The 72,089-nt window shown below is 37.9% G+C and overlaps 2 protein-coding genes and 1 non-coding gene across 3 annotated transcripts; 1 reads left to right on the plus strand and 2 right to left on the minus strand.

Annotated features, from left to right (window-relative positions):
• Positions 1-16,835: 16,835 nt before the first annotated feature.
• Positions 16,836-33,062, minus strand: LOC117204213 (protein C1orf194). The gene is made up of 4 exons (XM_033441405.1): positions 32,838-33,062; positions 18,558-18,778; positions 17,553-17,693; positions 16,836-17,399 (listed from the first exon to the last, which is right to left on the minus strand). Exons 2-4 carry the CDS (start codon positions 18,759-18,761, stop codon positions 17,202-17,204), a joined length of 543 nt encoding a protein of 180 aa, XP_033297296.1. The 5' UTR covers positions 18,762-18,778; positions 32,838-33,062; the 3' UTR covers positions 16,836-17,201.
• Positions 33,063-33,618: 556 nt separating this feature from the next.
• On the minus strand, positions 33,619-33,691 carry Trnav-aac. The gene has a single exon. It is a non-coding gene; the product is annotated as a tRNA-Val (tRNA).
• Positions 33,692-36,815: 3,124 nt separating this feature from the next.
• Positions 36,816-42,808, plus strand: LOC117204066 (prosaposin). The gene is made up of 14 exons (XM_033441089.1): positions 36,816-37,135; positions 37,790-37,895; positions 38,237-38,600; positions 38,685-38,990; positions 39,066-39,254; positions 39,343-39,462; positions 39,555-39,932; positions 40,022-40,156; positions 40,226-40,390; positions 40,467-40,686; positions 41,231-41,542; positions 41,630-41,769; positions 41,841-42,071; positions 42,362-42,808. Exons 1-14 carry the CDS (start codon positions 37,099-37,101, stop codon positions 42,449-42,451), a joined length of 2,793 nt encoding a protein of 930 aa, XP_033296980.1. The 5' UTR covers positions 36,816-37,098; the 3' UTR covers positions 42,452-42,808.
• Positions 42,809-72,089: the final 29,281 nt, after the last annotated feature.

The following is a 72,089-nucleotide window of genomic DNA, read 5'->3' on the forward strand; positions in this document are numbered from 1 at the left end:
CTGTTCAACGCCAATATCTTAACTCTAATTGTAATTTTAATCATCTAAGATAATTTTAATATCTTCGGTAGCTTCCGTAATCTTCGCTAAACGATGTAGGTAGCTGTCATAATTGTTTCATAGTTTTACGCCTCTACGGTTTCTATTACCTACGTAGCGCAATTTCCATAACTTAAAACTTCTATAGTTTCGTAGCTTTCGCGAGCGTACAATGAACACGCAATATTGCTGATAAATAAATATATCTTATTTTTTACATTCCTAAGTATATTTACCCCTATTCTTCTATCGTTCTCTAACAATGAAATTACTTAAAAAAAACTTGGAATTATATGGCAATTGATACCACGTAATTCAGTAAAACTGCGTTACGAGTAATGTATACTTAAGAATAATCCGCTATGGGAAACCAGTCGAATAAAGTTGAATAAAGAATCGTTATATGTAGCGAGTGTGATAAATCGATGTAATAATGATACGCGATAATTTTAGATAAATTCTTGCATAGCGTGACTTTACAAACGCGACGTTAAGAAAGGTATCAATAAAATTATTGGGAAAGTCAAAGTAACTTTCTAACTATAAATCCCTACATACCTATATAGATAGGTACGGTTACCGCGATAGAGTTTCTTCTATCATCGCACGACAAAGATCGTAAAACATTACGTTACATGGTAAACATTCAATATTGAATTTTCACGTCGATAAACGTTCAGCCTGTAGCTGTATCGGATGTAACTTGGATGAACGCGTTGTTTAATTAGAACGAAAGCTGGTAATTGGTAACTATGTCTTGTCAAAATTAACGTCGTTCCATTTTTCATGTAGGATTAAAAGGTTCCCATCCATAGCGGCGATCCATGGTAGGTAGAATGTAGGTAATGGATATTTTTGAGTCGCTTGAGCGATGTCCTCGAGTCGTTCGTTATGAACGAATGAATCGATTAAATGAATTCCGGCTTGCTAGTAAAATCTGCTATTAGGATAATTCTCTAACTTTCACCTTAAAGCATAGGTATTGAAATTTTTGATTTGTAAGATCAGCCGGACAGGTTTGTAAGTCGATTAATTTTTATATTTAAATAGAAATATTGCGTAAGTTTGGTCGTTAAAATTTGCAGGATGCAAACGTATTTGGTTAATATTTGCCACGTTTCTTTACTATATATATCGTAGTTACGAGATTATAAGAATTACTGGGGGATGAAAAATTGTATCAAATGAAAAACTTAACGGCCTGTAGATTAACCGCGAGCGTAATTCGTATTTGCAAATTATCCGATCAATTTACCCAATTATTGAAATATGGAATTACCCATGGAAATGTATTGAATCTTTTCATTCAAATTTACCTTTGACAATTATTCACAGTTATTGAAATCTGTCCAATTCTTGCGTTACAAAGATAACACGTAACTGCCTATAATTCATCCTGACTACGAAATAAATCAAGCAATTTCAGCACATACGATACAACTACGCGTGTCCTTCGACTATATCGTTATAAAAAAGCAAGTAATTCGTCTATAACCAACGCGTTTACCTATCGTTACGCTACTCAAATAAAATGTAAAGAAAGTACCGAAACAACTTGCGACAAGGTGGAATATTATCGAATCCTTTGAAGATATTGTTTCCCACTCACCTCACGCCTCGCCTCGCTTACCGCGAACATCGAAGAACCGCCACGTGGGACAACGCGTCCATTCGAAAAACAAAAATCTCCGTTCGGATTCTGCGAGCGGGCCGCGAAAGCGAAGCACGAAGCATCCTTGAAATTACCATCTATCCAGTTGGAGACGCGTTCCTGCCCTCGATTCGACCCTGAGAACCCGAGGAGAAGCTTCACGAAATTACTTCGTCGTAGGTGGTTGTACACGCGCACACTCGCAGTCGCATCGTCTCTCGGTTTACGTGACGATGTGTCCGTACTACTACTCGCGCGTCTACAATAGCGTGTACGTAGGTGAACGTTCAGTTCGAGTTTGTCTAAAGACGCGCGTTTGTATGAGAGAATGAAATTAGCGGGTGTGCGAGCGTAGGTAGAGTAGTGTGCGTGCGCGTGACAGCGTCGCGACAGAGAATACGCTGCGACTGTGTGCAGCGTGCAACGAGGAAAACCGATTACCCCCACCGCGGCGCGCTGGTCTCGTGACTACGTCGGCCAATCGGAGAGCGAGTTCGGGGCGGTGCCTGGCACGATAATCAGCATGGCAGCGCTCTGTCTTTCTCGGTGGCGGCGAACACAGTGCGGAGAAGAAACGCTTCGTGGGTCTCTCGTCGATACTCTGGTTCTCCTTTCCGTTGTTATTCTTGACCTTGTCGTTATCGTTATCCGAATTCTGTCGATTTTTGGTGACTCGTCGATCAGCGAACAGGTTGGAAACGGACCGAGTGAAACGTCCCCGGCATCTCCTGCGGGGACGACACTTGTTTCTCCGAACGGAGGTCGCGAGTGAAAGTAACGAATTTGTAGAAATAATTGCTTCTCGAAAGGTTTTAAGGGGATGACTGTTTTGGGTGGAACGGAAGTGCGGCTCTTTATGCAGATTTCTTTTTAGGATAATTTCGTTTGTTTTTTTTTTATTCTTTGTAAATGATTTTTAGCTGATCGCTCTTATCGGATTGAGAAAATTTACGCTTATTTTTACGTTCTTTTTTTTTTTTTTTTGCAGCGACGTTATGGTAATTTCTGTATATTTGCTATGTCGTGGAATGTTGTATGGATGTTGAATTTCGTTTGTTTGTAGTCTGTGTGCAAAAGTTTGCGTTTGAAACTAATATATAAGATCGAAAAGATATAATTATTGTTATTTCGTTATGTTTTGAAACTTACTTACGTTTAGAAAAAAGCACGTTTTAGGTAGGTATTTCATTTTTGCTACGAGATTTTCCAGCAAATAACTAAGAAAATTTTTCATCCTTTAACAACTGTACTTCGACAGGCATTTAGGAAATCGTTTATAAATCGTTTTTAACGGGGAACGTAAAGAAACGTCTTGGAACAAATCAAAAATTTGTATTAATTACTCCAAATAGTAAGATCCAACTGTAACAGCCTATTTCCAGTGACTTTTCTAATTTATTTCAAAATTTCTCCCATTACGTGCGTCTCAGGTTCCTCCAATTCCTAAGTATTTTTAAATACCTATTTAGGTACCCATCTATCAAGTCCTACAGAAATCTGAAACAAACCACCATAAATAGAATTATTAATAATATTGATAAAACTTTGCAAAAATACCAGAACGAAACGCGATTAACCTATCGATATTTGTTTCCTATAAAAAAAATTGGAAATACGTATTTCTGTATCTGACGCCTGAACTACGAGCGATTGTTAAGACACGGAAATTAATTACTTTCTAAATTACGTATTTTGGAAATCTCGATTACCTGCGTGCTTATCGTACACAGTCAAAGCGTTAATTTAAAAATGATAAATAGGTAAATAAATTTATTCTCTATGTTGCCATTATTCGTACATCGAATCCCAGTGACCTACATTTCTACGAGTAAAGATTGTTCCGCGGGATCTATGGGAGTAAAAAAGAAAGATCTCGTTGCTCGTGGTTCGCCACTTGTACGAATACAAATATGTAAGTATATCGCTGGTTACCGATATATCATTGCGGGATTTGAAGGAACGTCGCAGGCACAGTTTCGTAATGGTCCCCTAGTAATCTCTTATGTGGATAATAATGACTGGAAAAGCATTGTACGTTTGCCTGTAGGCTGGAGAATTCATTTAAACCGAAGCTGCGCATAACTTACAATGGCTTAGGTGATGCTGCAAATTATTTGTCCGTGCCTTGGATTAAGCATCCTATACCTAAAATAATTATCCCCACCCTATTTTCACTGATCTTAATATTCCTATAAAAAGCATTAAAAAGTATATCTCTACTTGGTATACTTAACCCTTGCTGCCAATTAAACACAGCCCCCCTGATTATACTTGATAATAGTCTCATTTAAGAGGATGGTACTAGTTGAAATTGCGATATCTATTCGCTTATGAGAGTAATATTTTTTACTTTGTCGATTTAGCGGGTAAAATTCGCGATTGTTAGATATTACGATAGATTACGATACATAGGATTAATTAAAAAGTATTCTCAATCATGATTCGCTTTGTATTTAATATTCGAACCATCGAGGTATATAAAATTTGTGTTAAAGGAGGACGTTAGAATATGTAATACGAGAGAAGAGTTTTTATCTTTGTATTTTACAAAAAAATCATTGGAATCCCTAAAAATGTACTCTAAATATTTATAAAAAATTGTATCTTGACCAATGTCCTTTTAAAGTATAACGGTGTTTGCTATCAGCTCGATAATTTTAAGTAATTTCCTCGTGTTACTTAATTACCCTCTTTGAGATCTTCGATTGTTTGAGACGTTTTCTTTATACGAAGAGGAAGAATTAAATAAACCGTACGAAATTCAAATAAAATAGGAAATAAGGTAAATTAAAAGCACAATAGCAAACGTTTTAAAACAAGTAGGTACCTACTGTGTCTAAGTATCTTAAAGCGATCTAGTAAATTAATTTTAGTAGATTCTAAACGTCAAATCGGCGTGCACAGCGTCAGCATGTACCAGAATTTCAGATCCTCCGACTAGTCCAACTTTTACACGTCCATGGAGAGTAAATTTTTGTCGCGGTCTGAAAATAAGATTAATACGCACATATTTTGTCTTGGTAAATAATATCGCTGACTGTTGACAACTTCGGAACGAGTTGAAAAGATCAATACATAGGAAGTTGGATTTTTACCACTTAAAAAAGCACTTACCCAAACAGTGTCGACAGATATGAGGATTTGAGCGATCGAAAATTAGATCAGGGCACTCGCAGAAAGTAAAGTAACTTCGATGAACACGCTTGCACCGCGATCGATTTTCTTAATGAACGTAAACGATGATACTAAATGATTCGAACCACAGAGACAAATTTTGCAACCTGTGTCAAAAGGAACGAAAAATAATAAATTCCAGTTTCATTCGATATTTTCCACTCTTAGAGAAATGTCAAGTTACAACCAGCAACGACTCGCGGCACACCGATTAGAGTCTGAAAGAAGTAACAGACATAAACCATGAAATCGTAGAGTGGAATCAAAGGTACGCGATTTTACGCGGGTGTTATTTAACTGGCGGCGATAAGGAAAAAAGTAAAAGAGAGTAGCGAGTCGAGCGTTACGACGATAATGTTCCTCGTGCTGAAGAATGCGAGGACATATACACACGTATTATGCAGCTATATGTGGACAGAAAGTACGTTCAAGGACCGACGTAAAGATAAGTTCCTTCCACGAAGACAGCGAAGACAAAGATTGTAAGAAGGTGTGAAACGAGCCACGTGCTGGCCTGTCATATATCACGACCCCTTCTACTTTCCTTCTCTCTCCCTCCCTCTCTCTCTCTCTCTCTCTCTCTCTCTCTCTCTCTGCAAGGGACCGTGCTCTTTTTCTGACGAGGGATGCCGTGGGTTTGAGGGGGCTGAGAAGTGTAGTCTATGAATATTCTGGCTTGCCTGCGCAATGAAATGATGAACGACACCCTCCACCCCCGTCAATGCATAGTCGTCTTTCGCTGTCGCGAAAAGACGAGCGTTCACGGTTGAATTGCTCCTGCGTGGCATGCGAACGGAACCATCGGTTCCTTAAATTCTAACACCCTGCCGGGCGCCACCCTATACTCGTCATTTATCAAAATCAAGTCGTACGCCTCGCGCTCGTATAATTGACCGAAAATGTAACGAATCATCCGCGGGATACTGTGGCAACGGTGAAATCTGAGGATGGAAGATCGAACCGAGAGATAGAATTGCATTTTGATCGATAGAAAGTGAAATAGACGTCGGATTTGGGTAGATGAGGATTTTATTTTTTAACAGACTTGTAACGTACGATATGGGTGGGTAGAAGTAGCAAGTTTAAGTTTGCATTCGAATCGATACCGAATCTATCGACCACTGAAGCGTAAAACTTGTATCGAAGAGATCGAAATTAAAGGTACGAATAATTTGTAGATACTGCAAGGGGAGAACGATTTTTTATTCGCCTATTTTGTAAAGGATCGTTCAAGTTTCGAAAAATTCCTCGCTCTCGATCCACGCGAAGAGTTACCAATTGGTGATTTTGATTATTCACGTGGGGTAAGTTCGAGAGAGATGGATCATTTAAGAATATTCCGAAATCGAACATTCCTAAAGTATGTAGCTAAGGATCCGAACGTAGTATTTTCATAAATAACCTCAGAACGAGGAAATTAAATGTCTGCTGGCGGTCCATTCCTCCCTTGCTACTACGGGTGAGATAGGCAATTTTTGCGAAATTTACGATCGTGTAATCGATCTGCAATAACCATTTTTACCGGGACCAAAAATAAACATACGACTGCGACAATTACTGGAATTTTCAATGAGATAATATACGACGTGGTTATCAAAATTTTATACTAATCTCTCTTCGGATCCAGATTTCTACGTGATTTTGGTCGACGTACGAAGAACTTTTTAGATCTAAACGTTTCAGAAAATTAAAAATAGATTCATAAATCAATTATCGAACACGTATCTTCCCTCCGTTCTAACTTTTTATGTAAATTGCACCGATACGCGGTATCTTAAAACAAGTCTAAGAGAGAAATACGATTTTAAACAGCATTCAATTTCTTGTTAGAATTTATTTCTACATCATCGACCATTTTATCGAATTCAAAACACGACTCGAATTTTACGTTTCTGAAAAAGCTGCAAAGATTTCCAACAACGTGGAACGAGCAAATATCCGCCATGTTTCGTATGCGAACATAAACACGAAATTTCTTTCGAGAAACGTAGAACGTGTCAACAATCCATCGTGCTTCGCTAATTTAATCGGCAATAAACCAATCCGCGGGCGTTCATTATCTCTCACGAGGGAATTAACTCGTCGAGTGCTTGTATATTCGTCGACCATTTTGAATCGAAACGCTTCCATTTTTTCCGCTTTCTCCTTCGTTCCGTTCCTTTTCTCCTTTTTTTTCTTTCGTGTACGAAAGAAATTTGTTTCGGTATTTCTGGTGTAGCAGTGAATTTCACGTCAGTCGGCTGAATGATATCAATTCACTCGGTTCGACTCGCGCGGCTCGTCTCGACGATGAGTGACGGGCCATAAAACCTTATCGTGTGTTGTTCAGACACGAGCGAGCGGTTTCTCCCGTCGCTATCGCTTCTTTTCGGTTTACGCAAATACGAGAAACGATTAAACGTGGCCGATCTTGTCAACTTCCAAACATTTTTCCACGAAAAAATCCCGCTTTGCGCCTTCGTGTGCCCCTTTTCGCCCGACACGATCCACGCTGGTCGACAAAAGAAATTTAACGATTTTCGATGCTTCGCCAAAAAGAATTCGACGTTCGAAGAAATCGTGATTTATTATTCCGTAGGTTCCTTAGAGTTTCTTCTCTGGTCGCTGTCGCACACCATTACGTCGTAACGTCATAATGTAACGATACAATTTTACACCTTCGATGCTATCACCAATAAAACGCTGTTTTATCATTATAGCGTCGTATCATTGCTTCCGTGGTCATTGCAAACAATAATTTCCCTATTTTTTGCTATAGCACAATACCCAGAAGTGTAATCGATTAGTCGTGCACGTTTAACATTATTAAACATTCAGTCGCGATGGAATAAGAACGTGAAATTGTTAGATCCCTGAACCTAGAAGCCTCGTTCAGATTAATCGCGTTACCAGCATTCAAACGACTTTAATATCAAGCGATCTGACTAACGAAAAAAAGATAGAAATTTGAATAGATACCTGCAGCGAGACGAATAACAAATTAACGCTAATTAATATCTAATAACAACTTTTAATTCTGGCTATGTATTTTGCATTAAAGCATTCCGCGTTAGTCATAAAGCGACGTTAAAATAAAAAATTATACTTTTCCTATAGTCTTCGTATGAAAATCCCATAGTGCAAGATTCTCAGTCATTTCGGTTATTCGCGCACGATCCTTCTTTTTCCATCTTATTCTGAAAAAATTCCGAAACGCTGCGCCGACGCGCATCGCAATCCGCTTGATCGCAATCGAATGTATAATCTTATCGCTAATCGTTGTCATCTAGTTTGCAGTTGCGTGTGTGTAAAACGCGCGAGGAGATTGTAAGTCGGTGAACGAGCGAAGTTTACCGCAGCACGTTCCACAAACATCGTGAACCCGTGAAAAAATTTATTTGTAATGCGAAACGCGTGGGTTACGACTCGCTAAAGGGCATTCGCGTGTATGTGCACGAGAAACATTTCGAAATTTCGTGTAACTACCTAAAAAGAATATCGTTATCGGGTTGCCGATCGGTGATAGGGAAGGGAAGAAAATGAAATTTATTGCTCGAGAATTAATTGGTCTCCGGTCTTATCTGATTATCCGATAATCTATAAAATAACGTTCTTTTGGAAAAATACCTACCATATAGTTATTAACTTAAATTAATTTTGCGATGTTCGAATCGATCGAACCGTACAAGTTTATTCATTTCGACGCGATTAATCTTATTTAAGTGATAAAATCTACGATTTATGGCATAGGATTGTCTATATGCTGTGAGATTTTACTTTGAAAGCGAATTATATTAATTATAATTTTATAACAAACGGATTATACGTATGTTTGCGGTTGGATAAAGTTAACGTTTGCTTTTACAGAACAGATTTACCAAGATATCGCAAAATTTCGAAAAATATTGGATAATCCGTTATAAAGGTTTATCGATTCATACTGCTCTTATTTCTGCTAATTTAGAATATAAATTATATCAAATCAAATGACCATTTCGCTTATTTACAAAAATGGAGTCACTTTTACAGCCTCGTAGAAAACATCGTACGATCTTCATTTTCATTTTTATCACACGAACATTCCCTTCGTAATTTTATAAAATATTATCTCGATTACTTTATTGTAAGGCTGTCTCTGCATATCGAGTTGTTAATGCTGGTAAAATCGTCGATCGATCCTTTACAACGTCTTTCCTTTATACAATTTTAATTTCTTGTTTAACCAGCCAGCATATCGAGGATCGTAAATTCGATAATTCGAGCGTACCGCTCAAACAACTATATCCTATTCAAATTCAATATGTCCCGATCAACAATTATATCTCTATCTGTCCATAACCCTGCGCATTTTCCGCATGATGTAGAACACGTATTAATGTAGCCTGATTTGTTTCACGGAGCACGAAATCGTCAGATAAGGAACTGGCAGCAACCCTCCGGATAAACGGGATAGCCTGACGTAAACGTCACTCACTTTCGTAGTGGTAATTGTAGCCTGCATGTTCTCCAGTCAAATTCGTTACATATAGGTCTATTATATCCGTCTATTATATACGCGTTATATTTTCCACGCGTCTGTCTCGATGCGTATGTCAAAATCATAAAAAAAATAAAGGGGCAGAATTATAGCAACCCTAAATATATCAAAATATATCGGACATTATTGTTGAAACATTATTTCATAAATATCAAAGAGATTTACCAAGGATACTTGGTTATATACAAGTAAATATATATATACTTTTTCGATCTCATTGACAATTATATTAGTCGTTATTTTGATACAACTTTGATATAAATAAACGTTCGAGGTAATCACAGTTCACTCGTATACTTAATATTTGTAGAACTTTCGATGGGAATTTATAATTCGAGAGCGTGATATTTCCAATGTTGCTTGAAAAAGTAAAAATACAAATAAAATTATATATACTTTTTCGATCTCATTGACTATTATATTAGTCGTTATTTTGATACAACTTTGATATAAATAAACGTTCGGAGTAACCACAGTTCACTCGTATACTTAATATTTGTAGAACTTTCGATGGGAATTTATAATTCGAGGACGCGATATTTCCAATGCTGCTTGAAAAAGTAAAAATACAAATGAGATATATATACTTTCTCGATCTCATTGACAATTATATTAGTCGTTATTTTCATACAACTTTGATATAAATAAATGTTCGAAGTAATCACAGTTCACTCGTATACTTAATATTTGTAGAACTTTCGATGGGAATTTATAATTCGAGAACGCGATATTTCCAATGTTGCTTGAAAAAGTAAAAATACAAATGAGATATATATACCTTTTTGATCTCATTGACAATTATATTAGTCGTTATTTTCATACAACTTTGATATAAATAAACGTTCGAAGTAATCACAGTTCACTCGTATACATAATATTTGTAGAACTTTCGATGGGAATTTATAATTTGAAGACGCGATATTTCCAATGCTGCTTGAAAAAGTAAAAATACAAATGAGATATATATATACTTTTTCGATCTTATTCACAATTAGTTGTTATTTTGATACAACTTTGATATAAATAAACGTTCGAAGTAATCATAGTTCACTCGTACACACAATATTTGTAGAACTTTCGATGGGAATTTATAATTCGAGGACGCGATATTTCCAATGTTGCTTGAAAAAGTAAAAATACAAATGAGATATATATACTTTTTCGATCTTATTCACAATTAGTTGTTATTTTGATACAACTTTGATATAAATAAACGTTCGAGTTAATCACAGTTCACTCGTACACATAATATTTGTAGAACTTTCGATGGGAATTTATAATTCGAGAGCGTGATATTTCCAATGTTGCTTGAAAAAGTAAAAATACAAATAAAATTATATATACTTTTTCGATCTCATTGACTATTATATTAGTCGTTATTTTGATACAACTTTGATATAAATAAACGTTCGAAGTAATCACAGTTCACTCGTATACACAATATTTGTAGAACTTTCGATGGGAATTTATAATTCGGGGACGCGATATTTCCAATGTTGCTTGAAAAAGTAAAAATACAAATGAGATATATATACTTTTTCGATCTCATTGACAATTATATTAGTCGTTATTTTGATACAACTTTGATATAAATAAACGTTCGAAGTAACCACAGTTCACTCGTATACTTAATATTTGTAGAACTTTCGATGGGAATTTATAATTCGAGGACGCGATATTTCCAATGCTGCTTGAAAAAGTAAAAATACAAATGAGATACAAATTTCTATAAGCGTGCACGATGTAATGATTACGGTCTCGAAATGTCACCTCGAATTTTTCTCCTTTAGGGTGGATGTGGCGTAAAAACAGTGGCCGTTCAACGTTGCAATATCTTGCGAACGTCAAGCAGAGGGCAAAAAAGTTAACAGCGACGGTCTGCGTTACAGCACAGGGGTACGAAAGGGTCGGCTGACGGGGAACAGAAACGCGTGTCCGAATTCCCACGTGACGACGTTGCAGAATCCTCGCACGGAGGGGGTCGAACGCGCCCCAGTGTGTGGCCCGTACTGTCACATTTTCCACTCGTACGGATGCAAAACATATATTTGCTCACTTCGCAGTCGTAAGTGGGATGGATGGCCCAGGTAAAGGAGATTCTTGAAATTTTCAGCAAATAACCAACCCCGGGAAACGATATATCCTATTGTTTGTATGCCGATTCTAATCTGTACACAGACATGTTTTTCCTGCAATTAGGAGAAATTCTTCGCGATGCAAGTAGACGTGCCGCGAGCATAATGGGGATTACCCGTCTGAAACGTGTTTTAGATGATGTTTACTTAGGGTTGCTTAAGCGTGCTGCTTGGTTTAGCTGGAGTAACGAAAATACGTGTCTCGATTTGATTTAAGCGGTGTCCCTTATCTCCATCGCGATAACGGTTAGCGTTTCGGTGATTATGAATCTCTTTAATATTTCTATCTCTGGAGATTATAGTTCTTACGATGATGTGAAAATTAGAACGAATTATAACAGGCACACGGATCCTTATATTACACATATGTGATATTTAAGAGTTATTGTCAAACCTATTATTATATCGTATTTAATATCAATTTTCATTTATCCAAATTACAATTTCTCGATCGAAAAATTCACCACGAAGAAAGACTTTCGTCTTAGGTAATACATAAATACAAACGCAACACCGAAGCGAACCCTCGATTTTCTGTAACTTACACGACAAACAGCATCATTTTTCTTGGTTCACGGTCCGTCGACGTAATTTCCAGCTGCGACGATTGACCGAAATCAATGCACGATAATCGAAATAATCTTCAAGCTCATAACGAAAGGGGATTAGCGACCGTCTACCGAAATACTAATCCATTTGTTATACACCGAGCAGTAAAATCTATCCTGGCGAGTGGTTCCAGGCTGGTGTTATTTTAGGTGATATCTGAGAGAGTGGCTGAGAGCACTAGGGAACGGAATAGCTGTATAGAGGGAAAGAGAGAGAGAGAGAGAGAGAGAGAGGACTCATCGTCGTCGCAGGTTGGGCCTGGCCTTAGCGAAGGGGGCGGCGAGGACCCTCGAAGGTAATCTTGGCTCGTTCGCGGAGGGTTGCATTTTGATCCCTGGAGCTTCTGCCGTGGCACGATCTCCGCGTACCTTGCCTCTGCTCACGCATTTACTATAATTAGAACTCCCTAATTAACGAGCAAACGTCGCACGAGCCTTTCGTAATCTCTGGCTTGACCTTCCACCATCGTTTAGAGGCTCTTTTCTTTTTTCTTCTTCTCTTTCGCCGTTCCATTTTTTTAATCCGGTTTCTTTCCTTTCAGCCCCGAGAGAACGAAGGAACAGAGAACTTGCGTGTGCAGGAAGTAATAGCGATAGTTAACTGTTTTTTGTGCAGGGCGATTCACCGAAATAGAACGGAAACGCGTCTGGCTGTGTAAAGGGACGGTTGTTTCGTTGGTGATGGCGATAGGAGATCAACGCAGATGAATTTCTTTACGTAAAATTTGACTGCTGAATTTCGTTTATTCGTCGCTTGGCGTACAATGTGAATGGATAAATAGCGAACGTTTTAAATCGAATATCGACGATAGCGAAGGTAAAAAATTAGCAATTCTTTTTCTTTGGTGACGAGTTATTTTGTTACTCGATAGTTTAGCAATGTAAATTTCAAGTTCTTGTAACTTTAACGCTGTTCTTGTACTACGAACATGCCACCATTCGATGTAGAACATTTATTACTTTGGCGAACAAATAATAAATGGCGACGCTGCTTGACGTTTTACGTTTAAAACCATTGTAACTTTACATCTTTAAAGAGATTCTACGAGTCGCCAAGAAGTCACGCTGATCGACTTTGTAAATCGGAACGCAGAAAAAGGTGGTAACGTCGCATACTTTGGAATTTGCGATCATTTGTGTAATCTCCTTATGACAAATAAATGTATGAAGATAAATCAGTCGTTTTTTGAAATTCCAGAGTACTGGATAGGTACCCGAATAATGAAATTAAGAGATCTGCGAAAAGTGGACTCGATTAGTTTCGTTTTTGAAGCTCGCGTTATAAAAAATCTCGGATTAAGTACATTTTAAAAATAAAAATGAAGCGAGCCTTGTTTATTTGAATAATAAAGGAAACGAAAGGATCGAGCGTTCTCACAGAATCAGCGATCGCACGACCGTGATTTCGCTTCCCCTATTCTAATAGAAAAGACAATTGCAGCTGAAACCCCCACGGGTGGGATGTTGGTGGCAAGTTGTCTTGAAATAACTTTAAAACGTTGGACAAACACTCGAGTGGCACGGCAACATATTGAACAGAAATTAAAAAATAAGCTTCATAAGCTACCACTCATATAGATCTGACCTCCTACAAAGAGGGTGGCTTTCTCTCTACATTAAAGGGACTGAGAAACCAGATCGACTGGAATAGAGGGTAAATTTCCAACCACGGAGCTTCTACTATTTGATTAACCACGTACCTTCCGAGCTCCTTTTGTATTTGTTCTTACGAACAGAAACGACCAAACTCAATTAAATTTTTACGATTCTATATCTCCTGAAACGCAGCTCGTTCTAATTATGAGCAAAATTGTTGCAATTATAATTCATAGAATTTATAAGAAATTTACTCACAGTCTGATGTAAATTTTATATCTGAAATTTGGTAAAATTCATATCCGGTTTAATCTAATTTCTACGTTTAAAATTTAAATCTAACTCAATTTCTACGTGTACGAAACGAATGAAACGTCTATTATATAAAACATTGCGAGGAACAGATACAATTTTCTTTTTCTCTTAAGAAATTTCTAATTTTTCGTTTCCAAAACGAACTTCTATTTTCATAATCTCTTCACACGCGGTATATAATAAATAAATGTTCAAGAAATTTAGTAACAGTTAGTAACCGATGATTCTGAGGATTAAAGCTAAGACTATATGCCTAAACTACCTGTACGTAAATAGCATGCCATTATTTCTTTCCGTGCAGGTGCATATTTCGTTTCTAGAATGCTAAACGTCAAGAAAAATCACTCGCATCATTCGTTTAATACAGCCTATTTCTGGCTGTCCTTTATAACGTCGTTTGCGGCTTTGTCTTGACAGTACGTAGGTGAATAAAGTCGAGGGAGCAAAAATGGGACCGAAAGGAACGATAAAGCTCGACGGGTGGTGGCAGTGTGCACCGCGCTGATAAATATAACGTAACAAGTTCACTGGAATAACAACTTCATCCCGGAGGGATCAATGAGACTTTGCTGCGACTTTTACGCGGAATTTCCTTTCGAGTAAACGTATGCGAGCAGGAATTGGGAAGATAGCAAATCGATCATTGTTTCTGTTACCATTTATTCGTCGAACACGTTCAATAACCGCGATCTTTCAAATTTACAATTAATACTCTATAGCTTAAAAGTTACATATGTCCTTGTATTAAAATCTCGTTAAATATTATTACAAATCTAATTTTATTTATTCATCGTTGCATATTTGTACTTTAAACAAGTGTTTCCTGTTATCGCTTTCAATGTCAGGATAAGTCAAAAAGGATAAGTTAAAATCTGGGATGGAATTTAAAAACTACATCTAACAAAGTGGTAAGAAGTGGTACAAATATTCTGCTTCCATTGCTATTTTCAAGTCACCTTGTATAAATATAAATATACGAGTTTATTGTTGATTAGGTTTTCCAATCAAACTCATCGAATCACCATCAACCAAACCTTTAACGATCGTTTCCGAGGTGTTTGTTAAACAGAAGTCAGTTTACTACCGTCGTTTAAATTAATTGCGTTCGATGCACCACGGTATGATTTTGCGAATTTGCAACGGCGTACGAATCTTCCATTTCGTTAACGGAGGCTCTGACGAAGGCAACCGTAAAAAGTAAATTAAATAAGAATTAAATACAAATAAAATCGCTCAGCCAAGTAATTGGCTGGTTACCTCGCTCGTTACCCATCACGGTCTGAGATCGCTCCACCCTTATTCTTGTCACTTTCTGTACGCCCCCTAATCGAGAAAGAAAAAGAATCCACGTCGATAGGCATTCGACGTGATGTAATCTACAGGGGGAGTTATTTGATTCGTCGTGGACGAATAATGTTTACTCGAGGGTGTAGGTTACGCTTACTCAATAGGAAAATATTTATGAATACTTACCTTTATACAACTTTACGAATTTCTCTCGTAAAATTTATAAGATTCTTTTTATAAGTACTTACAAGTGTATTGAATTTCAACCGTTTATACGAATAATATCTATGGTGAAAAATATGTCTTGTGATAAACTTTACGAATATTTTAGCTTTTATCTTCTTCGTTTCATCCTGCGTCTTACACCTTACATGATCTTAACGTCGATTAACGCAACGAAACTTGTGAATATTCCAACTACCTATAAACTTGCATTTTTATTTTATTTTACGATACAACAGAATTTGAACAATTACAAATCGTGTTGCTATTCAACCAGCCCCGTCCTTAAATCTGTAGATCTCTCTACCCCATTCGAGAACCTCACAATTCACCAATTCCAGCCGTCGAAACCCTCGAAAATCTCTCGCCATAGTAGCGAAACAATAATCTCGCGGCCCGTTTCCCTTCGACTCACCTACCAATGTCGTTAAAAAGATAACGGGGTCGAGCTGATGGTGGCAGACCAAATAAAACAGAAAAAAGAAGAGAAAACGGGTGCACGAGTCGAGGAGGAGTTTTCGTGACGAGGCGGTCGCCACGACAATCATGGCCGGATTAGGCGTATGTATAAGGACGTAGAGGGTAGTTTCTGCTGGAAGAGGGTGTCAGAGGGGTTGAACGGGTCAAACACGGGGGCAAGATAGACGCCTGCACGGGGCGAAACATAAATGATATTCCATGAGGAGCATATGCGTGCGGAGATGACTCCACCTCCGCGACGTTATGCGGCGAGGGTGGCTGCCACCCCCTGGCAGCAGGGTGCTGGTTTATTACAAACAAGGATTACCCGGGTAATGGGACATTCTGTCCCTTCGGTTGGTCGACAGTGAGAACGCACCGTGCACTGACTCACGCTTTCGCTTCTTGTCACAGCGATGTCCAAAGGGGCGAAACCGATGCTGCACGCGGCAGATCGCTGCCAAGATTCCAAAGATACCGCATCACGACGCCGTGAGATATCTACGAAACAAATTTGTCAACATTGTTCGGATCCGATACCATCGGCCTCGGGGGTGTCTTAAGTAAAGGGCAGTTATCGCGATGATTTCGGTTGGCTCGAGATTTTTGGGATGTTTTTTTCTGTTTCCTTGATACGATGTTCGCCGTTGATAGAGCTTCCATTACATGCCATACGTTAATAAATAATTTTCTTATATACTAAATTTCTCTAACTGTTGTAAAATTCCGTTTCGGTTTCTAAACATTTGCTACTATTTCTATTAATTATACCGCACCCTTGTTTCCAGTACGAATATTTTCCAATTTACTGAAATCACCCACTTTTCTACGTAGAATCTGTAATTTTTATTGCACCGTTACATTTAACAAAACATACGTATATAAAATAATTGGCATTGTATAACAATCTAGATATTACGTTGCGTGGCAATTTTTCTTCGAAATGTCACTATAATTGAGAAGATATACAAAACAAAGTATGAAACGAAGTACTCTACTAATCGCACACGAACCGTATAGATTTATCGGCGATATTACGGCAAAATGATACGTATTCATAAACATATATAGAAACGATCGACAGTGCCGATGATAATCATAAAATCGTTGATTTAATTTCCTCAAATACGATTGTTAGCACAGATTTGTCTGTCGGGTTTCCATCTCAAACACCGTACAGATCCGTGTTTAAATACTGTTTAAATACTGTAAAAAGTTCCGTCGATTTTGCGACTGTATCCGGGATTAGATTGAACCGAGTGAGGTCCGGAGATATTTAATTTCACGCTACTCGGATGGACTCGTCTCTCTGGCACCGGACCACGATAACATTCTGCTTTTTCCACAAGCAACGAAACGGGATCTTCCGTTACTGGAATATCCGGTGTCTTGGAAACCTTGATTAATTGAAAATAAACACGAACGTCTAAATTATTATATATTTTTTGATTGAGAAAGATGTCATCGTTAACGGTTTAAAAGATTCTTACCTTACGGATAAAAGATTTTATAAAAATATAGAATAAATTACAAGGAGCGTTGTGTTTTACCTCGATTTGATTTTTTAAAACACGCCACGTTCTCTTCCCTAAAGTTTCTGGTTGCACTAGGACGTAGCTCTTGGGCACCAACGTATCTTTGCTGTGAATGTACACGGTTGTAAGCGCCAGATCCAGAGCATCGTTTGGTACCTAACACGTTCGTAAAGATTAGTGAAAAACGTAATTTTGTAGTTTGTAAAAACAAAGTTGTAATTATTTTTCTGTACTATGCGCGATAACATGAACATACAAATGGAAGAAAGATTGGAAGAAATTGTTTTGAATTGTGATAATAGCGGACGATTTTTAACAAATTTAACTTTTATCAAATACGAAAAACTTTGCAATATTTTGCTGTTTCGTGTTTATCATACAAGAACAGATTACATAAAGATACACCTAGAAATAAATTAAATTTCAAAGTGTATATTAAGATATATTCGGAATATTTAATTATAAATTGATAATAAAAAACATATTATAGAAACTTTCTCAAGAATATATAGCTCGTAAAAATATGGAAATAAATTGCATGGAACTTACGATACATTGGCAAAGTTAATATCTACGCGTGTACACAGGGTGGTTGGTAACTGGTGGTAAAAGCGGAAAGGGGGTGATTCTACGCGAAAAAAGAAGTCGACAATATAGAATAAAAATTGTTTGTTCGAGGCTTTGTTTTCGACAAAATCGACTTTGAATTTTCGTTCGGTACGCGTGCACTTTATCGCGTCTTGTTATAACTGATCTCACTGTAGATCGTTGTCCTGATGGAAAAATTAAAAAAAAAAATTAATAAAAAATTTTTATTCTATATTTTCGCGTAGAATCACACCCTTTCCGTTTGTACCACCAGTTACCAACCACCCTGTATAATTAAAATGACACGAATATTTAGACATGTGTCACGCAAGTACTGTCATAATAAAAAAATAAAAAACGAGATTCGATTGTACTAGATGGTGAGATAAAAAAATAATAACGAAGATTTTAGGTTAACGCGTGTAGTTTTACCTGTGATCTCAGAAGCCTATTATCTTTCCGTATACTGTTTAGCGTATGATGAGCAAAGAGACGTTCGTGCGCTTTTAACTTTGCACTCCAGTCTCTGTCCTTGGGTGAAACTTTATTACCTAGTACAGGTCGTCGTAGCCACACTCCTTCGCGTACTACATCCGGCACAGGATAAGGGTTTCTAATGTAACTCACTTCCGCCATTCTAACACCACCTGTAACTATAAACGTTCCTAAGTTTGTAGTAAAATGCGATACAAGCGTAGCAACACGATATATAAAATAAACGTTTACTTGCTTTATGTTTCGCTATATTATAAAATTAATAAAAATAAAATTTCGTGCGATTAGCGTGAACTATGCTGTAGGACGCGGGAATCGCAATTACGTACATTGAGAAAACGTTTCGTTGGAAATGTGTTCAATAAGTTTAGCGTGAAACGAGATACTAAAATTTCCTAGCTCCCAAATTACCGATCATTTGGATTATTATATTTCCAAATTTCCAAGTTATTTAATTATGAATCGTCATCTCGCGTATATACAAAAATCGCAAATTATACGTTACAAACATTAACATTTTAGGCGTGTAATAAATGTTAGGGATGATTCCGGTGTATAACAAGGCTCGTTAATATAACGGGTGACCGACTGTTTAAATATTTTTACGGTCACTGCGAGGTACATATACAGGTGTGCTAAATATTTTCTAATTTCTGCGTATATCTTGAAATTTCCTTTAACCCCATAACCTACAACTACGGGCATAGTCCGTAGTAGATGATCAGGCCAAACGTAAATATTACGAGCATGACCCGCAGTATATAATCGCGTCAAACGTAAATATTATAAGCATGACTCGTAGTACGATGATCGGGCCAAAAGTAAATATTACTGGCATTCTCGAACGTAAATCGTAGGTTAAGGGGTTAAACCTCGTCAATACGATAACGATAATCCGATCATGTTGTTAATGAAATTTTCGCGATACATCCTATAACACTTAACATACTCGTACGAGCGCTCAAATATTTTTGTGAATCGCTGTAATTATTTAATTAAAAATGTCACGTACTTTGAGCGAACGGAACAAAGAATTTAAATAATCAGTGCATCGTGCACGGTACAAACAGCTGACTGGTTGAATGTAAACGAAGACAGAAAGGCGGTCGTATATGAATGGCAGCATTCGGGGAAAATCTCGGTTAAATTTCACAATAAGCTCTTTCACGACTTCTAAACGTGAAAGCGCTTGTAAGCGACTTTAGGGAGCCTTACGAGATGCCCTTGGAAAGCAGCCTGAGCGACTGTAAAGGCGAGAATGAACGAAAAGAGGGAATGAAACGGTCTCGATAAGTGGACACCCCGCGGAGAATGACGGAATGCAGACCGCCTGCATGTATTAAAGCCTTTCGTTTATCAATGAATCGGGATCAGAATCGAAATTCCTCCGAGTAAATGTTTCGAGGGTGACTGATGCGTTCGGTGGCGGACGCGTTTTGATCTCTCGAAATAGAAAATCGAAACCGGATGTTGATCCTTGAGTCTGATGGGTCGAAAGGAAAGCAGATGAAATAATTCCGAAAACGGTTGAACGTTTTTATCTAAGTTTTAGGATAGAAGAGAGTTTACCTTTGGAAATTAAAATCATTCGTGAATTAAAATCTAACGAGAATTTGAAAAAATTACCTAATGCAAAAGATCGTACATTTCGCGTATTACGATCTAAAGTTTAGCAAAATGCACAAGATACCCATACAATTTTCTATAACGAACGTTCGATTACTCTCGTGAATCGGCGAAAGAACATTTTACACCGTAAAAACGGATTTACAAAAATAGAAAAATTATTTGTCAATATATAAAACTCGATTACCGGTAAACCTGTTGACACCTGCGATCAGCAAGAATCAAAGGAAGTTCGTTTCATGACAGAGGAGCGGGCTCGGTTGGCCGCATTTAACGTGTTTTGCTCAGGAGGTGGTCGGCTATGGCCAACGTCGACGTCCGATATTAAACCCACAGTAATTTATGTTAGCACGAGCGTGCATAATGCTGTTTGTATAAAGCGGCACAGTCACGTGTCGGCTCGTGCCGCTACGTATCACTCCTACCTCCCTTAATTCTTGCTGGTACGCAGGCAATGCGCGTGGATGCGTTATGCGATTTTAAATGTTCGCCAACTATGCGCGAAAGATGTGGTACATTGTGTTCCGACGTTCTTCGTGATTTATCGCGTTACTTTAAAATTCGACGACATTTCTTGCGTACAATAATAGCCTATCATTCGTACGATATAGCATTTAATATCAGAGCTAGCGACCTGTAGCTTCTACTTGTACTGAGTCATGAAAATATTTGAGATTTCGTTAGGACTGTAACGAAACGCGAATGTCGTAATCATCTCCGTTGGTCTTTGAAATCAATCTGAAAATGTGTGTAGAATTTACTTGATCATAAAGGATATAATCTAACAAACACGAAGATGGTACCCCGCTGGGGGTAGCCACCCACATGATAATCAAACAGCTAAAAAATTCTACCAAAATTGGACAAATTGTGAATGTGAAATATTAAATAAAAAAAAAAGAATTTACTTGATATTTATTGCCAATGAAGGAATTATATTTTGATATGATACTTGAAAATACAAGTACTTTTTAGAGAAAGAATGAATTTGAAGAAGAAGACGGAAAGTGATGATTTTTTGTTTCAATCTCGTTTTAAAGTTTCTTTGATTCTTAAAATACGAGTAAGATCGAGGCATGAAAGTTCGAGGGATTAAAAATTTCCCACGACAGAGTTAATCGAAGCTTCCGGTAGAACATGACCGTGTATTCTATAAATCGTCATTAACTTCACATATTTTTATGAATTAACTTGAACCAAATATTCTAATAAATTCTATATTTTAGATTATTTTATATGTTTCTGCACACACTTTCTATATATTAAGATGCAATTTTGCACCTTTAAATTTCCCATAAATTCGTAACAATTCGAAGCCCATTCGTCGTGTAAAAAAGAGAACGACGCGAAATTTCCAACTTAAAACGACAAAATCGAACTTGAAACATTTTCTTCTTTATTTGGACGTAGGCAGAGAAAAAAAATGTTCCGTGTCATCGATGACACGTAGGGTATCGTTCGTGGACCTCTTCTTGGATGGGCCAGCTAGGGTACAGAAACCGACACACGTAATCGCGTAATCGCATAATCGCGGCGCGTGCTGAAGTTCGGGTTGCGGGAGCTTTACGTACGTCTACATCGGCGCACGTGCGATGTTCAACGCACTGAATCAACAACGATCGCGAATCACAGACCTATCCGTGAATACGAACGGCAAACCCCTTGCCAACCGTTTTACGAGATAATTGTTCCGACGATCTGATCTCCGGTAACGGCGAGTGACCAGATAACAAGCTACCGTTTAAATGGAAGAAACTTAAATTGTTGAACCTGTGATTCGAAGGGTGACGATGATTATCAGTCTAGTGTTAATTGAGCAGAGGTTAAAAGTCACGTTGCTCCACAAGTCGAAAACACGACCTCATATGTCGAGAAAAAGCCTCGACAGTGACAAATGTTACCTCATAAAATTGATCTTGGAATTTAAGATCATTTATATCATCATTTTTATAATAAATAGACTTGTGGATGTGGATTATTTAGTTCTTCAACATCGGTTCGTTCAGTTTCGACATAGATTCGATCGTACCATAAAATTTAAATTAACTAAAACGAGAAACGTTATTAGCCGATGTGGATTGGTTTGGGAAACGATTAAGAATTGGATATCGAGGAAAAGACCAAACGAATTTGAAGGAAGCTGAAATAAGTTACAAAGTCTTCCGTTATATCTACACGTTATTCATTCTTTTATCATTCTTTAGCGTACTCTTCCAATAAATAGCTCGATAAATGATACGAACAAACGTCTAAGCGAAAAGCATATATTGCCAATGCCTCGCTTCATAAGTATTACTTCTTTCTTTTCGAGTCGAGCTAAGGGAACGCGTCACAATAAAAAGTCAGGCGAGCAACAACAATGCGACAGAAGAAAAAGACTCGAAGGTTGTTAAAGTCGCCTGTCCTTCGATATGGAAGAGCTAGCAGCGAACATACGGCGGTGGAAAGAAGAAAGAAAAGGGAGAATGGATCCCTTCTAGATAGATAGGTGCGGTCACTGTCAGGAGGGTTGACAAAGGCTGACCAGGGGTAGAAACATTCAAATGGTAATCGGCGCGCGTCTAACATATACCGACCCTCCGACCCCCGTGCTCGCGCTTAAGGGGGTGCGAGCACCCCCTTGGCATACACCCTGCACATTCGCACCAGAATCAAACCAAATATTGGCAATATCATCCACGGCATTGCTCTCTCCGCGACCTGCCTCCTACACTCGCTGGGAAACGATGTCCATTTGAATGCACGATTCCATTACCGACGACGATATATCGGTTCGAGGATATTATGGGATTAGGATTTCAAGCGAAACCTGAAAGAACGCTATGAAACTCGGTCATACACCGAAGGTGCGATGCGTTTCCGCAGTTTAACGATTCTACTGATTGTAAAATATTGGTCTCGTTTTATGTGGCTTTCTGTTATTTAAATGACGCGTTTAGAATGTACGACCGAGCTTGAGATAGCGTTTCTATAAGATTCAGAAGAAACGTTTATAGAGAGTATAGAAATTAGGGAGAAGTTCGCTGAAGAATTCTTAGGAAATAATTTACAATTACTAATTTCAAATTTCAGGAGTTAAAACGAGGTTTCAGAATTTCGTCAAACACGTAGAGACTGAAAATTCATTGTTTAATTTATGTATTATAATGACAATATGGATCGAAATAAACAGCTTGAACGTGTAAAGCCTCTGGCTAGCCACAACAAACGTTGGAAACGTTGCACACGATATTTGAAGGGTGCAAAGAATGTATAGATCTCACGCCATACGACCGCAGAAACGAAAGAAATATTGATACAGCTTTGTTCGAAAATGTCCAAACAGCAAAGTACAAGCGACACGCCCCTGGTTTTCGTCCTTTCATGAATTCTAGAGAAAGGAACATTCTACATAGGGTCACTGAATACCAGGTAATGTTACTTGTGCTGTATCACTATGCCCTGTGAAGATTCCTTTTTTGACATAAACACAATATCAAGTCTTGATAGAACATTGATATTCATAAAATTTTAATCGTCGAGTATTAAAATCAAAAAAGTGTACATATTTGTTATTTGTAATATGTTATTTGTAATAATAAATTTATAATTGGCTGTAGAAAATGAGACGATGTAAAGATAACGTAGAAATTAATATTAATTTTCATTTTAAAATATTCAGTTTCTCTTTTTTTTTAAAACATTACTATAAATTTATATATCACTAATATAAAAATGGAGAAAACTTAAAAACAGTTTTTCAGCAAATTCGATTTAATTAAGCGTTGCAGCAAACGTATTCAAGGTAAAGTACATTATTACGAGAATTATTTATACGCCATTATATTTATTATACCATTTATATACAAATTAATTCGATTCAAATATATTAAGTTTCGTGTCATTTAATAGTACCTACATACTTTCATATAATTAGAAAAATATAATGATATGAAATTGAAACGTAGAACCTAATAAACAGACATTTCCTTGAAAATAACGTTTCTTGCACAGCTTGTATTATACAAATGTTTCTTGTGATCGCCGTACATTCACATCAAAAAGCATTTATTACGCGGATACTTTTTTCAATATTTTTCTCAGTCGATCGCACATCGCAAGATAGAAACACTTTTTATCGTAGGAAAAACTTTCGTAAGAAAATACAGTCTGAGAAGTAATACTCGTGTCTTCATCGAGCCCCCGTGACCCTTCGCGTAGAATAATGTCTTACACCCTGCGTGTCCAATTCGACGAAACCAATGGGGTGGGTAGGACAGCAGTGCGACAGGTGGCCCGTGAAATCAGTGCACGAGTGCGCCGTTCCATCGAGCCTGCCGTTCGATACGGTTCATTAGGAAATTAAGTGTATAATAATTAGAATTGGGGTGCTGATGGGACACGTTAAACGGAACTCTTTTTTCGTTCCACGGCCATCGACACGCGCAGAGAGTAGCTAAACGCGTGGACGACGAATTTCGTATGAGTATACTGCGGACGTTTATTGGTACAGTCAAATAGAGCTGTTGGGACGTGTTTGATCTGATTTAACGAGAACGTTTTTAACATAAACCGGTGCCGGATATAGTAGAAAATGAAAATGAATATTTGCGCCACTCGAAAAGGTTATACGTTCGTGGAAATTCGATATAGCAAAGCTGATCGGTTCTTTAACGCGTTTCTTAAAATATCTCCTCTGAAAACGCATCTTTGTAAAAAATGTTACGTATACTTTTTGTTCGTTTTGAAAGGTCGTCGAAGCAGCCCCTGAACACGATGTGACCATCGCAAACGAGAACAATAAACAATTACGTCGATGAAGAATAAGAACACAGACGATGAAGAACCACGCGTTCCTTTAAAAGGACCAAGACTAGGTAAAGTTTGGTTCATACGTACTTCGCAAAGAATATGTCGTGGTACAAAAATCATGTCTAGTCTTCCACGGTACATCGAATTAAAAAAAAAAATCATCTTTCTCAGTGCTACAGTTACCGAGAAAACGAGTGTTAAAAATCGAGTGACAAGCGCGCTCTTGAAATTGTCTTTTCCATAGGAACAGTCGGTGTTACGTTTGTGAAAAATTACGTGCTGAAGGTACTAGAAGCTCCCTGTCAGAATATACCTTTTAATTTTCCATTTCCTGTGATATTTAACAGCGATTTGTGTAAAAGAAGCCCGTTATATCGGATAAAATTCACCCGAATAAAATTCACTCTATTGACTGAACTATACGCAATTGTGAGGAATATAAATGTACGGAGTGCACGTAATATACGAAAATATAAAAAATATTCAAATCAATGTACTTATTAAAATATTACGGAGGGTGGAGCAAATCTCTACATATTTAGTTTCTATAATTGTAGGTACTATTGTTAGAAGGATATTATAATTCATATCACTTATTAGGATACTCTACCCTGTAAGCTACATATCCTTTTCATCAAGCGAAAAATTCATTTTATAGTGGAATGGATTAGAACGAAACAATAAAATTTGATCTATAAAAATATTTAATCTAATTGAATATACCAAGAAATCTAATTTAGTTAAAAATATCGTCAAGGTATTGCTATCAACCGTACAAAATATTAAGAGAGAAAACGAGATGCGCACAAATAAACGTGAAAAATGTTGAAATAATTGCAAAACTGCTCCTATCGATAACACATAACATATAAACTGAACGAGTTGAAAACTCGAGATCAATTTCACTGAAAAATACACGTTATCGTTAATTAATAAGACGTTAGAGTAGGATGTTGGCTATATCCAACATCCGAAACGAAAGGATTAACTATACGAAAACGAATAATTCTCTCTCCGCCACGTTCCCTACGATAATTTCTAATTTCCAAATTATAACCCGTTAATTCCATCTCTCTTCCTAAATCGTCGATCAAAGAGAAAAATATTCAGCCAAGCGAAAAATATCAGTGCTCTTTACTTAATCACCAAAGCACGAACCGACGAAAGGCAAACGGAACGAAGCAATCTAGCAACAAAAATGATCTTTCCCCGATGCAATCCCTTCGCACGAAATATTTTCCCGACGAAACGCTGTGCACACACGTGTGTATGCCCGTGCACGCTATTTGCATACCGATGATCGAGCACTCGAGAGGCGGTTGCACATTTTCGCGCGCGTTGCGCCGAGAGGCACGGCTCTGGTTGGCTGGCAGAGGCGGAGAGTCGTCGGTGTATTTTAGCATTTCACGTTTGTTTCCATTTAAATGGTAATCGAGTTCATAATGTAATTGTATTCACCGCGTAAGCCGGGTCTCACCACAGCGCTTCGGCCCCGCCATTGTTTGCATTGTTCTCCTCGCAGTGCGAACAATCCGCGCGCGCGCGCGCGCGCGATCTCGCTCACCGTCGGCCTTTCAGCCTCGCGTTTCGCCGAAATCTAAACCCCTCGCGCCCTGCTCGCAGTACCATAGGTGATATTTTGCTGCGATACAACCAGCCAGTTTATGCGATACTGATGGATATCGGTGTAGAACGCGTCCCGATACCTCCAATCGGACGCACAGCATGGAAAGTCGATGTGTCACGCGTTCGATACCACGAGGACAGCATGGTTCCGCGTTATTTTAACCGAACCTTTTTCCTCTCCTCTTTTTTGGATTTAGTTTTCCAGAATATCGGAAATGAATATTTTTAGACAGTTCTCAGTTATGCTCGATACCGTTCTATCTTCTCTGAATTTAGTTTTGAGAAATAATAGAAACGCGATTTTTCCGATTATGGTACATTTTGTTTTATTTTCTGTTGGATTTAATTTCGAAGGCAAATGGAGATTGGATTTTTTAAGAAATTTTACAACTACCCTTAATTTTATTCTATCTTCTTTGGATTTATTTGCGAGAGACACTGGAAATGGAATGTTTTAGAATATTTATTTTATAGAATATTATTTTAGAATATTTGGAACTATGATCAACGTTAGAACTACCGATCTTTCGTCTGTATTTAAACACACAACGAGATGTAATTTGTACGTGCATTATTCCATAGTACGACATTATGCCGGGCGTTTAATTTTTTAAATAAATTTCTACTTTTATTATCACGCGGTACCGGTCATACGTGTCAATATCAGTGAATATGCTAGCAGGTCACCATACACGTACGTTAGATTCAACTGCGCTACTTCTTCCTACATTTGCTACTAATCCATCAATATCAAAGCTAGATCCCAAGATTCCAGCCATCGGTACACTTGACGCGTTTGCCATTGCTCGGTATATTTTAACGAAATTCGCCGGTAAATGTAAACCTGCGTATGCACGAGGCCCGCGTAAATCATAATGGATGGCCGTGGGTCGACGTTCGTTCCGTAACAAAAATTTTTACCCGAAAACGCATTGTTATACAGCTCACGGAAGAGTCGCAGAATCCGTAGAGGTGAAGCATAGAGAAAACGAGAGAAAGAGAGAGAGGGAAGAGAGAGAGAGAGAGAGAGAGGAAAATAGAGAAAGAGAGAGAAAGAGCTATCACAGGCTTGAAACGAGCTATGCGAAGGGGGTTGGCCGCGTTATTGTAACACAGGGGATGCTGGCTGTGTGTACGTGTTAGCGGAGTTGGTTGCCTTTCTCTCATACATATTCATCAAACGCTAATTAATCATCGCCAGGCACACCCACTGCGAGCCACCCTCTTGGCAGCAGGCGAAGCCTGGTGAAAAAAAAAAAAAAAATACGATATCCGCAACGCAGACACCTCTATATATTACGGGGCGCATCCAGATGTCGAAACCGGCGAGATTTTTAAATGGAATTGACAACATCGGAAACGATCGCGGTGAATAACAAAAATTTATCGTTGCCTGAAATTGCGCCTGTCTGGATTACCGGGAAAATTACGAAGCCTAGATCACCGGAGACGAAATTTTCAAGCTTCGAGGCACGAGTTCACCAGCTTTTGTTTGACGTCGCGAGAAATTAGCATACGATTAATTACAGGTTTTAATTTAAGCATGTTTCGTACAAGATATTACGCCTATTAAGGTATTTAGAAATTTCGTGAAATTAATGCAACGTTGTATCGTGAACATTACGATTTGTTCGATTAAAATCGTAAATTCACTTTTCTGCACTTTTATTACAAATATGAAATTAACAGGAATATCGTGATTCTCGATAGTAGTAGTGTTCCCTATGTTAAAAATATTTATACTCTGTTTGATTGCGCTTAAGAAAATTCTCGACGTAATATAAATAATATAATACAACAAAATATACCTTAAACGTCAACTACGAACTATATCTCGTACGAATTACGGAACAGTGAAACACAGATGATTTTCAGTATCACTGTTCGATAGATTCTTAACTTATATCTTCACAAAAAACAAAAAGCGTTTAATAAGAAAAATATTCAACGAAGAGGATACTCACAAAGGAATATTACATGAAAGAATAATAAACAGAAAGTTCGTCTGAAACAACTGATTTCTTGCCTCTTAAAGCACAAAGATCACAGAACTTCTGCTTCCAATCAAGTACTAATTCCATGAGGAATCAGTTTCCCGAGAAATGCGTCTTTCACGCTATTGACTTTATCCTGCCTCTTAAATGCACGGTATATAGCAAGTTGCCGCTTGTACAGAGGCAGTCGCGCACGGACAATCAATCTAAATTGTAATTTCGTAATCCCATTAAGCAGGAGGCCACCTTCGTACGCACTTGCTCCGGGTTCGGCTTTCACGCGGACGGGACGCGTATAATTAGGTATCGTTTATTTTACACCGAGACACAGCAGCTAGGGTGACACTTCCAGCGTATAATATATACGCTGTGGGGTTCTAAGCGGACATAGACGGTGGCCACGACGGTAGTCGCTCATAGAACGCTCCGTTGCTAATGCGATGCGATCATCGCCATCCACCTCTATCGCCCATTGATATTATACGACGTGGCCAATCTCCCTTCTTTTCAACCACCGTAGGTATTCTCTGACGGTGGAACTTCTGTTCCGCTTCTTTTGGTCGATACATTTCGCGTTCTTTCTTTTTCTGAAATTTTCTTTCGATTTTCTTTCGATTAAGCTTTCTGCGAGCTATGCTTACTGACTAACATTTAACGAGTACGGTTCGTTCGACGCGTCGTTAATTGTAAATAAAGATACATAATGATTAGACGAGACAGAGTTCCAGTTTGTCGTTCTTCAGGTTTTCAGGTATTTTGAAACAGAGAGTTATTTTTCTCAAGGTTGACTTTTTCGCTATATCGGTGGAATTATTTGTTGTCGCGTTTAATGGTGACATTTAATTTCGATAGAACGTAGGATGTCTCGCGTAGAGTAATTTTCTGATTCTATTATTATACCGTGATTTATGTCATATCGCAGATTAAAAATGTGATAAAACGAAGCAGAAAATGGCACCTGTAATTGCTAGCGTTATTTTATTTGGAAATATCTCTGTCTCTACAATGATCTATAACTAATGTTTCTCGTAATTAAACTTTAGAAAATATTGAAATTCGAGCAGTGATTTGAAACAGAGAGGTATTTTTCTCAGGGTTGACTTTTTCGCTATATCGTTGGAATTATTTGTTGTCGCGTTTCATGGTGACATTTAATTTTGAATTTCGATAGAATGTAGCATGTCTCGCGTAGAGTAATTTTCTGATTCTATTATTATACCGTGATTTATGTCATATCGCAGATTAAAAATGTGATAGAGCGAAGCAGAAAATGGCACCTGTAATTGCTGAAGTTATTTTATTTAGAAATATCTCCTCCGTCTCTATAACGATCTATAACTAATGTTTCTCGTAATTAAACTTTAGAAAATATTGAAATTCGAGCAGTGATTTGAAACAGAGAGGTACTTTTCTCAAGGTTGACTTTTTCGCTATATCGGTGGAATTATTTGTTGTCGCGTTTAATGGTGACATTTAATTTCGATAGAACGTAGGATGTCTCGCGTAGAGTGATTTTCTGATTCTATTATTATACCGTGTATTATGTCATATCGCAGATTAAAAATGTGATAGAGCGAAGCAGAAAATGGCACCTGTAATTGCTGAAGTTATTTTATTTAGAAATATCTCCTCCGTCTCTATAACGATCTATAACTAATGTTTCTCGTAATTAAACTTTAGAAAATATTGAAATTCGAGCAGTGATTTGAAACAGAGAGGTATTTTTCTCAAGGTTGACTTTTTCGCTATATCGGTGGAATTATTTGTTGTCGCGTTTAATGGTGACATTTAATTTCGATAGAACGTAGGATGTCTCGCGTAGAGTAATTTTCTGATTCTATTATTATACCGTGATTTATGTCATATCGCAGATTAAAAATGTGATAGAGCGAAGCAGAAAATGGCACCTGTAATTGCTAGCGTTATTTTATTCGGATCTATAACTAATCGTAATTAAAGTTTAGAAAATATTGAAATCCAAGCAGTGATTTGTCTAATTCTCTTAGTAATATTATAAAGAAACATATTTTTACGTATTATGCGTATTCCGTGTAATTTTGCACCTTAGAATTTCCTCTAAGTGCACAAACATCCGTAGTCTGCTAATCGAGTTTCGTTGAAACCTGCAACTTAACGAGACACTATGCTCGTCTTTATCGATGAACAACACCGCGTAATTGCGATCTGTCGCGTTAAAAGCAACGTTAGATGGCGGGAAAATCGCACGCATGTTTTGACTGCCGGCATCAAATCGCGACAATGGCAGATTCCGTGCTGACAAATGAGCGTCCCGCCACGGGACGCGATCCACGCACGAGACATATGGCCCTATAAAAAAAAAAGCGGCAGAGATACAAGAGATGGCCTGCAGTAACCATCCAGTCGATCCGATATTAATGGAGACCAAACACCGCACATTCTGTGTCGCCGCTGTCCCCGTTGTGTGTACACATTGGTGCGCCATTATGTCCCTGTTATAATGTGTACACACACCCCCTTTTGATACAATAGAATGATCTATGATCGTGCCAAACATGGATCGCCAAGTCAATTTTTCGCCCTTCTGCTATCTTTTATTTTTTTTTCTTTTTTTTTCTATTCGTGTACCAGCTCGTTTCGAGCTTTTCTTACTCCTATTTAGGAAAAAATTGATCCTTTTTTCATTTTTTTTTTCATCGTTGTTGCGTTACTTTTTTGTTAAAAGAATAGTTTTCGATTTTTCAATTAAATAGCTTGTTTCTTGTTCGAGGAGCATTTGAATCGTTATTTGTGGTACAACGTTTAAAAAATTATAGATTATTACCTAATATAAAAAAAAAAATTACTCGACTCAGAAAACAAATAAAGAAATTCCTTAAAATTGCAGAACTGATCTACTAGTTAAAGAATAGCGTCAAATCGATGAAAAATATCTGTTTAATCGATAAAAAAAACTGTTTAATCGATAGAATTTTTACCACCTATATATCTACATTCTAGATATTATATCAATAATTTTTATTTCGCTAGTCAAAAATATCGGATGCTTCTTCAAAGGCCATAAACGTTCTAATCTTACATAGATCGCACCACGTTCTAATCTGACATAGATTACACCACGCCCATGAGAAATCTCTTCCATAGAAACTTAATATTAATCAAACACTCGAGGCAGAAAATGAATATTCCTTTTCGGATCTTTTTAATGATTACGACACGCTTAAATTAGCCGAAATCGAGTCGACGGAACGATTTACGCTTCACGGTCGGAATCGAGTAATTCCGGCTTTCCTGAGCGTGCAAACAATAAAATTGGATTTAGCGACCCTCGTGGCACGTACGTGGCGTGCGACTCGAAGGGTGAGTTTTCGGAAGGTGGACAAGCACGCTGGTTCCGGGGGGCTGTTGCGAGATCAAAGACGCCCTCCGGCCAATTCCGTAGTTTCCACGTGACATATTAGTTAGAAATTGACGGTGACAGCCTCCAGCAACGACGTGCCTGGCAAACTTTGATCATTTCACCTGTGGGACTTGTTTCGTGAATATTATTATCGCGATAGGCTCGTATTCGCAACACGTCATTACGTTGCCACGTTCCACGGTAATACGGGAAGAACAAGATATTGTCTTATTGTTATTGACACGACGATCGTGTTTCCAAAGATGGCTACAATTTGTCCGTTTGCTTTGTTACGACGCGCAACGCGAAAATTCTACGATATGTCCGCTGATATCTTTAATAAATCTGTATCGGCGAATTCCTTTTCCTGTCATTTTAGTTCGAATTTATCGACGAAGAAGCTAATCGTTTGACAGCACTCGTGAACGAGTCTTGAGAAAATTGTTCCATAAAATCATTTTTATCGACCATTTCTTATTATCTTGCATTTGTCTCGTTGTAACTAATAATTATAATTGTTACGCACATGTATATTTATCAGCTTCGAATGTGTAAATATGTTGTTGTACTTCAATTGCAATCGTGGTTCGTTCGCTTTGGTTCGATAGGTTAAATGAAAAATAAAGTGGATAGGTAGAATACATATAACAATACGTTATAATTGTGCAACTATGTTGATAAAGTTTCTTCTAGTATTCCTTGTACTACACAATGTCGCTTTATGTATTTTGTAAATTATAGAAGAAACAATCAAAAAAGGTCTACTAAAATGTCACGGTAAATTATATGATTGATACATACCTTTTACGGAGGAAGAGTATTCCACTTGGCAAAATGCACAATAAAGAATGACGAACAGCTAGTTGAATCTGCTTAGCAACTGACTATTAAGTCAGTAGCAGTATTTGATACAAACTTATAAAAAGTGAAATTAAGTCAATAGCGTTCCATGGAAACAGTATTACTGAACTTGTTACTACGAATTAACATATTTTAAACGATCAGCGACATCTATGATAAAAGGAATATATTAAATTAATACTTACAGCGAGTAAATGAGATATTCTTACGTAAAGTTATTTCTTAATGTTACAAAATATTATATTGAAGACAATCCTAGACGGGGGAAAATTATAATCTACAATATTATATTAAATAAATCTATGTAACATCTAATTCATTATTATATCAGTTACAATATTATCAACTACACAGAATAAGATTACGACACACCTAGCGGAGAAAAATGGAACTAAGTACGATCACTCTTATTCTAGGTTGAATCGACAACATTGCGAGTAATGAGGATGTGGTACATGACGATATGTCACATTTACAAATACATTATTGTATATGTATCAAACAAGTGGAATTTATTTGCAGGTATGGATATATAAGAATTCCTAACACAGGTACCAAAAAATGTTTCTATATTTTGTATTGTTGCAAGGTTTATAAAGAATATTTAAGAAATATTTAAGAATAGACTGCTAAAATGATAGACGTACGTCTATGACTAAAATATTGTGATCTAAAATATATTCTCTTACTATAGAAAATATTGATTGAAGAAAAAAAGAAATGTTTCCGCCCGGGATCGAACCGGGGACCTTCCGCGTGTTAGGCGGATGTGATAACCACTACACCACGGAAACAAGTGGTAGCTATTTTTTTCATAAATTATTTATCATTTTTAAACTTAAAATTTAAAAGAAACAAATATAATATTCAATATTATATTACGTAATATGCATAATTCTTAAATTACGCAAAAAAATTCAATTTTAATAATAAAAAGCTAAAATCTATAAAAATTATTTAGAACATCAATTATATCTTGTGAAGAATAAAAGCGAGATGCTCCTCCTATACTTTTGTGTATACATATGCAGGATGTCCAGCGATAAGTGGAGTTTGTAATACTATAAAAGTATATATTATTTAATCTTGCTTACGAGACATAACAAGCTTTATATTCCGTAATTTGTTAGCTGGTTGCCTACACAGGAGACGTTCAGAAATACTATAGCTTATACTTCAAGGTACGTAGGCGCTTTGTCATTGATCTGTTATTCTTCAATAATTTCTGGTACTACTCGAAGTTTTTAAAACTCAATTCTCTAATGCATTCTGTACACACTCATTTGAATGCTTACCTCAACTGATATTCCGCATACGACGGATTTCAGGTATGTTCACAAGTAAAAATGACATATGTAAATTTAAATTCGGAACTTCCACAGTTCCTAGTACAATTTACTTAAAAATTGTTTATTAAAAGATCGTCAAACTAGCTGACTAATATAATTTACATGTGATATTTAATTATTTCATAATATTTCCTATAATAGAATATTTAATTATGTGTTTAGAAAATTAATATAACCTACATCTGTTACACTCACGTAAGAAAACGCCCTATCGAAGAATTTTCAACTATTCCAACTCGTACGTTATATTAAGCTCATATTTATTATCATCTTATCACTTGGATGTCATTTTGGACATCTCCTATCAAAGTACTCAGGTTTACAGAACTCAAAAAGTACTATATATCGAGAACAAGGTTAAATAGAAACTATCATTGATAATGACATAATTAAAAAATACATCTTTTTTAAATTATTAATCATAATTACAATTTGTAGTTACTAATCATTGACCGATTTATTTAATTGCATCGATAACAGTAGCAGGATCAGGTGATATTGGCCTTTAATTGCGAATAGACATCGATTCCATCAAATACAACGTAACAAAATCACGTGATATTAAATGAAATTACAAAATGAAAAAAATGTAAATTCAATCTGTGCTGTATTTGTAGTCTTGAATCAAAGAGATAGGGACAATAGACTTTAACTTTCTAACTAAATTATATAATTTTTATTTCCTTCGAAATGTCTCTTTACATACGGTTTTATCACAGGAAGTTTTTAAAACCTTTCGAGATAGCAATGCGTTAAGACGACACTACTGTTTAGAGTCTTTTTAAATATTCGTATCACGCTCTATCTACAGCAAATTGATATCCTTCGACTCTCAAACACGACTGAACTTTGACATTCTGATTTGTAATTAGAGTACTTTCTTGATTGTGTGAAAATTCGAAAATAAAATTCGTTGTATAAAATTGACCGCTTTCGCCTGAAGCGCCTGATTCTGTGTTTGACACTGTATCGACAATAATAATAACGATGGTTGCTAAATTAGACTTGGGTATTGCTATTAAAACAAACGATGACTTAATACGCATCGAATATAGATGATTCGATTTGTTCATCTCGAAATTGACTACTGATTTTTACGAATTAGATACACGAAAGCATGAAGTATACTTATACGTGGCATACACGTGACATGTGCTATGGCAAAACCATTACAATGGTTAATAATAAACGCTCATATGATATTACTATATCAGTGAACATTATTTTTCAACACCAATGACTGTCACAGCCATGGCAGTGTGAACCGATAATGCGAACATAAGAACTTTAATGTTGTAATATAATTCACTTTTATCTTCGGTTGAATTGTTTTTTTGCTTTAACGCAAACTTACGAAATGAACCTAAAAATAGTTGTATAAATTTGGAAATGTAATGAGTTTCGTAATTTCGAGGTAGTGATTGTTTAATAATTAAAATATTGATAACGTATCAATATAACCAATTAATACATAGTAATGTAGTAGTATTTCATATCTACTACATATTTGAATATTTAATATTTATATTTAGAGATATTAATAATCACAGTATTAAGATGATAAGATAAATTAAATAAAATTTGCGCGAAATATTTAATTAAACTTATGGTCCTTATTATGATTATTATGATATACAATAAAAGAAGCGACTGCGATATGTACCTACATATGTACATCGAACATACGTACAGTGATTCACCAAAGTATTCGGGCACTTGCCGCAGAAAATTTGTTATAAATGTACATACGTATTATACGCATTGAACTTTTGAAACTTTTTGAAATTTCGTTAGTACTGTAGTAAAACACAATTATCGTGATTATAATAGTAAAATTTGAAATCAATCCGAAAATATACGTGTATATATAAAAGTTACAAGATCCTCGTTGCAAATATTTAATGAAAAATTGTTATAACTTGTGCAATTGAAAAAAAGAAATAAGAGATTGAAAAGCAAAATCGTGATTTTGTGTACATTGGCGTTATTTCGCCACAAAGGAATATCAAATCCGCGATCGATCAAAATGTCGGTACTTTATCTAGAATTCGTTTACGTATCCGTTATCGACGTATGCTATACATACATCATACATAATTGCAAATTGATATAAACATTTTTTTACATATTGTAGGAAACGATTCTCTTGTTTTAATCCATTTTATCTTTCTACTATGAAATAAATTATACTAATCATTAAATAATTGCTGATTTTTATCTAAGAATCGATAATATTCTGATAGCACAATCAAAACAACGTTTATTCTCATACCGTACACTTCTTATATACATACCGACAGATGACACCACGAACGCCGTCCGCTTCAGTTAAAATCAATTCAACGATTAATTAGCGAGGAAACATAGTTACCCTAATCGTTTGATTGAAAAATGGTCATGCATAATTCTATTTTCAATTCGACGAAATTTTTAAAGATGTCTCACATTTTAAGAATGCAACAGCATAAACTATCAAATTCCTTGTATGCAATGAGTAAGAAAGGAGATTCATATCACGTGATGGAAACGGTGGCTCTAGATACAAAGCTCTTATTGGCTGTTTAGCGACATGGAAAGAGAGGGAGAGAGAATACTCATCAGTCAAAGAATGCGTAGCTGCGTATCTTTATACCTATAAGCGCTAGAAACAGTCACTTGACAGCAGCGCCTGGTGTCCCACCGTTAAACAATTTGTCGATATTTTCTGCAACTACGTTGTTACAAGGGTAATTGCACGTCACCGCTGAACATTATTGTGGATAAGAAAGCAACAAAGAAGTAACGCGATTAAATCGGGAACTTTTCTTACTAGTACCCTTGTCGCAAACAAATTGGAAAGTTACACAGCAAAGATGAAGATTTTGATCGCGCTTTGCGCGATCCTTGCTGGTAAGCATCTCGATTATTCTGCATTTAATTTGTACATTTCCTTTGTTCAACTGCACCGTAATTGAACGTTAAATTTTTTTTCCTGCGTTATATTTTTATTTGTTTTACCTTTTCGAAACGTACTTTTTACGCCTTAATTGTTGAAGTCTTATCGAAAACACGCAATATTATTAATGTACCTTGGAACCATAATATTATGATTATTTTGTAAAGGCACAGCTTATTGAGAATCAGGCCACTTGAGAAATAACATTAATTTGGTTCCTCTGTTACATCCTATAATCGCATTATTATTACGCACAAAAGACAGAGTTTGCTTATTCAGATGAATAAGATGAGTCAGTACTTAACAATTACTGAGGAATAGTTCATGATTAACAAGAATCTTCCATGTATTTTCAACCTGCTAAATATATATTTTTTGTTAGATATGTTGTTCTAGATAAAGATGTTGAATATATTGTTTTTATATTTATTGTTAAAATAATATAACCTGGGAAATAAAAGTTTGATTCCTTTACTTAGTTCATTCCCATAGACATATTGTGAATATTATAAATAATGTTTTATATGATAATATAACATTAAAAATAAATAAATATAATATTTGGATATATATTTTATTATGCTCAATAATTATTATATCTATTTTAGTATCTACAGCAAGGGTAGTTATTAATGCTGAGGGACCAGCAAATCTTTACCTTTTGGGTCAACAGGAATGTACATGGGGACCTTCATATTGGTGTGAAAATATCAAGTGCGTTCAATAAAATATAGTAAAATAAGGAATATAAAATATTGCCATTAATACTATTACATTATCATAGATATTTGTATAAGAAAAATATCCATTACACGTTATTTTAGATTGCATGATAAATTTTGCAGTAGTACATACTTTATTGGTTATGATATTATATATTTTGCTTTATCTCACTTTACAAGTTTATAGCTATCATTATTTTTGTGTATGTGTGTATAGCTGTGTTCTGTATTTGAAACATAATAAAAACTTTTATATTCATAAAATTTCGCATTAGATATAACATCGTTAAGAATTAAAATAGTACTAAAACATTTTATTTTATATAAATGTAGAACTGCGGCAGGCTGTAATGCAACTGCACATTGTATCAAAACGATATGGAAGGATATGAAAGTACCACAGGATAATGATAGTGTATGTAATGTTTGTATGGACATGGTTCGGCAAGCTCGTGACCAATTAGAGAGCAATCAAACCCAAGAGGATTTAAAAACTGTTTTTGAAGGAAGCTGTAGGCTTATTCGCCTAAATGTAATTGTGAAAGAATGTATAACGATTGTAGATCAATTTATCCCAGAACTTGTTGAAACATTAGCGTCTGAAATGAATCCATCTATTGTTTGTTCTGTTGCGGGACTTTGTAATTCCGCTCGTATGGACAAATTGTTAATGGAATATGGACAACTTGAATCTAAGGTAATTAATAATGCAAACTATTTCCCTATATTAATTATTTATACTAAAAGATATCCTTATTGTTTTAAATATATTATATTTTAGACTAAGGAAGTAAAATCTCGATCTTTGGAAAAAGATGAATACGAACCTGATGAATGTTCAAAATGTTACACAGTAGCAGCTCATATGGAACATAAACTAAATAATACCCCTCGTGATAAAGTGTTACAACAAATGCTTAATGTATGTGCAGAACTTGGTACTTACTCAGATGCTTGTTCAGCTACGATCTTAACTTACTTTGACACAATATATGCTCAATTGCAAGAAAGTTTCAATGCTCAAAATGTTTGTCATTTATCTGGTCAGTGTAGTGGTAAATTCCACAAACATGAAGACGCTGATAAAGTGAGTTTAGAAAGTAATATAATGTAACAACTTTGAGATATTATGATTAAGTTACTTATGAAAATTGCATTTTAGACTTTGAAAGTAGAAATCAGACCACTTTCAAGTGTGGGTATGGTCGATGTAAATGACGACCTGCCATGCAAATTGTGTGAACAACTAGTGGGACATTTAAGAGATCTTTTAGTAGCTAATACTACTGAAGCAGAATTTAAAGAAGTTCTGAAAGGATTATGTAAACAAACCAAATCATTTTCTACTGAGGTAAGTATTGCAATATTTATCAATTGTAGAAATATTCTATAGAATATCTCAAATTATTAATCACATATCTTTATATCTTTTATTTAAGTGTCTGGCTATAGTTGATGAATATTATCCAGAAATATATGAATATCTTACAAAAGGTTTAAATTCCAATATTGTTTGTCAAATGGGTGGAATATGCCCTACCCCAGACAAAGCATTGCAGGTTTATATCTTTCTTTTTTTAATTATACACATGCTTTTAACATAACTACTATCTCTGAATTGTTATTAATGAAAATATTTTATATTGTATAGAATGAGCCAATTTGGCCTTTAGTACCTAAATCTGCGGCTGCAATAGGAACACGTATTTTCCAAAATGCAAACAAGGCCATGGAAGCTGATAATAGTGAACATCTGAGCAAATCAGAAGTTGAAGCAATGCAATTGCCAATTGAAAGGTTGGTACCGTTCCATCAATTACAGGGTCTGTCAGACACTAAGAATATAGAAGATGATAGTAACGAACAACTGAGTAAATCAGAAGTTGAAGCAATGCAATTGCCTATTGAAAGAACAGTACCATTCCCTGTATCAGAAAGTTTATTAGACACTAAAGGGACAGAAACATGTGCGTTATGCGAATATATATTACATTTTATACAAGAAGCTATAACGAATCCTACCACAGAGGTAATAATTACGATAATATTTTACATAACGCGGTATTGATAAAAAAATATGTAAAATTATATCAAGATGCTATTGATTATTATTTTCAGGATAAAGTAAAGGAAGCATTAGGGAAAGTATGTAAGAAATTACCTGAATCTATAGAAAATCAATGTACACAGTTTGTCGATCTTTATGGAGATGCTATTGTAGCTATTTTGGTTCAAGAAATTGATCCATCTCAAGTTAGTGTAGAAGTTCATTGTTTATTGATTATTTAATAAATGCAGTGTATCATAAAGTATTAATTACAGATATGTCCAATGTTACACCTGTGTCCAGATGCAAAGTTGATGGCACTGTGGCACAGTGTTCCAGCAAAATATATGCTTGAAGAAAAAAAGAGCAAACCTAGTTGTCCACTATGTTTACTTGCTGTGTCACAAATTTATGAAGTTATAAAAGATAATAAGACCGAGGTTACAAGCAATCTGCATTTATATGCTTTAACATATTTAAAAATATAATATCATTAAATACATCCTAATATTGCAGGCAAACATACAAGCTCAACTGGATAAGCTATGTATTCATTTGCCAGAGAGTTTGGTCGAAGAATGTACAGATTTAGTTAAAGCTTATAGTAAAGAACTTATAGAGTTATTGCTGGCTGATTTAACACCTCAAGAAGTATGTGTTTATATTAAATTGTGCGATGCTTCAAAGAATCCTGGTCCAAGAGATGATTTTATTACAGATAAAGATGGTGAAATTTGTATGTATATACATATATTTTTTGAGCGCTTTGCATGAAAATTTCTTATAAGTTATCCCTTTAAACTTTTCTATTTTTTTCTAATCTCTTTTTCAGAAACTCTCTATTATCTTAAGTATTTCATTTGAAATGTTTTTCAAAGACAATTGTAGATAGGAACCAATTCGAAGTTTCTTTTCTGTTTTCTTTATTTAATTTCTTTTCTTCCCCCGGGCATTTTTCTATTGAAGCAAACTGCATAATTTTAGCAATGTGTTTATCCTTATGATTGCAGAAATATGAAATGTGGTTTTCTATTTAGTCATTCATTGTCATCACTTGTTTCTGGTCTTCCTAATTTGGCTGTTGATACTCGCAAATCATAGATAAATTCTAACACGCTCTCCCGAACTCTCTTGTGAGTTAAACCTGCAATTTAAAAATGTCGAGTGTGACTCGACGTAAGAGTGTCTGTGAACGCTCGACAAAGGAGTTCAAAGAGTTAATAAAAATACAATATCTATAAAATTCCTGGGGTATTTCAAAAATATATTTCATGTTTCAGTAACAAATGAAATACCTAATTCTCCAGCAAGTACTGAAGTATCAGAAAGTACACAAGGGCCATATTGTGTAATCTGTGAATTCACTATGCATTATATTGACAAAGTACTTGGTAATGAAAAGGAAAGAAGTAAAGTTGAAAAGGCAGTACTTGGAGTATGTAATCATCTTCCAAAGTCTGTTTCTCAAGAATGTAACCAATTTGTTAGTAAATACGCTTCTGCTGTAATTGATGTCCTCACAAAAGATGTCAAACCAAAGCAAGTTTGCACTATGCTTGGACTTTGTTCATTATACATACAGGAAATCAAAGGTGGCTAAGAAATATTTAAGATATTAATTACTTATTAAAATATCAGTTTTAACGTATGTTCGTAACAGAAATTTGTTGTATTAATAGCTTCTGTAACAGAATGCGCTTTGTGCAAATCTATTATATCAGTAGTAGATGAATTTTTGGATGTACAAGATGTCGATAACAGCATTACGAAAGTGTTGTCTGAAGTATGTAAACATTTACCAGCAGACAAAGAACATAAGGTAATTTGGTTAGATCTTTTGTTAACTTGTTTAAAAGTTTTTGTAAAATAATAACATTTACTCATTTTTAGTGCACCACGCTTATTAATTCCTATGGGCAAAGCATAATAAATATTGCCAAGAAGCGCGAAAATATTTACAAAATATGTAGTAAAATAGGTCTTTGTGCACCCAATGATTATTCAATGGTGTTTTTGGAAAATTCGCGAATTAAACGATCGTACGAAAAAAATCGTATAAAGCACTGTACATGGGGGCCTGTCTACTGGTGTTCTACTAATGAAACAGCTCGTGAATGTAAGGTAAGTAAACGTGATTAAATTTGTTACATATTAGAAATTTTATGTCGTCAGTTTCATTGCATTGTTCCATATATAGTACAAATGGGTAGCGATGAAGGTTCAGTACAAAATGCCATACAATATATGTAAAGTAAACTATGTCGTAGTAAAGCATTTAAAATTATCTTATGCATCTCGTAATATTTTAAATAGAATTTTCGCTGTCACACGTGTGTGTTAGTGCGAAGTAATTCAATGAAATTACATGTACATATATGATATAATAAATATTTTTATGTTTCTTTTTTAAGGCTGTTGAACATTGCAAAGAAAACGTATGGAAGGCCGATTTCGCTCCTCCTAAACAAATCACTTTGAGCGAGACAGAACCTAATGTTTAAATTTGAAATGAAAAATAAATTGAACTATTCTTTGATTTTTACATTTTAAGACGTTTAATCGTAACAATTTTGTTTCTTTATGATATTACATTGATGATACTAGAAATTTAATGATAATTATTAGCGTTATATTGCACTTTAAGAATATAACATTGTGATGGCACGATTAAAATCTTCCAAAACAATGTCCAATTAAAATTCATGCGTAATGTAGAAAATTTAGTAATAAATCTATAAATAAGCTTTTTACACTATCACAAGTATATCGTCTTTCAACAATGTTAAGTTCATATTTTATAACAGTTGTATGTAAACTATAATATTGAAAATATAACTATGATTTCAAGTGTATACAGACCGTAATTGTCAATATACATATTATTATTATTATTACAAATCCATTGCATTAATGTTAACTGTGATAATAAAACAAAATTAAAATAGTAATTGTTTATTTCTTGTTACTAGATTACTGCAGCATTTATTAATCTATTTAAGTATTGCTATGTCCTTTGGGGGATATATGATTTTTAAAATCTTATTATAACTAAGAAAGTAATGGTAACTATTATTTTAAATAGGTAATGTAATGAGAAATTTAATCAGATTGATTCATATTTAAGGATATATTACAATTAAATACATCGATACTGAAGCCAATTATTATGATTATATATATTTTTGACTGGCTGTGAAATACATCAATTACACTTTTATAAATAATCTATACAAAAAATTTATAAGTAATGAATATCAATCATTCATCACAAAAAATTATGCAATATATTACGTTATTAGTTGCCGTTATTTATAATAAAGACATGTCATTCAAGATATAAGATACAAAAAATATAATTATTATAAAGCATTTCTTTTCTGTATTTTACATTTTTAGAACAATTTCTGGATTTATTTCATCTTAGAAATATTTCAAGAAATATTTTCTGTTTAAGTTTGTGGAAACATTGTTTTTATCATCCTGCTTAACCTTTGAATCATAATACTATACGTTAGCCAATATGTAATATAAATATGATTCAATTAATACATAATATAATATATCCTTATATTTATTTTGTATTATATAAATAATTCTTTCGATTATTCAAAAAAATGTGGACTTTCAGAACCATGTATATTCTATAGTATCGATAATTGAAGATGTCGTTGGTTATTCATTCGATTTTAATCGATATGTTTTGGTTTAAAATAATTCATTCAACTCGATTTTATTTATGTAACGAACTTTTGGCCAGTGTAATGACCAAGATTTCAAAACATGTTTCGAAGGAAATATTTCGTGTAATATTGTAGCATTATAATGTCAAACGAATGTAGTAATAAGCTATAGTTTAGTGTTTTTAATTAACTGTAAGTTAGATTAATTGTTTGGATATAATTTAACCTTGCTAATCTTCTAATAGTGAGGTAAAATAACGCGAGAAATATGTGTCATAATGAGAGGAGGCGATCTTTCTTGTTGCGGGTGAGTCATTTTTTTTATTTTTTTGATCACTAAAATAGTTATTACAAGTATCGATGAATAATATCGCTATAGTTTAATCATTCGTAAGTTTTCTGCAAATTACAGTTACATTTTCTTTATTTAATATCTATTATACGTATGAGAAACTTTTTATTTTAATTTACTGTAGATATCTATATCTACAAAGAATGTTCTGGTCAGAAGAAAATACTTGAAAGATACGTATTACAATAAGATACAAACAGGATGTACATATTACTAAAATCATATGTTTTTTAATACATTACTGATTATGTCGTTAATCTTTTAAAAAAAGTATTAACTTATCTGTATCAAAAGATCATCAGTTTGTGAGGTATTTGAGTATTAATACTGGAAAGGAGCATTATTAGTCAATGTTGTAACATTTGAAACAGTTGGAACTGAAACTAAATATAAAAGTAAAAGATAGTTGCGATTATAGTCAATTAGTTCATATTATTTGTAATCTAGTTTATAATTGTATTATGACTATTAACTACAATCCTGGACAAAATGTTTCTAAGCAAACGCGATAATACGAAATTTTTTATCGAAAATTTTTAATCGGATTAGTTAGTGACACAATAATTATTATAAAGTTGGCGTTCCTTTTTACAGCTAAGGATAGTACACAGTTATTCACCAAATAATTTACATAGTTTCATTAATTTTAATTTCAATCACTAATAACGTGATAATATTATTCTCAAGAGCTAGGATCATCCTCTATATCGATAAAGATGCTTTTCAATTTTCTTACCGGAAGAGAGAATTGCTAATGGTAGATACATATTATAAGTTATCGAATGTTCATCCTATGATTTATCGGTAAAAACATTCAATAGTAAAAATCATTGAGTTAAAGTACAGTAGACAATGTAGTGATCTAGCGATATTCATGCGTGTATCAGCAAATGTATCCATGCACCTACTGCATTGTTGCAGCTGTAGATGGCGCTGCAATTCATTTCATAATGCACTTTGTACGTTACATCAGGTATCATCAATTTTTTCTAACTCTACTCCTTTTTCGCATTACAAATTTAATAGCAAACATTGCGCACAAATAACCTTATCAAATTACCAATAAAAATCGTCGACTCTTTAATTCATATACGTATACATATACACGTTTTTCATTGGTAATAAAAGCTCCGATAAATATAGCTGCACCATTGTTTTGCAACGATGCGTGATATCTGAAGTGAAAAAGCATTTAACGTTACTTTCACAAAGAAATTTCGCGTGGGTGTTAAACTTGTCTCTGGTGAGAGAAACTCGTCGTGTAAGCCTGGATTTTACCGTGATCCTCCTTGTTCGTTCTTTAAATTTATTCGGGCTCCAACCTAGCGTTGTTTGTAGCGATGTTACTACGATATCGTAACGACAATACCGTTGGCATTGCACATCGTTTCGACCGTATAGGCCGCTGCTGTACTTGTTCCCGTCTTCTAAGGATAAAATAGTTTTCGAATAATTTAATTTGTCGCGGCACAGATCGTGCATCATTGTTCGCTTCGATTCCTACGCCGATAAGAAACTCGCAGATCGTTTAGTAGTCGATTTTTGGAGACTAGGAAACATTAAAGAGTTTCTACTTTCGTAGAACAAGACAACTGTAATAACACGGTACTTCTCGGTTTCATAATCAATCGTTGAACTTTCTTGCGTTAGATTTCTGGCATTTTAAAGGAATTATTGAGATCTATTAATGGCACCATTTATCGTAGACATCTTATAAGAAGTTTTAATATATTATGCCTTAATTGATATACGACATAAATGGCGCTGATATTAGCAAAGAAAACAGAGTTATAGAAGTATGGAATTTCATTGATGCAAATGATACAAAAGAATTAGTAGTAGTAATTATGTGTAATATTATTACAACAAAAAGTGAACGAACTAAAAAATATCAATATAACATAATATATAGAAATGGTAAATAGAAAAGAATAATAGTAAATTAAAATATATAATTAAAGAATACATTTCAATGATCCTCGTAGTTGATTTTAATTCAATATCCATTATTTTACCGAACAATTCAATACTAATCTCTATGAAGCATTATGATTATTCTTTTTGTATACTTTGATTAAATGCTTCGCTTTAAGCCAAATATACCGGTGAAATATAACATTTTTATATTTCGGCTCTTGATATCTATCCGATGTTTCAAATAATTAAAGAACATCCGTCACCTCGATGTTATCAAGCGACGAAATTGGCAGCTACAATTATAGTTGAAAATATTATCCGTGCGCCAATGTACGCTTATAGAATTTTTCTCTGGTCAAATGTAAAACGTTCTCATCCTTCGACTCTTAATACTTATCTGAAGCTTTCAAATAAAATTAATTTTAAACAACGGAATGGAAAACTAAAATTAAAATCGGACGTGTTTCAGGAGCTCCGTTTCTCTGCCTATAGAATCGTTCTGGTATTACATTATCGTCGCGTATAGTAATTAGCTCGTAATCAGTCGCACGGTATTCAGAAAATATACGACGTACATGTGAGCATAAGTTTGAAATTTGTTTCGCCTTGTTCTCCTCTTCCGGTGGAAACTGACAAAACGAGGAAGAGAAAGACGAGAGGGGGAAGGTCAGGTTGTCTCGTTCAGCACGTAGAGGCGTGACGAGCGAAGACATAAACCTGCCGGTCATGAAGGAAGGCGGCTGGTTGTTATTCGAGTATGTATGCCCTGAAGAACATACGATGCTTGCGCCTTATTCGATGATTGGCCAGTATTTATGAGCTCATTATCACCCAAAGAACAATAGGCATAGGCGAAAGAAAACAACGAAAAGCGTGCACCGGTGGTTCATGCGAATATGCGACGACCAGTCACCATCTACTTTACAATTAAATGCTAATCTCTCTATTCAATTTGTAACTAGGAATTATTTTTATGAATGAGAAATAGTTTGTGATATTGTATCGGACAATGTCGATGCGTAAGTCCGATATTGCCATTGTATTCTGTCGTATTGTGCGTTTGTTTCCATTCCTTAACATTTCTTATCTAGATCTAAAACGTATGACGTTCGATGTGGGACCAACCCTATCAAAATTAGATTTTCCTTCTTACAATTCACGACGTAATCGTCGTTACAGTCGAAGTATGTAGAATCGTCGTTGCCTTTAACTAGCGTTGTATTCGAATTTCAGAAGCTAGGTTCGATCTTTCTCGATGTTATTACTCGACGACTCGATCACTTACGACACCTTATCTCGCGTAACTTCTCCTCCGCGTGTTATCACTCAAACCAACTACAACGAATGAAAATTATAATTATATTAAAATCATTTCGAAAAATTTAGCTCTCTCGTAAACTCTGAACTATGATACAAGTTCTATGAAATGGAAATCACATATCGAGACCAAGCGGATGAAACGAATGGCTATTCCATTCCCTTAGTTACTCTTACGAAAATATAGAATTACGCAAATATCTATAGTAACCGTACCTTCCTTTTACTCTTCGTACTTTCGACTCGTAACGTTGATCGATGATTTCCACGGTCTGTCACAAAAACACCATATTGTTCTTAATTCTCGCCTATCGCTCTTCGCTTTATATATTGCTCTATACTTTAATTAAATATAATACAAGAGCGAATAAAACAACGCTTCGGCTTATGTTATCTCCGAACGATGCAAACGTTTTATACGTTTATTTATCTTATCGACCTTTTGAAATATCGAATTGCAAATGGGAAACGTCTATATCGCGCATTTGGTCTTTCGAACAAATTAACCAAATTTTTCTATCGATCCATTCTCCATCCTCTGTTCGGCCATTCCGTCGATATAAAAAATGAAGAAACTCGATGAAACGGCTGAAGTAGGAGGTGACGAGCGCGTCTCGTATGTTTGGTCTCGAGGCGATCTCGCGTCCAGCTTTCAATGGCAGATAAATATCGGGAGGTCCTTGCACCTCCTCTAGCTGCGTTGGAGGAACGTTCGAGTTTTCTTCGAAGTTGCGTGCGCCAGGACGTGCGGGTGTTTGCCCACGCACGTACGGAGCGTGCCCACGCGATTCCTAATACGAGCCGCGTCAGCTGCGTAAAGAGCCGTAGGCCAGCTCTCGCCGCGTACCTACTTACGTGTGGGATAGCCGCGTACACCCCCGTAGCCTTTGTCCACCAGGATAATTGTCCACGCGGCCGAGTATCGGTGTGATATTGGTGTCGGATTCCGCCACACCTTCGTCCATTGTAAATCAATCGGGACTCCTCGACGTAGAAGGATCGACCAAGTACCACAAGCCTTTCATCTCCTTTTTCTACCCTTTTTTTTTTTTACACCTTTTGTGCCTTTGCCGCGTTTTTTACCACTTTTTTTAACGCTTTTTCTATGTCTTTTTCCCCGCTCCTTTCTCTCGCCATTTTTCCGTTTCTTCCACGTCTTTCTCGCGCTTTTTGTTCATCTTTCCTGCATCCTTCGCTATACGTTTCTTCGTATTTTATTTGCACGCTTTTTGTAGCTTTTTTTTGCACGTTCTTTACGCCATTCCGCGTTCCCTCTGTACTTCTTGCGACTTTTCTACGTCTTTTCTGCATTTCGTTTGCCAACTTTTTGTATCTTCGCACCTTTCTTGTCTTTCCTCTGTCTTCCGCCATTGTTGTACGAATCTTCTATGCGTTTTCTACGTCTTCCCGGTGACTCTTTTCCGTTTATTTCCACCGCTTTTGTCACTTTCCCTACGACTGTTTTGAATATTTTAACCACTTTTCTCCGTCGGTTTGTACTTTATCGTACCTTCGTTATCATCTTTTCCTCATCAACTTTGAATTTCTTTACGCTCTTTTTGCGTCATTTCTGTGCTTGATACAATGGCCACGGAAAGTATTTGCGCATACTTTTATTTTCCGTTCACGCTATCTAATTTGTACGCTTAATATACTTGATATATTTCGACCTAATCGACTAGGAATGTTTTAACGTAACGAATGTTTTTAATGTAAATATTTTAACAAGCACAACGATGTGCAAATACTTTTCGTAGCCACTGTATCGATATACTCGCTGTGATTTTGTTACGACGTTCCTGGATCTTTTCTGCGCTCTCACTCTATCCTTTCAGACTTATTCCGTGTTTTTACTACACGACATTTTTATATTTTCTCCTACCAAGTCATTGCATCCTTTCGAACGATTAGAACGACGAAGCAAGCTAAATTTTACGCTAACAAATTTTCAACGATACGGGTGCCTTCTAGTTGAAATTGTCAAAGAAAAAGCGCGCAAATACGATACGATATTTTTCAACGGTTCAATCTTACATTTCGATGCGTTGTCGGCTGCCAAGGTAAAATACAGGGTGGTTGGTAACTGGTGGTACAAGCGGAAAGGGGGTGATTCTACGCGAAAAAAGAAGTCGAAAATATAGAATAAAAAATTTTTTTTTACTTTTTTTTTTAATTTTTCCATCGAGACAACGATCTACAATGAGATCCGTTATAACGTACCGCACGCGTACCGAGCGAAAATTCAAAGTCGATTTTCTCGAAAACAAAGCCTCGAACGAAAAATTTTTATTCTATATTTTCGGCTTCTTTTTTCGCGTAGAATCACCCCCTTTCCGCTTGTACCACCAATTACCTACCACCCTGTATATTAAGTTCTCGCGGCAATGAGCGTGCTACGGACTAACTATGTCTCATAATGTGCAACAAATTCGATTATTCCGTGCAGAGTTGAAGATTGAATTTTAAGACGCTAAAGCTTATGTGACCGAAATAACGCAGATATACCACGGAATCAATCGACGACTCTGTTCCGCCTATCTGAACTCATTCGAGCTCGATGTTTACATACTCTGCCTTAGGTGTATACTGATCTTTGACCGTTGTAAGGAAATTGCGGGATATTTCGTGTAAATGTTGAACGATTGGAGGTTTCTCGAGGGATTTTATTAGCGTCGAGAGAGATACCGAACGAGCGTTTCACGGAACGATAAACTTTGGAAGTTTCGGGCAAATAAAGGTTAACGTTGCATCGACGTTGGTGCTTGAGTAGGTGTCTTTCGTGTTTCGTGGCTGTTATCTTGTTGGGTCAAGCGAAGGGATCGTTGAATAAGTAAGTCTGCGGTTTCGCGTGAAAGGAGAGACCCGGTTGCGTTCGTTCGTGGAATTTTTATGCGGCTTATTAGTTTCAGCAGCATTTTCAGTAACGACAACAATTAAGCTCGTTATTATGCCAAGACTCTAGCTCCACCTATAACTTGTATCTTTTCCGATTTTGTTTCTCCTTTCCGTAATAAACTTTTACGAGGTAGAGTGACTTTTGATACGCTTAAACGATTTTGGTTTACGATTACAGACGATAAGCGGGTTCTTATAATTTCTTCTTCCGCTCAAATTCATATCTTTACGAATATTTACGATTAGAAAGATGGAACTTGAGTAAAAAGTTGCTTTATCCGTTAGACATCGTGTTATAAGTCGAGTGATATTGTCGTATTGGGTGTTTTATATATTTTTCCACGTTATATGCATTCTATGCATTTCTGCACTTTCGAATGTCTCACGGCCCATAACCAACGATATCCCGAAAAGAATAATATCGAATCGCTATCTAACACCGCAAGCCATCCTTTACTTTTCTATAATTCATCGAGCTCGAACATCCATACGGGAACCCATTTTTCCGTAACACTGTTCTCTCATTTCAGCCTGCACATTTATTCCCGAATGACACAAGCATCCAATTAACAGCCTTTCCGCGCCAAGTCATATCCGCTGCGCAATAAATTCAGCGGCTCGATCGTCTTGACAGTGGAACGCATCCATCAGCTGGTTTCACGCGATGCGACAGTTCGTCAGCGAGCGGCGAATCCCGTCGAATTACACGGAGAACGCCAGTAAACAGGACTGCCGGGGGGTGGCGAGTTTCAGCTTCAGAAGGCCCATAAAACTCCGTCAACGGCGCGCATCGGAAACCACCGATTTACGAGCGTGGCGGCGTGCCGCGTGCTGGAAAAGTTTCGCGAGATTTTATCAGGAATTTTCCCCCGTATCATCCGTACGTCACGAGTTTAATGCAACTTTTTTCCTTCGTCCGATATATTCGCTCGTGTATCGTCCGGTCTCTTGTAATTTGAAGGTTAACCCGACCGCGAACGTTTCGTTTTCTTCATCCCCTTTCATGGTTCCTTTTAATTCTCCGCTACCTTACGTTTCACCGACGTAACACTCGTTTCGAAAGTTGCCACGAACACTGTCCTCGATGGATATCTGACTTCTTTCGCCAGCTTCTTTCGTTCGAAGCTCAGTTTGTTCGCAGTCGGGAAACTCGAGTATTTTCATCAAAATTAACATTCGCTGGTATCCTGTCAGTTTCGTTATGTTGCCTTCAAATGTAGTTTCCAATTATGCTTTACAAGTGTATGATTCTTAGGATTACCGTCGAAAAATTAGTTTACGCGTTGTCGATTCGCTATTAATTTTCTATATTCGAAATATTCTTCTTTTGATCGAAGTCGGTCGTAATATGCAACGCGCGTTAAAATGGCCAATAATTTATAGATCTGTTTGATATCGATATCATCGACTGCAAGGTAACGGAATATGATATACGTATCGGTTAAAAAATGTTTAAATAACCAATTAAATCTGCGGTCGTCGAGGGATTAAAGCGTGAGGTTTATCGATATGACGGACAATTGGCTATTTAAATACTTTTGCGATTTCTACCAATTGTATGTAGATATTTGCGCTAAATTTGTTACAGCTTCTATACAGGCTACGAACAATATTGCGCATACTCTCAATTTGCAACGAAGCGATTTTTCATCATATTTTACGTTTCATCTTTGCAACATCCAGATACGATATCGTTGAGAATTGTGGATCTTCGAAGCCGAAATAATGTTATAGGAACGCTAAATTTATACTTGGGATTAATATTAGAATAGTAATATATTTATTTTATGGACGATTTCTTATATATTCATCGATGCACACTTGCACGCGTCTCAGCACTTTCTTCTATACCCGACTGTTAACCGACCGAATAGTTTACGTTCATCCGTTTTCGAGACGCCGCGCACACACATACCTCCACACACTGATACCCACATACGAGTATCTCTACTACGCATTTAGCTCAGCCCAGCACAGAAAATTATACATATCTCAACAGATATAAAAATAGTACTATAAACAATACGGAATTTAACATACCTGGACTTAATTGTTTAGTATGTAAATGCGCTGATAGATACGATGGTATGCAAATAAAATTTGCGCAGCCACGGTACGTACATTTTCAGATTCGTTTCAAACATTACGAATACGATGACGCTAGTCGAGGTTCGTTACGGCGCTAGCGAAATTTCAAAATGTTTTATTATTTCGACTTGTCTGCGAACGTCCGAATATTTTCGCGAGGCTGTGTACCTCTTCGCTGTAAACGTTCGCCTCTACCGTTTATGGGAAATCTCGCTTTTACAGGACATAACCGGTGAAACCGCAGGACTGTGGTGCATATGTAATTAATTTTTCGCGTTAAGCGGCTCTGTGTCCCTCTTGAGGCGAGCGCGCGCGCACGCGTTCCTCTATAAACATCGATGCGGCCGGATCTTCACCGGCAACCATTTCATCGTATCGAGGGCCGTGTTTCGCGTTCACCGGAGAAACTCGAAATTGGAAAACGGCCGGTCCAGAACCAGCGAAATTAATTGAAGTCTGAGTGGCGAGCGATGAAGGGGCTGAGGCAACGGGCCGCCCGTACAGAAAGAGGTAAACCCGGAAGCAGAGTAGAAACAGAGCGAGCCAGCCTCCGGTTACGATTGGGGCGGGCAAAGGGAGGGAAAAGAGCACTCCTCGCGTGAGGAACAGAGCATCCGTGTCGTGAGTGAGACGGAAAAAGAGAGGACCGATTGCAGAACTTGGCGCAGACAGGCTGGACACGGTGCTGGTTGCTGGAACCGGGTCGTCTAATAACCGATACCCTCCTTCTAAGTGGACGCAGCCTTATGTCCTGCCGAAAACAGCTGGTTCCGGTTATTGGGGAAAATCGAAATTCTTCTTTTTTCTTTCTTCGTTCGTGTAATTTCAGGCTTATTCGGTTCCGACGATTCGTTTTCTGGATGATTGGTGGGAGGTTTTGGGTGGTTGATCGTTTTCGTCGCAGTGCAAGGTGGTTGGGAAATTGAGCGAAGTTTGGGCGGAGGTAAAGAAGTTTTTGAAAATGGTTTCAGTGGAGATTCGGAAATTTTGAATGAATAGCGCGATTGAAATTAAATTAAGGGAATGTTAACGGTGACGGTAGACGACAAGGAATTAATAACCGTAATAGTCGAGAATCAGATATTCTTTTAAACGATGTTGATAATATAGTTTTATATGAACCAGTAGCTTTGATTAGGAAAACGACGCGTTTCGAGTTTCATTTTTACCTATTTTTTATTCTTTTGAAATAGCGCAATATTTTCTTTTTACAAACAAAAATCTCAACTTCTTTTTCTATAACTTCTTTCTCTTTTTTATATAATCGGTATATTTCGAAGAAATTAGTACTGGGAACAAGTGTCTGAGAAAAATGACGAGGAAACTATCCCTTAAATAAAAAAATCACCTAAAGTAAACGGCATTTATGCCATTTGGTAAAATGCTAATTCTATAAAAATATGTAGTATATACGTGTTATTTTTAAATTTTCCTCAAATTTCATTAGAAATATTTCGAATAATCCCATAGGTAACATTACGTGCCGCGTGAAAAATTGAAGGTCTGCGAGGGAGAATAGGATTTTGGATGGTTGCTTGACAGACAGCAAACACCGATAGGCAATTCGCGAAGGACACGACAGAGGAAGTGGAGAATCGCGTAGATGTGAGAGTGGTCGCGCATACACGTGCCAATGCACACCTCCCATTTGTGGAACTGCATTTCCTATAATCTGCGAGCAATCACTTGATAATTGGCTGGCTCCACTACATGTACGTATGCCTTCCTATCGACGCGCATGTCCTCAGACGGCCATTCGATTTGAAGGATGAAAATTACTCGGTCTCTGAACATCTTGTTATTTCCGTTTCGTTTAATTTTTATTGCCCTCTGCGCACAGACGTATTTTCGGCTTCCAAAACGCTCCTATCGTATCGCTGCATCGGACGTTGTAATTGTTTCGTCGAAAGATGATCGTTACTTATCGCGTGCACGCATCGACGTTGCAACCAAATGAAAACTGGACAGAAAGGAACATGGAATATTCTCTGTTCTATACGAATTTTAAAGGATGTGTGATAAAACACATTATACGGAGTATATATAACTTAGTTTCAATATTTAAGTACACTTTCGACGTATTACAGAAGAACTGTAGCGTATTAATTGAAACGAAAGATCAAATTTTGATAGAAATATTTCCCAACATAAAATTCCTAGCTTTCTCTTTTTAAATTCACAGATTTTATAGGAACCGCGGTGATTCTAAACCTCATACCTCTGATATACACGCGCTCTTTTAAGAAATCTTTCTTATTTTTCGTCTATCTATCCATCGGACAAAAGTCGACATATTATTGCAACATCGTTTTCCGTTTCAATTCCTCGATTCGCAAGACGCTATCGATTATCTCAAACAGCGAAACGTGTACTTTCTCAAATTTGTTCCCTTGAATTTTGCAAGTTCCCATTTTCCATCGCACGACGAAGAGCAAATCTTCGAGAAACAATAAAACGGACGCTTGTTGCTCGGTTCTTGCCTGGTACCTCGATACCGGCGTTGGCTGCCGGTGCACCAGGTCGCTCGCGCAAGTTTTCCTAGCCGTATTATACGCCGAATTTATTGCACTTTCTTCCACTTCTGATGCCAACCGAAAGGGAATTCCCCGAGTGTGGTGTGGCGGCCGCGCAACTTGTACATACATTTACACGCAAATGCTCTTACAAATAGAAGTTGCGAGTGCGAGCACGCCCGCGCGCCGGCTTGCCTACGAGCAGCTTCGTGTATGCTGGTAAATTGCTTCTGCGTCGGAGACGAGTTTATTCTAGTAACACAGTTTCGGCTGTTCGTGAACGAGTTTGTTTGGGTCCATCTCGCTTAAGAGTGGGCGGTCCTGCGAAGGATGCGGGGTTGATATTGCTAGAACCACCGGGTTGGACGATCCACTCTCGTACCACTCTTACCCCTCGTCTTCGCTCCCCTTGCTTCGTACTTTCTCCATATTTATGGAGTATGGTATAACTCTTGCGGCCAAGAGCGCAGCGAATCTTTCCACGGACCCTTAAATCGTTTCCCGTTAATTTTTACCAGCAAATACTTTCGCTTCGTTAGCATGGTTATCTTAGGCGTGGCTGCTAATGCTACTCGTTATTTCGCACGTTAGTTGAATTTCGTTTTTCATCTTTTTCGTTGATCGATTATTCGAGTTCGTACGCGATGCGCGTATCCTTCGTTTCGCCAAGAATTTGACGAAGAATTTAGAAGGAACGACTCGGGAACTATAACGCATAATTGTTCATTTTCAAAATTGTGTAACGGACAGGTAAGGTTTCAAAGTGTCGTAAGCAGCGATTCAGTCGAAATCGTACAAATTGAGTTTCATAATTTTTGGTTTCTTTAAAATTTCAGCAGCTGTAACGTTCGATTAGAGATTTTTAAATTGCAGTGAAAGGAATGTTTTTTCAAGAAGCTCCGTGATTTCGATGGGATTGTCAGAAGTATTCGTTCTTGTTTACACGTTTGTCGTTTTATTTATAAATAATAATAATAATCATTGAAGAAAAAGATATAGGAACAGACCATAATATTCGACTTTGTTATCGTCGATTCGTTATTAAGAAATTGTTTTATCCTTTGCGAGTTAAATATGAGTCGATTAAAAGTTTTGATCTAACTTGTATTTTTTTTAACACGGAATAACGTCAATCGTCGTTTGTGTCTAAACATACTCAGAGAATATCTTCAATAAAATATGTATTGGGAGAATGAATTATTAAAAGCACGAGATATCGTTTCGTAGAAAAGGGACAACGTTGTAATCAAATATATTTATTCGCAGCTGTGCTCGCTCGCGCTATCGTGCGAGCAACAATTATGCTTTGTCTTTGCAAAGTTGCTATTAAATAACATCGACGTATGCTGCAAAATATTGCAACAACGTAATGTCTTATTCTGTGAATTCAAACAATATTCGCTTTGAAATCATTTTTAAATAATACATTTGTTAATTACATAAATATTTTAAATCATACTAGTAAGGAAAGTTGAGAATATTTTTTACAAGTTTTCTCTTTCGTTAATGACTATTTTTTCCAAGTAAAATGTATTTTTACATTTATCAACGATATCCCACGAGTTCCTTTTTTAAGGAAATAACATTTCGGGGAAATAAGGCATATCTTTTCGATTAACGTTTATACAGTTCACTTAGAAAATGTTCTAAATGAAATTATGCTTAATGGAGAAATAGTTCAAGCATTTCATACGTGATTTTTTTCAATTGTACACGTCCAAAGGAAAAAATTTGGATTTTAACTCAGAACAGAAGTAGTAATATTTGTCTAATTTCGATGTAAGAAACGTGTACTTAATTATTTATCCAAAACGTAGGCAAATAAATACCTACCTTTTAAGTTCCCACGAGGCTAAGATTTACAACTAACCGTTCTTATCCTTTCTCTTCTCCGCCCTTAATCCTTTGAATTTTTTCTGATCTTAGCGGTTCCTTACAATTGCAAAGATAAGTTAATACTCGAAATGGCTATTTCGTCTTTCAACGAATATTTTGCACAGCTTCTAATAACCACAGTGTCGTATTTCTAAAAATATATTAGAAACTACTCTTTTTTTTTCTTTTACCTGAACGCCTTTACGTATCGCACTACTATCGCAACATGTGATAATCCGAAGAAACCAGAATGTTAGTCAATATCCATGGAATCGAATTAGATTCTCCTCAAGGGAGGTAAAAAAAGCGAAAAGAAAAGAATAGATATAATCCAATACCAAACAGATGCAATTTCTTCGAGGAAGTTTAAAGGGAGCGGGTCATCGTTGAGAAAGAATTACGTTCGAGCAAAAGTTGTAGTACGACCGAAATCCCTCATTGCTCTAATTCATTGCAATTCCCTTATCGGCGATTTCGTTGTCGGTGCTCGTGGAGAACGATGGCAAGTTGGCCGCGTGGCAGTTGGAAATGCTACGGAATAAAGAAGAGAAGAAAGAACTGTGGAACGAAAGAACGGAAAAATCCAAGTAAGGAGGAAAGAAAGAGAGGAAGAAAGAAGGCAAAGGAAGAGGAGAATAGGAGAAAAGAAAAGGGAAGGGTAGCAAGGCTGGCCGAAGGACGAATTTACTTGCACGGGCGTAAGTTACGTTTTCGTAGGCGAGCGCGGGTGATTCTACGGCGTTGCTCACCAAGGGGGTTGTTGGTTCGTCGACGGCTAGGTTAAGGGTTGGAAACGGAAGTGCGGCAAGACGGTGCCGGCGGTGGAAGGCAACGGACGTTGTAGGGGCGCGGGTGGGCCGAACGGCTACGAAGGAAGGCAGAGGCAGGCTCGTCGAGGGGTTGAAACGTAGAGAGGGGCAGGAGGAGGCTGGGATGGAAGGGTGAGAGAGAAAGAGCGAGCGGGCGAGAGAGAGAGGGGCAGAGAGAAAGAGAGAGAGAGAGTGGGTGGAGAGGGTTGAAACCGGCGGTTGAGACGTGGGGGATGAGAAGGCAAGCAAGACCACCACCGCCTCACCTCGCCTCTTTGCTACGCCACGCCTCGCCTCACAATGCACCGGATTAGCGATTGTATTGATCCGCCCTCGCGCTAGTCCCTAGAACCCCCCTCGGTCGTCGTCGTCCTCGTCCTCGTCCTCGTCCTCGTCCTCGTCCTCAGCGTCCTGCGAGAAGGAGCCACATTTTGGACCGCGCTCCACTCACCCTGTCCACCCACTTCTGCTTTGTCACGCCGACACCGACGACGACAACGTTAGAAGAGAGGAACGTTACCGGAACCGGAGGAAGAAAAGGTATGACGCTGACGGTTACACCGCACACCAAAAAGTTCTAGACTCACCGAGAGGAGGGACCAAGTTTTTTTTATCGATTGCATCGATCCACCTCGTCGCTCACTCAGTTGTCGTCCTCTCTCTCTCTCTCTCTCTCTCTCCCTCTCCCTCTCTTTATCTATCTATCTCTCCGTCTATCTGCCTTTCTCTGTCCCTTCTCTCATACGTTCGTCATTATCTTCTAGCCGTCGTCTTACGTAATTCGATCGCCTAGGATGCGGCGCGGCGTAGCTCTATTCTATTACATCACGCGCTCCTTTCGGATATAGAGCTCCTCTCTGATCGTTTCTCTTATCCAACGGTATAGCTTACGGGAATGATATTATCGTACACCGAAGAGAAACTGGTCGAGATTTTTCTTTTTTCTCTTTCCTCGAACTGTGAACGTAATAACGAGACGCGAACGTATTGATGAATTAGTTGCACTGTTCTCGATTGAATTGCAGATGTAATCAGTCTTCGGATCTGGAATTGCATCGCGTTACAGAATGCATGCAAATAAATGTAATTGAATCGTCGGGGGTGAGAGTGGTGTAAATTAATTTCACGTGATTTCGCCAGATTAAGATGTAAAACGTGTGGTTGGTACAAGGAACGTATCTTATTTTCCGACTTACGTCGTTTTACGTTCTTTCGCCGACTCGATTATGACGGCTAATTGATCATGCCCTGCGAATCCTTCTCGTTGGTTTAATTTTAATTGTCCGCTCATTGCTTTCATCTATTTAGTTCACCTGGTGTAAATTATTCGCATCCAGCGGATGACAGTAAAATAGGAAGAGAAAAGGGGACAAAGAGCTTATAACGTTAAAACGTCGCAGCCGCAGGCAGGGTTTGTTCTAAGCCTTAAATCCTTTGCAATCTCCCTCCTTTTTGACTTGTTGTTCTAGAATTATACATGTTGCCGTAAAAACCATAAAGCAGATATAATATTTTGCTTTATGTAATGCTCGTTCTTTGTTGCTCCTATTCCATTGTTTTTGAAACAAGAACGGCAAAACATTCTTTTCCAAACTGTTCTTTGATGTTCTCAGATGAGATTAGGATTTCGTTCAATTTCTTTGAACCACTTTGGTAACCGCCTTTTCCTTCTTTCTCATTATCGTCCTACTTTCATTTCCTTCTTCTCCCATTATCCCCTTCTTCAAATCTCAATCGTAAACACGATTCGCTCATTTTTAAGCGAGATTGAACCAATATATAAAATCATGCTACCAGTTAATCCCTATATGTAGGTGAAAGACGCGATAGTCGCATTTCTCGTACAATAGGACAGTTTAAAAATTCGATATCTCGTCGATCAATTGCACGTCAGTTCGCTATCTTTCATTGAATTTTTTTTCCAGCCTTTTTATACATTGGACAAATCATAACAACGTTAGTTATACACATCAATATCTATTAAATTAAGTTATAGAAAAGATCGTAATCGAACTATTCTGTTCTATTTTGAATCGACCTACGTACAATCGTCTTCGAATCTATCAGGTCACTCCTTTTTCCAGTTGTTTCGTGTTAAAGTACTTCGGCTTAAATCACATTAGAAGCGATATAAGAGTTTTTCTCCTATGTAATTTTCATATTCTAGTCGATCGATCGGTAAACATTTTTAAATATTCATCGAAATTAATGATACAACAAATAAATAAGTTTCTACAGTTTTACGAGCCTGACAATTTATTTTCGTATTTCCTTTTTCATACCGTCGTAAGACTAGGTATGAATTATCCTTACACGTAATACGAAATTTAAATGTTTTTCACATCTTCGCTTGCGTTCAAAGTTCGTGTAGAAAAATGTAGAAAATGTCTTTCGACAGATCGGTTTTTTATACCAATCGTAGAGAGAAAAGTACCTTATAGGAACATCCAATTCGGTTCGCACTGCATTTATGCATACCTCTCTTTTAGACCATAGTCACTCCGTCATGCAGAAAATAGCAGTGCCACGGGAAAAGGAAGAAGCTGTGGTTCTCGAGACAGTTACCAAGTGCCAAGAAGTACGAAATCTATGACAATTCTCTTTTCCACTTATTTTATTCACTTTGTTCCCTTGTCTTTTCGCAATACGTCACATCGAGCTCCGTTTTATTCGCAATTCAAACACTCGTTCTACGGTAGATTTGACGCAAGAAGGAACGTTCATCGAAAACCTGGAATATCCTTTCAAAATACGATATTGCGGAAAGCAAAAAAAAAGGGGGAAAAAAAAGAAAAGAAAAAAGGGAGAAAAATATCGTGAACGATTTCGCGATATTTCTTCAAAGTAGTATTCCACTTTCGTTCAAATATTCTCATTTTTACAATGATTCTCAGATACGACATATGCATAAAAGTAAAGCTCGTGTCTACAAAAATTTTATAGAAATTTGGTTTTTTTCTTTCTTTGACACGTGGCTGGGATTTGTTTGTACCTTGTAAAACTTATTCCGTGCTATATTTTCTGGAAACCGCGTTCCCGATACGTTTCGCATCCCCTTTCGCCCTTCCAAACCGTTAACACTTTTGCAAAGATCGGCGAAATACGCTGACAACCGTTCGTCGCGCCAAGAAATCCGAAATTCTGCCACAAATTCCTTTTTCACGGCACGTAACGCCAGCGACATCCCCATCCACTCTGGAAAGTCGACGACGAGGGCGACGATGAGGCGCGAGGAGAATCGAGGTCGCGAGAGAAATCGTCTTCGCGTACTTTACAACGCGTTATCCGCGCCGCGAAAGTTGAGCCAAATGGGAAAATCAATTTTTTCAGGAGCGAACGAGCGCGTAAATCCCGCGTTGATTCAACGAGAGTTCAAGGGCGCGATCTTATTTAGAACCCGCGATCTCCATATATCGCTTTGAAGGGACCTTGATCTTATCCCCGCAGGATCATCCCTCTTTTCAATAAAAGATAAACAACCCAAATAAAACGAAATTTCTTCCTTTCCCGGTAATTATATACGCTCTGCTAAAAGGTACCCACGCGATGATAACGCATCGTATACCGATAATAGAATTTTAATTGCACCACGGATAGCCGTAAGACCCTGAATTGGTACTATTACATCGCCTGGTCACTTTTAATCCGTTTAAGATCTCCCAGCCATAAACTATCAGCAACCACGCAAAGTCTCGAATAGCTATACTATTTTCAAAAACATGAAAGAAGAAAACCGACTCGAATCACGAAGCCGCTTTGAATTACTGGCGCCGATCGTTACAGATAAATCTGACCGATTTGTTTGTTGCTTTTCTTTTGCCCTCAAAAAAATCAGATAGACGTTAAGAGGGCAGAAGGTCAGGTGGCCATTTTGCAGCGAAGATACTATGGCAGTATGATTGCCAATGGGGTTCGAGAGAGGGACGACGGAGGCGGTTGAAAGGGTCTAGAAGTAGCGCGAGTGCGGAACAGGCTGAGAGTGGTAGGGTCCGAGGGGTGGCATCAGAGGAAGAAGGGCTCCTTTCCAGTGCGAGGCAGTGCCCTTTGAATGTGGGCAGGAGCCTGGAGCCGAGGGTGTTACATGCCTAGAGCTCCTGGCGAACGGGAGGAGAAATTGAGGGGAAGTTAAAAGGGGGTTGACGTGGGCACGAAGAGAGAAGGTATAGGTTAGCACGGGGATGGTGGAACGGGGGAGGGTGGTGGTCGATGTACTTACCATCCTTCCTTCGGACGCCATGTCTCCGTGTCTCGTTTAGTCAATGTCGAAAACCGACTTACCGACCCGCTCTTGCTTCCACCGTCTCTCGTTCTCTCCCTTTGCCACTTCCGTTTGTCCCGGCCTCTCACTCTCTCTCTCTCTCTCTCTCTCTCTCTCTCTCTCTCTTCTCTCCGTTCCGACTTTCACGGCGCCACCACTTTGGTCCGTGAAAACTTTTTGGTCGTGACCGTAGACTGCTGATAAGTTGGCCTCGTTTATCATCTTCCGGGCTCGTATTAACGAGACGCCACTCGACCCGCAGAATCCACTGGATTCGCATCGCCGGAGATGCTCCAAATACTTGGCTGGAATTTATGCGACGGGATCGCGTATACGGCAAACGCTGCACTTTATACATAAATTAACTTGTTGCGAAACGATGAATAAGAATTGTCTTTGGGATAATTCATGGGGCCCGTGATAATTGAGCGTAACAAGATTTTACTTTCCGCTACATTTTATCTACGTGTCTGTGATGTTTGCAGCTTTGTCATCGAATGACGTATAATATCTGCGATACGCTTCTCCAAATACACGTCGATGGTATAATCGAGTATCGATTTCTTTTTCTTCCATTTGTAGTTTCTCTTTTTTCAATATTACGACTACCGGCGTAGTCGAAACGACTAGTTCAGAATCTTCCATGGAAAACTTGTTCGATTAATTCATGGGAACCGAGTGATAACCGAGTGAGAGAAAATGTATCGATGTTACGATTGTAAATAGATTATCGTCATATGATATGTAATTTTTGTTTCGGTAATTTCATTTTGAATCATTAATGCTGGAACTATTAGACTGGTCAAATAACCAATTTACAATTTTTTTTAGAAATTTTATAAATCTGTAACGGCGAATTCGACTAGCATAGGGATTTGAATGGTCTTTTTGCAAAATATATGAATAAAAGATTGTTTCCGTTGAATCGTATATTTTCATTCTTTTAGTACAAATCGTAAGCTACGATCGGCGATAGTCGAAGCGTTAAGAATAACTATACGTTAAATCGAAACAGTCTTTGCTTTAACATCGTCGTATTTTTTTCTCGTTGGTTGTAATTTATAATTATAATCGATTAATGAATTATACACTTCGTTATTCAAGCTCGTTAGAGAAAAAAATTGTGTTCGTGTAAAGAGCGTTCAAAGAACGAAATTGGATACCGCAAACTGGTCGGTTAAACGTTATTTAAGATCGTTAAAACGCTACTATCTTCCCGTCTGTCAGCGAACAACTTTACAACCGTAACTTAGAGTGTCACGATGAAACTAAAAAGTGAGGGCAAAAGAGAGAAAAGAGGGAAAGAAAAAAAGAAGAGGGAAAGAGAACGGCAGTAGTCTAGGAAAGTTTTTAGTCTTAATGGAGCAGGTCAGGTTCTCTTATCAATTTATAGTTAGCCGCGTCTCGTGATCCATTAATAGCCCACGGCGAGACAGCACTGTCCCCGGCCATTTCGCTCGCTTTACTGCCGTCTGGATCTAGTTTATGGTCGCAAAACTAAACTCTGTATTAATTCCATGAAAACACATCTAAAATCCCCTATAAACTTAGCTATGTCGGCGCGAACTGAATTTCAGTTATTGTTGCATTCCCCGACTACGTCTGCAGCGCGAAAAGATTATAAGTTGTACTTTCGTGTCTGGCGAAGCTCAAGATTACGATACTGAAAAATTCGAGGCTTTACTTACGAAAAAAGTACGCCTATTATATAATGCGATTAATTGGATAAGTTCTTGCAAGCTCGCTGAGTACAAAGACATTTGAACATTTTTCGCCGAAACGTTTTTCGAGGATTGGTTTAAAAATTAATGTAATTTCTTTGTCAGTCTTTCTTCTGGGAAAGTCGTAATCGCTAATTATGGGATTTCTGTTCTTCGATATCGATGCGGTGTCTTTCGTCGTAAGTTGGTCGTCTCGTTTCTCAGGCAAAGAAAACCAAATCGTTGATAAATACTTTTCTCCGACATTGATAAGCTTAGCAAGTATATCGTTCGCGATATCGAAAGTTCGCTGGCCGTCCGATAAAGCAGACAGTGCACGTCCCTAGATGCAAAGGGACGTAGCCAGGAAGTGAGAAGATTGCCGTTTAACCGTTGGCGGCCTGATAATTCTGGACATGGACTCGAACAATTTCGTCGAAACGAATTCGTAATCCGACCGCTCACGGGGCTGAAAACGGCGGAAAGAGAAAGGGGTTGGTCGGTTGGCGCGCGATACCACCGGCGGTGTCGATGGAATTACGTCCTTCCCCTATACCTCTTACGAGAGATGGTATATACGTACGTGGAGCGGGACAGGGACACGTTCGTACGGTGGCGCACACCTGTGCGATAGACGCGTGTGTAATACGTGTCTATATCCATCGAGCACGGTAGCGATGGCGTGCGTGCGTGTCAGACAGACGATGAGAAAGAGCTGGTGCATTCGAGGTATCCGCGCGCGAGGTTGAAGGTAGCCGCGCGCGGGGGGTTAGATAGCGGTGGAAGCAGGCTGGTCGGACAAGAGCGTGAGAGAGGGTGGAACGAGAATCGAGGGACAGAGAGCAAGAGCAAGAGCAAGAGCAAGAGCAAGTGCAAAAGTAAGAGTTGGAGGGAGGTAGGAAGCGAACGAGACAAACAGAGAAGGTAGGCAGAGAGCAGGGTGCAGGTTTACGACTTCGGTGTGTGCTAGTCTGGCCAAAGGGGGTGGAAGGTCGTATAAGCGGGTGGTCCACCCCCATGGGAGGATGAAGGGTGGTCGTCGGGTGGATGGTAGGACTCCGGCACTGCCGGAAAGGGGGTGGATAGCCTGGGGGCGGCTAGACTTCCGAAACAGTAAAACCACGCCGGTGTGTGCGTCCCCGTAACCACCATCCTACTCTAACCCATCCTACCATTTGCCAACCAATCCCATCCCCTTCTTTCCTCTTTCCCTTCCTATCTGCGTTTCTCTTGCACGCTCGTCCTCTTTCACCATCTTCCTCTTGCCACTTGTCCGCCCTTTCCCCTTACCCCTCATCATGCCTCTGGCAACCCTATAAACCCTGGTCGTCCGCTGGCGCTAGCTCGTTCACTCGAGCGATGTATCCAGACGTAAGCGAAGGTCGTAATTTCGCGAGTGTCTGCGTGTTGCTTTTCTCTTTCTCTCTCTCGCTCCCTCCTGTCTCTTGTTCTCCCCTCGTTCCTTCTACCCTCTGCTCTCTTCCTCTCTCGATTTTCCGTTCTTGCAAGGTCCGCGCGAACATGTGTGCGAGAGTGGCTGATGCATGTGCCGCGTACGTGTGCACGATGGTACACGTGCGTCATTCCGGGGCACACGTACGGAGGAAAATTCGGTCTGCCGGGATGTTAGGCGGCTACGTGTCCGAAAGATATCCCTCGATGAAAGTATCCCGATCAATCGAAGGCAACGGATACCTTTTGTCCGTGTACAAGTGTGAGTTTGTTTGGATTACCAGGCGAGACGGATCGTGCGAAATTCGCTGGATCTCGTTGGTATTTTCGTTGTTATGTCTACCAACCGGAAAGGATACTATGCGTAGCAAGGAAATTGTCTTGGGGCAACGTTTCTGTTAGCTTACGTCAGCCCTTTTTTCTAACCCCAAACCTTTCACGAGCGGCAAAATGGGAAAGAATGAAATTCTGTCTCGTAATCTCTGCTGTTCCACACATACGCTAAAATAATACGGTTACCTCCAAACTCGTTATTTCGAATAACTTTTGGTCGAATTATAATACAATATACAGATATATTTCACATTTTAATAAATAATCGAATCATATTAGATACTAGGTATGTTATTTATCTGCAACTTAAAAATTAAACATATTCTAGGCTAATATCTCTGTATTATGTATAAGTATACAATAATAAATTAACGGAGAAGAATAAAGAATAAATAAATGAACAATCAGGATGAAACTCATTTATGATGCGCCATATCAAAGTAACAAATTTTTTTTTGAAACGTACGTTTACTAAAATACACGATTAAAAGGAAATCCAACGAATAATGTTAAGTATTAAATTATTCGTGCATTTTAGGTAATTAATTTACGAAGGGTTTATCATGAAAATCTTTGGAATGGTCTTTGCCCGTGCGCGCAATCAACTGTTTCTCTATGTAGCGAGTATATTCTTTTGTGATTTTATAGCATCGTTCATAGGAGACCAGGCAGGCCTGGTAGACTCGCGATATTTCGCATATCAATAGCGGATGGCAGGCACCGGGCCGCTTCATTTGAATTTCAAAACCTTAAATACAAGGCTGTAGGTATAAGATAAAACAGCCGATATACCGTTTTAATAAAGCCCATAGCTACTGTGTATGCCGGGCCGACGCGGCAGGAACCACTTCCAGGTGGACGTAAGCAGACTAGCATCGAAGTTGACAATAAAAAATCACTCTCACCACGCTGCTTTTTTTCCTTTTCTTTTGCATTTGCATCGACTCGTGCTTGACGGTTTATCTTCTTTCGTAAGCCGCCGCTCATCCATTACGTGCATTAGATGGGATGGCTTCTTTGCATAACATTTCAACGACTTGTAAACACTCCCAATTTTAATTTAATAAGTAACGAGTGCCACTTATTCTTTTCCAGGTCGATGTCTTTTATTCTATAATTGAATCATTGTAATTTTTATTTCGAAAGTCCACGATATATTGCAGCGAGAAAAAATGAATACGACACGAGGAAAGATATTATTGTTGAAATAATTTTACATGTTTATCTTGCTTTTCACTAAACGATATAAAAAAACGAAAGAAAGTTAACGTATGTGTAAGAGGTTGAAGACTAAATGATCTTATACCGCTGCGCTTCCTTTTACATTTTCACTTAACGTCATAAAATATAGAATATACCACGTAAGATCAATAATATCGTGGAAGCAAATTGCCACAAACCAGATACGAATTCTCAAACGTAAAGAAAATTTCAATTTTCTTAAAATATTCAAACTTGAAACATCGTTGTATTATTTCATTTATATAATTAATAAACGAAAGAGTAATAGACAGTCATAAGCGTCGAAACAAATTTCGAATAAACCTTTCTTCCGAAACAATAAACGTCGAACATCAAGCATCGAAAACAATAGACACGAACCACGCGGAGACCATTTACCACGAAACACATAACTTCCGGAAAGAGATATTAAAATTCCACTGAAACGTAGCATCGTCTCATTCAATTTTCATGAACACGTGTATCGCGTAATTTACGGCGGGACGAGAAGAATCGCGAGGCGTTACAACGATTACACCCGGTCGAAGGTAAATCCGTAGCCGGGCACGGGTTGGCTTGGGTATACTCGTATTCGGCCGTAGTACATCATAAACCTGACCTAGCCCAACTCAATAACTCTTGGCTGGTATCGCGGTCGCGAGTCGGCGCTGGAGAAGAAGAAGTGGAAGAGAAAGAACAGGAAGAGGAAGAGGCAGAAGAAGCAGAAGAAGAAGAAGAAGAAGAAGAAGAAGAGGAAGAAGAAGAAGAGGGAGCAAGTAGTAGTAGTAGCACAAAACCAGAGACCGAAAGCCCGGAAGCTCTCATCCCCCAATCATCTCGCGTCGTTCTTGGCCGTCCCCGACGAAAGTTTTTAATCTGCTTTTCATTATGCTCGTAGAAGCTATCCCAGCGGTGCGGTGGCGGCAGCCGCGCCAGTCGTTGGTAGTAATCGTTTTCTTGGTGTCGGTGAGTCGGCCGCGCACACAGCAAAACGCACGTCTTCGCGCTTGTTGGGGTTTACGGCCCGTATCTTTATGCGCGTGTACGTGTTCGAGAGTACGTGGCGCGGCATTAACGGCGAAAGGAGAGGGTGCTCGGGGGCAGACGGGGGAGGAACGGGATAGGGCAGTAAATCTTTGGCCGTGTGAGTGAGGCGGAATGACTATGGATGCGTGTCGGTGAGCGGTGGACTGATAGAGAGCCAAAGAGAGAAAGAGAGAGAGCGTGCGTCTAGACTGGGGAGAGACTGCGTCACAACCCTGGCCCCGTATCGCGGGGGTTCTGTTTAACGACAGACTATCGAGGGATGGGAATTTACCTGCCCGTGTGCCACCGTTCCCCCTTCTCTCCGCGTTTACTACGTCTCTTTACCACCCACGCTCTTTACGACAGCCGCTGCAGCGTTAACTGCCTTGTTGCCGCCGATATTTCGCTCCCTTTAAACTTACGTACGCGCAAGCCTAGGGAAAACCGAAACTGCCCTCCTACGAGCACACTCTCCGAGATTTGACGACCGTCGCCTGAAATAATGGCTACCACTTCATCGTAACGCTTTTATATTACCAACCGTCGGATGTGGTGCTGGGTGGGAGGGTTGAATGTTTCTGTTTGAAGGAAATTATTCGGTCGCGTTCGTGCCTCTTGCGGATCGACCTTGTCCTATTTTCCTTTTTCCTTCGCTTCTTTTCTGCCTTCCCCCCCTTTTTTTTTTCTTTCTCTCACTTTACTTCTGTGTTTTACGCTCGCTGGTGGATTACAGCGCGCCGCGCGAAACCGCGGGAAAAGTTTGACAACGCGCAATAAGCTATCGCGAGGATGAAGTAGCTCGTTTGACGGCGCTCCGGGTGAAAAACGGAAGGCTGCCGCGCAAATAGTTCGCAAGTCTCTTTGCACCTCTTTATGCGATACATTTGTCGGACGTCTGTTTTAGTGGCAGTGGTGATTTTGTTATCGGCCGTAATTAATCTTTTCGTTTTATTTTTTCAACCTCCGTTGCAAGTTGGTAACTTAACGCGACCAACCGTTGACCCAAATCTCCTCCGTCCCTTTTAATACGGTTACATGCATAATAAGTTAACAATTACGCTTTGCCTTTGCGGATCGTCTGTCCTTTTGAATTTATGCTAAATAATAATTCAAAGTGGTGGGACTCTGTTTTGCGATGCGCTTCGAAGCTGAGTAGATAGGTACTAACCCGCGGAACTCAACAAGGCAATATGATATGACGTGTCTGTATATGGGATAAAATGGATGAACAGGCTGCAATAGCCATTATATGTATTTGTTCTGTACTCGTGTAACCGTGCAGTTAAACGCGTAACGGTGGCTGTAACGTTTACCCCGCAATTAGCGTGGTACTGATTATCTTACATAATACAGAAAGTGTGTCTAGACCACGGAGAGACTGCGTTGTAAAGCTAGAGCTCGATGCAACGGAGGAGAATACTCATTTAACCGCAATCTTAAAGGGAGAGATTTATCTGGCCTTTAACTCTCTGCCTCTTCTCGCTCGCGATTCAATTATCCCTCTTTTCACAATAACCGAACTCAATGTTGAGCATTTTGTCGTCAAAGGCACTTTGTTCCCTTTAAATTCCAAGCTGAGAGAGGGCTGACAAGGAAAAGGGGATGTGAGAGAGAGAAAGAGAGAGAGAGAGAGAGAGAGAGAGAGAAAGGTTTCAATAAAGCGCAATTATTACGAATTGTTGCACCGGCAATGTACAATGGTCTGAAGCAGACCGCATTCATCGATGGCTACCGGGGTGTCATTAGTCAATTGAAATTCGCGTGTAACTGCCACGCACCTTGTTATTTACGCCGACCGAATTGTTTAACGCGACCTCGCGTACAATTCCCATTGTTCCTAACGATGTCAATATTTAAATGAAGTTTACGCGCAACTATTATCTACGATATCATTTACTTTTCGAACGTGTAACGAGTTCTGTGTGTGTAGGCCGCGTGTGTCGTTGCAAATGGCGTTGATGTTTAATCGCGTGCCGCTTTGCTAATTCTCTATGATAGCGTCAGGAGCAAGAGCCACAAATAGGCCAGATATTTGCTAACGATCGTGAAATATGCGTCGAACGAGAGGACGTTATTCCATGTATGTGCGTGGTTCGTGACGCATTAACGAAGTTTCTTCTTCCTTCGCGAGGAAGAATAAACTGTCGTAATTCCATTGGATAAAAACCTGTCGCAAGAATCGTGACTGCCGCGATACGTTTCGGTCTGATAATTCCGGATTGGTCGATATCAAGAGTACACGTCGATACTTTTGCATGATGAATACCCGCGATACGTAACAGTGCGTGCATAGATACTCGAACACATATGAATGCGCCGCTAGTCGTCGCGTAAATACACCGCGTGCACGCGTTCGCGTGCGTTATATAAAGCTACGCACCTGTGTGCACGTTGAAGAGGCGAAACTTATGCTCGCGTATAGGTGTTTGCATTTCCGCGGACGTGTGCGTGCTTCGTGCGCACTCTTGAAGATACACTCACGCCTGCAACGTTCCCGCGTATTACGATTACGCGATTAAAACCGTGGACAGTGATTTAGGAGGAAGAAATATCTCATTGAAAAGAATTATTTTCTGCGTAATTATTGATTTCCTGTGATTTAAATTTACGTATTTTTACGTATCCTGTCTGTTGCAAATGAACGGATCGAGAAGATAAATCGTTCTTTTTAAAAATCTGGTGATTTCTTGAAGGTCTCGATTTTAGTATCATTTTCTGGTAACGTAGATTACCAGATAGGTAGAATAATTATTAGATTTGTAGATGATAGAAAAATCTAAAAATGCAAGCTTCGTACTTGTCATCCTGACATTCACATACAAAATACAGAATACAAAATCGTCTATCCATTAGATGCTCTTCCTACTTGTGGTATATTAACTTCATATTTCATAAACTTTTTTTAAAGGACATGAAACTGCACACAAACATTATGATTTGACACAGCAATGTATTCTACTCTGCTTTTAATCACCCTGATTTAAAAACAAACATTTTATTCCTATACCCTAAAATCTTCTTACGGATAATATCGACTAGTATCTCTGGATCGTAAATGTTCACAAGAATTTCAGTTACGCGTAGAACAGATTACTTGATCTTCTTGTATTTCATATTTTACAGGATGAATAATGTTTTTAATACACTCTCGATCTATTATCGATGAAAATAACCCAATCTATTGAACCCATTGTTACCGATAACTCAACGGTTCCAATTCAGAATTAAAAACCGAAGCTGTCGTTCGACGGGTAAAGACTAAATGTCGAGTAAAAGACTATTTGACTAAAAAACAACGTAGTCTTGACAAATAAGAAGCAATGCTCCATTAGAAATATAGAACGAAAAAGAAAAGACAGAATTTATGAAACGATTTAACATGTCCCGCAGACGCACACTGATGTGTGTAGAACTCATAACTTATAACGTAGAAGGTGTAGGTACGGTTGTGCGTGCACGTAGACGCGCGAACGGAAGGCAAGACGGTGCAGTGTGGTAGTGGGGCAGCACGGCGGATGGCGGCGGGTGGCGATGTGGCGGCGTTAGAGAGCGGCGTGGGGCAGGTCCGGAGCGGTCGATACCACCGTCTGTGCGCGCCTCCTTCCACAGACTTCCACTTCCCTTCCGTTACGCCACCTAGGTCCGGGTCCGACTGGCGTCATCAGCCTCCCAGTCTTCGACGATTCCCTATCTTAAATGTAAGACGTAAGACATCGAGCGAGTTCCTCGTGCACTCGAGAATTTTCCAGGCTCCACGGACTTTGTAATAGGGTAGAAGTAAATTGCAGGTTCGAACCGTAGGGGTTGATGTTGTTGATCGAAGGGACGGAAAATAGTGTCGCTAAAGATGATTAGTTCTAATTTGTAAATCGATAGTCGTGGGACTATAGAGAGGTAATTTAGTCTGTGAACAAGTAACAGTTGATTTTAATTATCGGTTATTAGCATGTAAAAGTCGAGGTCCGCTAGATTGATCGATTTAAGTGTTTGTCGTAACACACTGTACACATTGTACAGCTTACGATATATCGTTGGATCAAGTTAGAGAAACAAACATGGTTAGAGGTATCGATTTTGGAAGATTCTTATGATCCTTGTGTTTGGATGAATTCTATTAGCTGATTAGGTTGCACGCTTGTTCGCGGGTTAATATTAATTCCCTTAGAGAAGAATCGAATGAACGAATAATAAGAGGAAGCGTCTCGAGTATAAGGTTTTTGCCTCAATTCTAAAAGGTTTATTATTCTATCATTAAACGTAACTGTGTGCACTCTTGAATCTTTTCGAGTTTCAGACTGATACGGTTTAACATCCTGCAGCGTTTCTTCTCTTAAGCTTATTCTCATGAAAATTCGCGGATATTGCGTTTCTTGAAAACGCGTTTCTCTTGGCCAGCTGCTTAGTACCCTGCATTATCGCTTTACTCTCTTGTTGAATAATAAAAGCGTTACTCGACGGCTCGTCCATCAACGAGAAGATACTGATACCATTACACTCATACCATTACACTGATACACGTTACCACCTTACGGCCGAGGCTTTCGATCTTTTCTTTTCGATCTCATGCGTTTCATCGAACGCTTACGAACGTGATTTCATCCGGGCCCCTCGGTAGAAAGAGGTGAATAAATATGTAAGACGATTTATCGGGCCGTGCAGGGGATCTTCTTTGCATTTTTTTCAGTTTCTCGTGATTCGACAAG

The sequence above is a fragment of the Bombus bifarius genome, unplaced genomic scaffold, assembly GCF_011952205.1.
Source record: "Bombus bifarius isolate JDL3187 unplaced genomic scaffold, Bbif_JDL3187 scf7180000007977, whole genome shotgun sequence".
NCBI classification, from domain to species: Eukaryota; Metazoa; Arthropoda; class Insecta; order Hymenoptera; family Apidae; genus Bombus; species Bombus bifarius.

Bases quoted from the DNA above. Each gene is read 5' to 3' on its own strand.
- LOC117204213 (XM_033441405.1), bottom strand. From the start codon at position 18,761: ATGGCGGAAGTGAGTTACATTAGAAACCCTTATCCTGTGCCGGATGTA. The intron at 17,694-18,557 runs GTAAAACTACAC...CGAACGTGTTAG, and splicing joins ATAGGCTTCTGAGATCACAG to GTACCAAACGATGCTCTGGA. The intron at 17,400-17,552 runs GTAAAACACAAC...CAATTAATCAAG, and splicing joins TTTTAAAAAATCAAATCGAG to GTTTCCAAGACACCGGATAT.
- LOC117204066 (XM_033441089.1), top strand. From the start codon at position 37,099: ATGAAGATTTTGATCGCGCTTTGCGCGATCCTTGCTG. The intron at 37,896-38,236 runs GTGCGTTCAATA...ATATAAATGTAG, and splicing joins TATTGGTGTGAAAATATCAA to AACTGCGGCAGGCTGTAATG. The intron at 40,687-41,230 runs GTATGTATATAC...TTCATGTTTCAG, and splicing joins AGATAAAGATGGTGAAATTT to TAACAAATGAAATACCTAAT.